At 38.4% G+C, this 72089-nt stretch overlaps 2 protein-coding genes across 2 annotated transcripts in view; one reads left to right on the top strand and one right to left on the bottom strand.

Annotated features, from left to right (window-relative positions):
• The first annotated feature begins 24049 nt into the window (after positions 1-24049).
• On the top strand, positions 24050-57966 carry LOC139732202 (axonemal dynein light chain domain-containing protein 1-like). The gene is made up of 29 exons (XM_071643078.1): positions 24050-24188; positions 24878-25071; positions 25678-25781; positions 26133-26250; positions 26811-26896; positions 27904-27960; positions 28787-28895; positions 29288-29362; positions 29781-29875; positions 30497-30589; positions 31266-31332; positions 34981-35018; positions 35498-35618; positions 36204-36332; positions 37073-37212; positions 40864-40923; positions 44949-45036; positions 45523-45705; positions 46874-46882; positions 47726-47737; positions 49672-49723; positions 50897-51113; positions 52432-52525; positions 53599-53789; positions 54437-54713; positions 55453-55605; positions 55978-56130; positions 56780-56898; positions 57483-57966. The coding sequence occupies exons 1-29, from the start codon at positions 24050-24052 to the stop codon at positions 57964-57966; spliced, it is 3657 nt and encodes a 1218-aa protein (XP_071499179.1).
• Positions 57967-68287: 10321 nt separating this feature from the next.
• Positions 68288-72089, bottom strand: part of LOC139732201 (pre-mRNA-splicing factor 38B-like) — a 15112-nt gene continuing 11310 nt past the window's right edge. The window contains exons 7-8 of the mRNA XM_071643077.1: positions 69939-70057; positions 68288-69065 (exon numbers count right to left, since the gene is read on the bottom strand). Coding sequence (XP_071499178.1) covers positions 68591-69065; positions 69939-70057 — 594 coding nt within the window. The 3' untranslated portion in view covers positions 68288-68590. The remainder of the gene's footprint in view (positions 69066-69938; positions 70058-72089) is intronic.

Below are 72089 nucleotides of genomic sequence, written 5' to 3'. Positions count from 1 at the left end.
ACACGCATTCCACTATGTTTTAGTCAAAGAGATCGGTGTTGTTATCGCGCGCCTTCGTATCTTGTTATCTCTACTATCTTTGCTCCAAACACACACACAGCTATGCTCAAACGCATACATAAGTCACATAGTACGCACCTACAAATCATGCACAGCACATACCATGCAGCCCCCCCCCCCCCACACACACATACGCATAACTTACCAGTCATACCCACCTCACCTAGGCATAACATCGGAGCAACCACCCCAACCACACATAGCGCAAGGTCGACGACAATTTGTGCAGCTATGTTTCATTTTGCCAGCACAAATTGTCGCCATCGAGGTCAAAAGTTGGAAACTGCACAAGCAGCACAAATGGTCAACAGGCGACAAAATTGTCGCCCCGAGCCGGGGGCGACAATTTTTCCAACAAGGCAATATTAAACACAGAATAAGTATTCTTAAAGTCACGCTGCATTTCAGACGTTCATTTGAAGTAAAGGGTAAAGGGTAAGTAAAGGGGGGGGGGATAGGTTTATTACTAAGATTATCACAAGATTAGCCTATGTATAAGCAACCATTCCTCATGTTTAATTCAACTTGGCAAAAAGTTAGAGGAGGGCAATTTTTTTTTTTTGAAATTATGGTCTTCAATAAGAATTAGACAAAAGCTTAATGCTTCTCGCTAGCTGGCATCATGCAGTGGATAGATTATTACTATACCTCTTATGGTTTCCCCTTTATGTGTGTTTGTTATGTTTTTGTGTTTATTATTGTCTTTCCCCTTCGGCCGTGAAAGTGACTTTTTTTTCCACTATAGGTAGCCTTCTATTGGCCAATGCACCAAGCATTATTATCTTTTTATGTTGACATTCCATCTTATCGCTTGCTTATATACGCAATATACGCAACGCAACCTTGAATTAATGATGCATCAGAGCCGACGAAGTCATCGACTTCAGATGGCGCCAATAGTTTTCAAATTATATTGAGCGTTTGCTTCAAGCAAAGACAGGCATCCTTTCACTTGATTTTCCACTCCACATTCAGTTTAATTTCTGCTTTTACATTATTTGGTGTCGGATTTAACTGGATATATTTTCATTGCTGACTGTATCTGAAACAATGGATTTGGGACATGTTACTTACATGAATTATTTTCATGTAATAAATACTGTAGAATTATCCATATGTTTGTATATCTATGTATGTTTACATATTGTGAAATAATTCGATGCCTCAATACATTCGTAAGTCTGCATGTCACGTCGTCTTCATTCAAGTCCTCTTTGAATATTTACTTATTTGTAAGGTAATCATTTCTATTCAAGTATTGTTCTTATATGGGTGTGTGTATGTGTGTAAAATCGAAAACAGTACACGTAATAACTAAACTGTGCGTAACTAAATTAGGAACATTAATTGTTACAACAGAGCTTTAGAAGCCGGAATATATATATATATATATATATATATATATATATACATCAACACATATCAATAAATATACGTATATATATACATACATGGGAACCACAACTGTACATTTTCGGGGGGGGGACGGGGTGGATTAAAAGTTAAGCTATCGTACGAAATTAAAATGGCGTTATAAAACCATCAATTTCATTAGTTTTCTGCTGCGATAATAATTCAGGGTCCATCTAGGTGGTCTCTTTGCTCCAGAGAACAGGACCTTAATCGCTAATGACCGACCAGGCTGACAGCTGGCGAATAATAACAATAGCAATAATGAAAATGATTCTGAATTGCCTGATGTTAACTTCCTCTTTTGGAACTAACTACTTACAGCAAGCACTTTCTAATGCGAAAATCCATTTCATAATTGTCCTGAAGGGACATAGTGCGAAGAAATGTCATCGAACCATTTCATCAGCTGAAGTGGCCTTAATAAAATGGAGGTAAAATGCATAAACTTAATTGGCCTTTGGTAGGCATGGTATTGAAATTAATCCAATCATAGGAGCACCACTTGAACTTGCTTATGGCATCCGAATACCAGCTATCGGCCTATTTGGTAAAGTGTAATGAGCACGTTATCTAACGCTTGTCTTCTGTATCAAAATTTGTTTAAGTTCCCCAAGCTATTTGTATTTGTCTTACTTTGTACTAAAAACTGTGTGTCAATATACTGTTTGTCATAAATGACTAGTACACAATCATATCTGGTGTAACAAAATTAAGCAGAAATCAATCAAATCAAATTAAAATCCGTCAGATAAGATGACAAATAGACCCCTCCTTTTTCTTCAATCTGCATGTCCCTCCCCCTTCAGTTTCATAAACCTGCCATTATACATTCAACATGAAAAATCTCATGATATAGAGTCAAACCTGACAAAAAGAGACAGATTATCAGATGACATTATCCCTCATAAGTTTGAATTATGGCTGTCAATTCACATTTAAAGATGATTATGTAATTATCTTGTGCCACATAAGTGGGTTTTTTTTTTTTCAGATTAATCATCGAAGTGGATTAATAGAACCCTTCCATGCCGCTCTATTTATACCCATCAGCATATACACTGACATGCTTTCTTCGCCGATTGGCACAGATTCCTGGAAACTAATTCTCAAAAGTTTTTCTGAATTTTCTGAAAGCTCATACTTTCAGAAAAAGGCTATCATTTTCACCTAATGCCAACCTTCGTAAGCCTACAGCAGAAAAGAAATGGAGCATTTTTGATTATCTGGTCGTGTGTACACACATAAACAGTGTATGTCTTGATCGCATACGTTTATATCTGCTGTACTTTTTTCACGGTTGGAGTGACGTTGACGTTGACGTCATAAAGCCATCAATTTCATAGATTTTCTGCTGCGATAGTAATTCAGGGCTGATTCAAGGTGGTCTCATAGCTCCGTAGAGGAAGATCGTGATCGTTAATGAGTGAATAACACCGGGCAAATAATAACAATAACAATAACAATAATGAAATTGATTTTGAATTTCGTGATGTTAAACTTCCTCTTTTAGAACTAATGTACAGTAGGAACTTTTTGATGCGAAACTCATTTCATAATTGCCCTGGATGGACATAAAGCGAAAAAAGAATGTCATAGAACCATTTCATCAGCTGAAGTAGCCTTATTAAAATAGAGCTAAAGTGCATACACTAAATTGGTCTGTGGTAGCCATGGTAATGAAATTAATTCAATCTTAGGAGCAGCACTTGAGCTTATTAGGCCTATTTGGTAAAGTGTAATGAGGCCGCTATTTCACGTTTGTCTTTTCTTTTGATACCCGTCAGATGAGATGACAAATAGACCCCTCCTTCTCCTTCCGTAAGCATGCCCCCCCCCCCATTCAGTTCCATATTTTCAACATGAAAAATCTCATATAAAGTCAAAACTGAACAAAAAAAAAAGGGTTATCAGATGACAGTCATTACTCATGTGATTTAATTATGGCAGTCTATTCACACTTATAGATGACATTCATCATAATTGTTCCATACATGTTTTTGTTCTGATCGAAATGTTCTGATTGAAATCGAGTTAAACCGTATACTGCTATGGTAAGTCTCTATGAAACAATGAATAACTGCGTCCTGTCTGATTGCAATATAATGTGTAACTTCTGCAGGAAAGGCGAGCAGGCATCAGGTACTAGAGCTGACATGCTAGAGATTGAGATCTCCTGTTTAGGCAACGGTCAGCAGTCGCAACGTATTCGATCTTTATGCAGTATTATCTCTCTCCATTCATCATTAGCAAACGTCGGAATAATCTTCAGAACAGTTGAGTATTCCAGCACTTGCATAAGGGGACATCTTAACCCTCATCGATAGCATTACTTTATACATTACTTGAATATGAGACCAGTTTCAGGCAAATTATTTTCACACAACAATAGATATATTATTCACTTTTACATGAATACCAGAAAGACTGGAACCCTTATTCCCCTCTGATCAGTTGGTATAGCCATCCCCCTTTTGGGCTTGGCTTGTCCTTCCCAGTGCATTGTCTACGGTGATCGAGTCGGCTTAAACGCTATCTAACGCTGCATTTTAAAAGACCTTGTAGACAGCGAGATTTGAATTCGACATATCTTCGCAGTCCTTAGAGTCTAAGCGTTGGCTTGTATTTCAAGTTCGGTGACAATTCGATAACTTCATAAAATAGGGATATTCTTCTTTATTCTCAGCCATAAGAGATGACATGATGAAAGCAAAAAAAAAAATGACTGAGAGGAAGCTTTAGGGGCACCGTGGGCGGATGGGTAAGCATAACGTCCATTCCTATATCATATTTCACTGTCAATAATACCTGTCTATTTTGGAGGAAGGGGGGGGCACCTCTCGATCTGATGTGCATAAAGTCGAAAGTATACAAAATTATTTATATTGCATTTACCAGTTGTTCTTATGGTATACAAGAGCAAAAGGCTTAGGTGAGCGAAAACAGACGTTCGCTGCTCCGGAACATCTTACCTTCTTCGCAGTTTGGTCCATCATAACCGGCTGTACATGAGCAGTTGTACATGTTGACTGCATCCTGACACGTTCCCCCATTCTGACAAGGGTTACTTTCACACTCATTAACATCTGTAAAATAAAAGGGAAGATAAAGCCAAAAAATAGTGAAAAAGCAATGAATATAGAAATGACATAATATGAATTTACAATATGAAATCGAAATTGAACAAACATGATGTGAAAGAACGCCGAAGCAACCAGAGTTATAGAAAGGTGTGATATACAATTTTTGATAACAGTAAACTTTCTAACTGAAATTGTGTGTATGTATATATATATATATATATATATATATATATATATATATGTGTGTGTGTGTGTGTGTGTGTGTGTGTGTGTAAGGATTAACAAACTGATCAAAGGAAAGTCCTCTCAATACATAGTGACAAAAAAGGTGTATAAGGAGTAAAATTTACATTCAGTTTCAGCAGTAATGTTAAAACATGGAGCTACAACAGACGTAGCTTCATGGCTAAATGCCTTCCAAGAATAAAGAGCATGTGGTAGGCCCTGTTTGTATTACGAAAAATGCACACTGAGAAAATAGCGAAAGAAGTTGAAAAACATTGAAAAACAGACGTAACCAGGATAATCTTACCTTCTTCGCATTTTGGCCCCTCATAACCGGCTGTGCATGAGCAGTTGTACATGTTGATTGCATCCTGACAAGTTCCCCCATTCTGACAAGGGTTACTTTCACACTCATCAACATCTGTAAGATAAAAGAGAAGATTAAAGATAATAAAAAGTTTTGGTACCTCAAAAGTTTCCCTGAATTTCCTGGTCTTCGTTTGTATTTCAGGTTAAAGTACCTTTCATATAACTAACACTGTGAGATTTACTCGCCCCAAAGTGCTCTCATGTCCTAGTATCATGCAATTAACTTCGACCAGCAGCCCGATACGCATAGCGTAATCGGGCTTCGCATTGTAGCATTCGGGACCATGACAGATTTAGTATCGCGGGTAAATGTCAACTTAAAATCCCAAAATTTCTTCAATTTGAAGACTTACCAATTAAGTTGAAGTATTGAAAACAGGCTTCGGGCATAGTTTGGTTCTGCCAATAGTCCCTTTCTGTTCGAATTGATGACTGAATGTGACTCGGTCGAGAGGACCTTGGCAGAGCTACATACACTGATTACTACAGCCAGTGCATGCGAACACATCACCCATGCGCACAAATTTCAAATCCATGAACGGATAAGATGTTTGTGTGCGCATGCGCTGGCCGTAGTATTCAGTGTATGTAGCTCTCCCAAGGTCCTCTCGACCATTTTTCTAAAGGATTATCCCCAGATCCACCACGAAAAAACTTTAAAAGACATTTACCAATGTACATATATACATGTCATATATTCATATATGACATGATATGTATATATATATATATATATATATGTATATATATATATATATATATATGTCTTATATGTCACATATTCATGTCCTTCCAGAAAAGGGAATTTCTAAACATTCTTTAATTTGGCGGTTTGGGGGCCCTTAGTAATGGGCCCCAATGGGTGAGAGATGATGCCAATTAGAACAAATTGAGATCACAACACCCTGGGAAATGTGGAAGTTCGTCGATAAGCTGCCATGGTGTTTCCAGGAAGGAGCCAGATCTCAGGCTCACCATGAGTCAAAGCCTTAGGTGAGCAATAAAACAAAGGTTCGCTGTCGCGATCATCTTACCTTCTTCGCAGTTTGGTCCATCATAACCTGCCATGCATGAGCAAGAGTACGCGTTGAACTCATCCTGACACGTCCCACCATTCTGACATGGGTCACTTTCACACTCATCTGTGTTTCGAATAAAAAACAAAATCACAGACACTAACAAAATGTGAGATGCTAAAAGTGTGTGTGTTTTGACTTCGGATAACTGAAGAAAGTGATGTCTAATTTGATTTTTCTGGCAATGAGATTAATCTAATTCTTCAGCTTTCACGGAGACCACTGCTTTCAGAGTGACTTTTTTTCTCGATGAATAATTATTCCAAACAAAATGATAAAGGAGCTGTCATAGAATAACAGAGTAGTTCCATCTGTGCAATAAAGACGTTTTACCTAAAGATATGATTCCTAGGCAACTTCTTAGCGGCGATTGCCACCTTCGGCTTACACTACTGTATACAACTGGCTCAAAAGTGTGATTCGCGTTGAACTAAATTCCATATCATGATATTTCGTATCATACCAGTAAGATCTGCGGGAAAGCATGTGACGTGTCGCTGGATTTCCGGGTCACTGAGGGGAGGAATTATCTCGTATGGAAAGGTTTCCATGAGCTCTCCGTTCTTTCCAACCACATTCCGACAAGGGTTCGTAATGCTGTGATCTAGGACGTCTGATACTGGGACTAGATTCCCCTGGTGAGGCCGTGAAGTGGATGTTGAGCCTCCTCCAATTATGCCTGCTGTTGTGATTACAAGTTTTGAAAGTTTTGTAGAAGATGCAGACACAGCAGGTGTAAATGTGGTAGAAAGAAAAGAAATTTGGAAGAAATGGAAAAGCAAAAATTCCCATTAGTTTTAAGGTTCGTCGTGGACAGGCACTTTCATACACTTCGAAACAAGAAATATTGGTGTAATTGTAAATACAATATTTTGTGCGACATAGATTTTTAAACAAGATAGGCTTTATTCATAGAAATTTACTAAACCCATAAAAAAGTGAAAGAACATGCGTATAAAAGGACGCCCAAAATAACAAATGGAATTCTCAAAATTGAGACACGTGGGGGGGGGGGGCGGTGGGGTACGTTAAACGAGAGAACACAGAGACACGCAAATAAATTTGGCATTTCGTCATCATACTTTTTGATTTCATAGCAGATAAACTCCGAATAAGGATTTTGGTGAGTGGCAAGAAAATGAAATGTCATGAGAAAGAAAGAGCAAACTAATCAAATATCTCTTGGAAAATGAAAAAGATGACGACTCTCGGGTGCGTAACATTTTTCAATATGATAAACTCTTTACCCAAATCCACTTATACTACAATACTTTCGGCTTTGTGTTTAGATATCCTCATGAAAGGTAATCTGGTAACAAAGTTAAGACTCTGCTGTAGCTTTGCCATGTATATAAGTTAAGAAGGTACCTACAGTTGAAACTAACAGTAGGGACTATGTAAACATCGATAGTGTTGAGAAGGTTGAATGAATTCAGATTGGTCTATTTGATATATCCTTGAAATGCTAGAATCATATCTATTCAAATGGTTGTCAGTGTCATTTTTTCTTTATAATTATAGGAACAAAAGTCTGAATTCAAATTGATTAGATGACGCCATATAATGTTCTTACTGTGCTGTATGCGGAGTATCCGCAGTGAATAAAAGGGTTGTCTTGCCTGTTAGCATCAGCAGAGTGATAGCTGTCTCCAACATGATGCAGAAACACCGACAAAGTTGGCGACTGGTCTGTGGAGAGTGAAAATATCTTAAATGAGATTCACGTCAGAGACTTCTTTCGCAAGATTCAAGAAACCATGATTTCACCATAAATTTACAAACAACGATTTTCCAACATATTTACAATTTATTCTGAAATTCTTACATAATTATCGCCATGTATTCCTACTGACCTAAGATTAAGGGCCTACCCCCTTCTGCTGACTATCAGAATCTCATCTGATTCCCATAATGCACCACGGCCTACCGATGGTGATACCAATGCCAGAAGAGCCCTATAAGCTAGACTCAGCTTAACATCGGACTGACTGGACACGTATCGGACACTGACTCGACTTGTGACCGATATGGCATCCGATGGCGAACTAACCTCTGATGAGCTAAAGGGATCCCATTTGCCCTATAGGCCCTTCGTAAGATTATGTTCTCATGATATTTGCCATGCGTGCCAATGTTCGCATGGTGCATGTACACATGCGTGTGCGTGTTTACTTATAGTTTATTTCACGCTTTTCCTTTCAGTACGTGCCTCAACTTCCACGCACTAATACTTTTCTTTATAAGTTGAAAGTAATTCAAGGCTATAATATTTCTATTCATTCTATTAAATTAAATTCAGTAAACTAATTAACCGTGTCTCTGTGAGTATATACGGAGCAAGATTCATTAGGTCTAATGTGGATATACCAAAATTTCCCAAAAAGGAAACCGTTGAAAAGTGAAAACATATTAAGATCTGAATTACAGGCCAAATCAATTTTGATATTTTATTAAGAGTGCATTAGAGTAACCACGTGGAATAACCATTGAAGAAGGAGAGACAAAGCTCTGAGAGATATTTCAGCCTCATCGATTTTATCTGATGCTGATAGCCTTCATTCGTGCCGTCTTTGTGTCAGCGACAAGTTATGTGTCATTGGAAAAACTAAATTTAGATAACCTAGAATTACCAAAATTCAGCAATCGATACTCCGGGATTTAGGAAGCTTTCGTGGAAGCGGGTCATATGTCTTCTTCTTTGTTTTTTAATGGGGGGGGGGGTAAATAACCAAAAATAACAAGAACATCAACTTAATCTGTAAGGTATTGTAAGAAATGAAAACATGAAGCTAGCATATTTAAGTAGAATCACATCGAAAGTGCCGGTATGGTCTTTTCTCTCTATTTCACTCATTATCCTTACGAGTACACATTGATGAATGATAATTATGTTTGTGTGCTCGAAACATATTTTTTCTTCAATGAATCTGTCATCATATTATCACTGCTATCATGTTGATAAAGAAAATACTCTTTCAAGTACTTACTTTCTAGATCTTCTGTCCCCTCCTTGACTCCAATTTCTACTTCCCGTCTGCTGAAAATACCGTACAATATGTCCCTTACGCAATTTGTTACGTGTTGAGATGACGAAGTCACTGGAACATCAAATTCAAACGAGTTCGAAGATGTCGCTCCAACTCCAATCAGGATGATATGAACACTGACAAAATAGGGCTTTCCAAATGCGCCGTTAAGTTGAAGTTCATTCATTATAATCATAAATGCCGACCTTCAAAGAATACGTCACGCCCATGGATCATGTGATATGGGCTATGGAATCTCATTGGATGCTTTCAGTGGCCTGTATGCAGCCTTCATTATGCGGCTATGAAGTGACAACATTGAAGTTGACGTCCTGTCGATTGGCAGTATGCCAGTATAGATACACCATGTCCATTTCTATCGCGTTGTTGTTTTAGCTATCATATACTAATGAAATAAGTGCTAATTCCAAACATATTATGTTGGGCATAATTCAAAACACTGCTGAGACTGCGCCATATCTGAGGATGATGAATAACTACAGCTTTATAAAGATATATCACGTGCTAGGATACATCTGATTTGAACACCTGTAAGGCGTCTAGAATGATACAAAATTAACCTCTAGTCAGCATATTATGTCGTCATGAAGAGGAATAACTTCACTGAGTCCAGCACCCAAAACAGTCAGTTTAAAGGCATGGTACAGTATTGGTTGAGATGAGGATACAGCTTTTAACTTTTGATGACATACTCAGAAACCACTCAATAAATGTTTAAGAGCATACTATTCTAAGAAGAATTCAAAGTTTATTTGATGAAATCGCTTTTGGAATGGCTGAGATACTAAAAACAAGGTAAAACAAAGCGACAATGTAAAACAAAGCGATCCTAATAAAAGGTGGGTGGCACCTGTTATTAGGATCATTTGTTTTGTCTCTTGTAATTACATTATGTTCTTTCATGTATTTCATAAGAGGTTTTTCATTATGTCACAAAAAAAGTTGGAAACTTAGAGCCCCATCTCAACCGAAACCATACCATCCCTTGAGCTGGTTAATGAACTGTCGTCACCAACCAGCATGACCAGAGGTGCAGTCCTTCCTCACCTTGACATACTCTCCAGTATGCAGTTAGCAAATCACTTTGTTGAGTACTTCTAACGAAAGATTGGAAAGTTGAAGGACAAATTGGAGTTTGGTATCTGTCAAGAACTTTCCGTTAAAGGAAACCAAAGCCCAAATATATGGATTGAGTGAAAGCAGCAATATAAGCAGAATACATCAGTGAAATTTGAGGAAAATCGGACATAAAAAGTTGTGAATATTGAAAGTTTCATTTTTGACAACAACGTAAAGAAAATTTAAAGAAAACTCAACATATTTTCCCTTTTTCAGCATAATAAAAGATCACTTGACTTGACGATTATGATTTATGCAGCAAAGTTCCCCCAAGACTTCAGGGCTTCACGTAGTAATGCACTTTATAACGTTATGAAATTGAGCTTTCTTGTACAAATTACACACATGCTTACAGTAGCTCTCCATTTGCACGCACACCCACCTATCCACACACATACACACACACACACAGTTATATATCTATGTATATATATCTATATATCTATATATCTATATCTATATATATATACATATATATATACATATATATATATACATATATATTCATATATATATATATATATATATATATATATATAGTGCGAGAAGAAGAGCATTCGTGGACGTCCACGTCCACGTCCACGTCCACGAATGTTCTTCTCCCACTGAATAAATTATGAAGGAGCTACACTGGTGCAGTACACGGTCGGAACCCCTTCTCGCACTCTATATATAATATAATATATATATGTATATATATGTATATACATATATATATATATATATATATATATATATATGTGTGTGTGTGTGTGTGTGTGTGTGTGTGTGTGTGTGTATATATCAGCAATCGCTTTATATGTATTACATTCTTTTCCACTGGTTCTATTAATGATAAATGAATAAGCGAACTTCTGTATCTATAATGATTTCATGAAGGCATGGAGACAGTGGAAACGAGTGAAGTATGGATGCGTAGTTAGATCTGCAGTTTATTAATGGATTATAGTCCACTGTAAAAAAAAAATGCAAGGAATACGACAGATGAAATTCCATGAACTGCCCGCCGTACTATATTCTTTGTCCTGCCCCTCCCCCCCCCCCCCCCAACTGTACATCATTATTCTTTGGCAGCTTCGCAACACTCGTGATTCATAGCCCAGTAGTATGTTTGCCTTTTCAGTTCCTGATTATGACAACGAACATTTAAAATTGTTTTGAAAGAGTATTTTTACAATCGTCGTTGATGACCCATGTTGGCAGCCGTTTTTGTAATTGTAGTTACCGGACTTTTTAGTGTGCCGACCGAGCAGTTTAGTCTATTCACTATTTGTCCATACTCAGAACAGGTGATATGCTTATACCCAGTGTGGTATGTAAAAACCGCCCCCCCCCCCCCCGTGCCATCAGTTTTCCTCCCGTCAGCATGAGGATGAGTTAGCGTCATCCTCCCCTTCCTCGAGTAGCTGAAGCGAGTAAAGCTTCTTGATGACCTCTTCCAATCTAGGCCTTTGGTTCCACTCCGCGCCACAGATCTCCACCCCGTAACAGAGTAAATCATAGTGACCCCTCTCTCGCCCGATTACCGTTAGCAGCCTACCCAATGCAAAGACGTCACTGGAAGTTGAACAAGGCTTTCCTTCCAGCACACATTCTGGGGCAATATGGCCACACTCTCCAGTATTTTGATATTCTTCGATGAGATCATCGTCCACTGGAACTTCAAAGGGAGAGCTGATGTCGCTAGAAATTCCAAAGTCAATCAATTTCCCCCTCCAAATGCCGTCTTGTTCAATAACCAATACATTGTCCTCTTTTAAATCATTGTACAAGTACCCTCTGTCGTGCATGGCTTGGAGTCCATCTGCCACGTCAGTGATGACGTCAAACCAGTCTGTTCTTGCTAGATTCGGTCCTTCCGTGTTGAGGTAGTCTACTAAGGTGCAGCTTCGACACTCTGACTCGCTTCCAAAGAATTCCATAGCGAGGGCTGTCTGACCGTCTGCCATCTTGAAGGAGCCATAAAAGGCGGGAAACCAAGGTAAGCCACTGAGTGCGCTGTGGATTCGAACTTCGTCTGGGCAGAAGACGGAGAGATGCCAGCCAGTTTTCAGGGCTACAGGTCTCTTGGTGTTGGCATGACGACAAAGGAAGACAGTAGCTAAAGCTCCACTTCCGAGTTCGATACGATTTGTCGTTTCGTCCCAGGCAGCAATGTCAGCCATACTGGAAACAACCATGACGTCAGAGGCAAGTCCCTCGTAGCTGGAACACGTCTCAGAGAGTTGAACTCTGTAGGAAAGTGCAGAAAGCGAAGACAAATTTCATGTGCAGAATGTTGGTTGTTGACTTATGCTCAAGTGTGTAGTTCCTACATTTATGACGAACAGAATAATTAAAACATGTATATTCATCTCACGTACGACGACGCATATCTGAAGAAGTTGGACGTAGTTACCAACATAAAGGCGATTTAAAAGCGACTGTGTCTATTTTGTCTTGTAGCATTGAAGGCCAGCTGCAATATGTTGTAAACAGACATTAAACTTTTATATCCAAACACAATAGTGGTTTTCATGACCACGGAAAAGTTACATGAACCTTGAAACTCACCCTTTAAGGCTGCTTCCCTTCGCCTCAGGGGATGGAGGAGTCGGGGATAGAATCTTGCCGGACTTTGCATCTCCCAGAATCATTTGGGGCAAGTTCTTGAGCATAGCTTCCTCTGCTGTAACCTTTGACACCTTGGGGATGGCGCCTTGAGCTCGAAGCTGCAGCTCATTAGGCGTGAGGAGCGGTACATTGGTCGGGAGAGCAGCAGCAGGGCCGTCACCATAGCATTGCGTCGGTAGTCTGTAGACGATGTAAATACCTTTAAAGTATTAACATGATCATTATCCTAATTGCACTACTATACGTATACTAATCATCACTAACACAATTGCTTTTCTGATGTTTTTGTTCTCCCGTATTTTCCCCAGAAATGACAATCACTATCATTAGCATCTACTTTTGTTTTGTTTGGCCCTTTACTATAAATTCGACCAGCATCGTTCCTTATATTTGCTCAAATTTGCCTCATCACCACATTTCTTGGCAAGGCACGAGTTTGAGAAAGTGACAGAATTATTCAGGCATTTTCAAAACATTTAAAGGTGAAATATTCCAGCATTTTATCTATTAGTCCGTCTCTATATAGATGAGATAATGTAATAGAGTAAACTATTTTACATTTTAGCATGATAGATTTAATGAGCAAACTCACTCATTCTCATCATTTTTCACTGACTGAACTTCGGTCTGTTGATGGATCTCGACAAATTCAGTTTGGACGTGAGCAGATGACGTCATCGGGACTGTTTTCTTCAGATGGATCTGCCAAATGATAAAAATGCGTGATATTTTACTATTAAAAATCCCTTGTGATATTTTGCTATCATTGAGTTTAAACTCACAATCTTGAAGATGTTAAAGGATTGAAGAAAAAAAATGATAGGAAAATGGTTTTCACGTCATTGAAAACTGTAAAGTAATTCTCTCGTCAAGAAATAACAATACAATACAGCGTCATCAATGTGTGTGTGTTTTTTTTTCAAAAGCGTACAGTTATCGGGGAATTAGATTTCATTTTGGAAGATAATTTATTGATGAATTTTACATACATAAAAGACAAATATCGGCAAGTGTTTAAATGTTGAATTGGCAACAGTAATCTACTTACTTGAAGAGCTTCCTCAGCTCGTCTGCTCTTTTCTCGTTCCTGTCTAAGAATTTCTTTGAGGTCAGTGACCTCTGCCCTACTCTCCAACCATTTAGCCATCATGGTGGCCGGAAGGACAGTGTCATCGTCTGATGGTGCCACGCCCATGAAAGCCGCCAGATCCTGTTGTAATCAAAGAAGAGAAGTCAACTGCAAAGTAGATAAAATACATGTCTCTTCCATATCTTATGTACTGCACATGACTTAAAGATTCAAATACTTTCATTGGCAAAAAGTCATTCATGTGATTGAAACTGGTCAATCGCATAAATACTCTAACTCGAATTATCTCACATTGGTAAGCGAGGTTAATGTAGCAATGATAATGTTATGATGTTATTTTAGTAAGATCAAAACAGATGAATATCGCTTTAAGTAAAAGTGCATCCTTTAAAATGCACCCTTTAAAGAGTGTACATCTTTTAAAATACCTACTTCATGTTGTGTGTTGAAAGTACACTTATTTCTGCTGAGGAGTACATCGACATTTTTCATACTACCGCAGTCATGTTCGTTACTAGTGAAAGAAAAGATGACACTGCATATTTTCGGCACCTGCATGTCTTTTGTGTTCGATCTGTTCCTCTCCATTTCTTTGAGCAGCGACAGTTCATGTTGAGAAACTTTTCCCTCAGTCTCCGTCCATTTTTCCCTGATTCCCGCCACCAGTGTAGACGCACTGGCGGGATTTTGATGGACGTCGCAGAAGTTAGCCAGATCCTGTCAGTTTAAAACATTTGCCCGAGCCAGTGATGTCAAATAATAGTGAGGGAACAAATGGTCCGGGGAGGGGAATCACTAACATGGAAACAGAGGTAGGGAGAGAGATAAGAGATAATATCAATGAGAAAAAAAAATGTAGATAACGGGGAAAAAATAGTTTGGGAATAAATAAATGGGGGTATTGATTAAGGCAATTATGTACTGTATACTAGAGAGGAGTTCGACTTTTCAATTCAATGAATTTGTACGGTTTACGGGAACACAGCGTTGTGGTGTTTAAAAACCTTGTGCTTGCTGAAGTTCCATGATGGCAGGCTATAATGTCGACCTCTTTGTAATTTCAGAAATAATGAATATAAAAATGTAAACTTAAAATGTGATTGAACAGTCGATATTTCAACAATGAGACATCCATGAAAATAATGTCTATACATGGCAAGCTGGTCATACCTGCAATTCATCTAGAGTCTTTGTTGAGTTCTCCCTCTCTCGGAAGAGTGCAATCTCCAGGTCATTCACCTTTGCCTGGGTCTGGGTCCAGGTGCCCCTGATGGCCTCCAAGAGGGTGGAGCCAATGGTGGATCCAGCCACACCCATCATGTCGACGACATGCTGTAGGATGGCATCAGGAAAATGTGCGCAAACTTTCAGAACAATTATTTCGTGCGTATTTTCGTAAACTATGTTTAACTCACACACCTTGGTAAGGTGATGCGTGGTGGAAAAGATGAATGAGCTAATTTGCGAGGCGAATAAATGACAAGCAAATTGATAATCGATTGAATGAATGTAATGATGCATATCCATAATATAACTTATGATAGAAGTTCTGAAACCAAACATTTCACGCAAGTAATTGTAAACTTCATTGCAAGAATAAAATGAATTCGTATGTGATGAATAACGTGATCGTTGTGGGAAAAGGTATATGTGTTATATATCAATAAATTCAAGTCTAATGAACGACACACGGACTGACTGAATGAATATAATACAACTGATAGTACAAATAAAACCTTTCATTTTCTTTTGTCCACCATATTTCCTCTATGCATCTATTCTCATCCTTTCCACCCATCATCTCTCTTTCCCTCCATTCTATCACCCTTGCCTACCTTAGGTATCCCATCAGCTTCGATGGCTTTTTGCCTTTCTCCGTCCAGTCTCTCATGGAGGTCAATAACCTCTGCCAACTTTTCGTTCCACTTCACCATGAAAACATCCGAGATGTTGGAGTCGATGTCTGATGACGTCACATTCATGTGGGCTGCAAGATCCTATACACAAGGAAAGGGTGGTTATGAATATCATATAACTACGTATACGTTTGATAACTTTCTTCTACTAAAAATATGCAGATAATATTATGAAATTACAGAACCCAATTATGTCAGTAGCAATTACGCAATTATTAACATTTAGGCTATCGAGTTGATTACAGAACAAATTATGTCAGTAGTAATTAGACAATAATCAACATTTTATGTTATCGGGTTTGAAAGCTAAAGTGCATCTTTCTGTAATAACCTGGAGTTTGGCAGAGTGATTTTCCAGAGCTGTTTCCATCTCGTTGGTATGTTTTCTCGCCTCACGCCATGTATCGGTCAAACTGACGAGGATGTCGTCTGGCGAGTTTGTCATTCCAGCGACGTCGAGCCCGACATCGCCGGCAAGGGTCTGAGTAAAGCAGAAAAGAAAAGATATGTTTACAAAGAATTATTTTCTGCAAGACGGCAAACAAAAGAAGGATCCGTATTCGGTAGTAGGATAAGTAATAGGAAGACGAGTTGGAAGTCAACACAGTCCACAAGATAGGAGGTACATACCATCAGTTTACCCACGAGGTTGTCGTATTTCCTCCCCACAATGCAGCACGCTTCCTGTTGCAGCTGCCACGCTGCTTCCATTCGAGAAAAAGTCATGGAAGCATTCTCGCTAAACCGATGCTCCCCCATTCGTTGAGCAAACGCCTGAAACAAAGTAGTGATGATGACAATGATGATGAGGATTGTAAATGTAATGAAAATAATAACCAAGCTTTTAATAACATGAATAATGAGAAAGTTATGATGACGGAATCGATTAGTTTAATGTCAAATGATTGAAACGTTGATAATTCTGAATATTAGAAATAGCAACAAAAACAAGTAATTCATATTATGAAGAGAGGCGTGGCAACCACTTGATGTGTAAAAATGAATATTAAATGCTTATTTCCCCTCAGCCCCTACTAATATTTCTTTAAGCGACGATGTGTCTAGAATCTATTTGTAACGCCTTATCTGTTATTGTGACAAAATATTAACAAAATTTGATAGCGTTGAGTCTGTGTCACCATGCCACTATATAACATTTGTCATTCTGCGATATTTTCGACAAGGCCTCCTGGCTGCTTTATCATGGAATGTTTTTACAGCATTTGTTTTCTCTTTCTCTATATCCCTTCCAATGAGGCTTGGGTTAAGGTGATTTCTTACCATTAGCCCCTGCTCCAGGCGTTTGATATAATTTGCCTGCTGGATGTTGTGCAGGAGTAGATTTCCAGAGAGCGAGAAGGTAGGTGCGAAATCTACCTCGGCGCCCCGCACCGCGTACGGTCTCATCATCTGATGATCAGTGAAACAAGAAAATGAAAAGCACACACCATATTCTCAAATTGGTGAAGGAGCTCTTGTCATGAAGTCTAAAAATTACAACATGAAATAAGAGAGTGTGGAGATGTATCAGTTGTATCTACATGTCTACTGTTTCTAGTTTTTATTCTAAACATACACTTGACATACCGATAGTTATACGGATAGTTGGTGTGCCGATCCATACTAGTTTCACAACGTTAGTAATCATCAACATTCTTTACTCTGCTGCATTCGGTTTCGAATAGAAAAGTGAAAATAGATTAAAAGGTGACAAAAACAAAATCGACTCACCTGGCCCCTAGCCTCGTGGATGATGTCCTGGCTCAAGAGCCGGTGGGTGGAACAACTTTTCATCATCGCTCCAGCGATACGAAAGAGTTCCGACATCCTATATAAGTGAGATTTTTTTTTCCAGGAGGGAATAAATTTCAAGTTAACTGAAATGAAAAGTAATCAGTACTACTGTGGATTTAGTTGATATATTCGTATAACACATTATTTTTCAACTTCTGTGCAAAAACGGATAGTCTATCTACCATAACCTAAGGACTACGCCATGCTGCTTCATGAATGTGATTATATATAATCTGTTTCTTCAATCGATGCTGATAAATCCAACTCCAAAGACAAATCTTTAAAATGCCCTGCCTTTATTTCACGTCTTAATTTCTGTTTAGCGATGTTCAGTTCAGTTTAACTTATTTAGTATTTCTCATACAGCGATGTTCTAGCAATAATAATTCTTGTACCTTGTCAATAGTTAATTAACAAAATAGTAGACATACATAACATACACAATAATTATCATGATAACTGGCCGAAATTGAAATTGGGTTGTAAAAAGAGAAGTATAACGGGACCTATACATGAAAGTGGGCTTGTTTGGTTGTAAGCCCCGTATAGTCAGTGCTTGTGAATTAGAAACGGAAAGCGGATAAGAAGTTCGGACCAGATAAATTAAGAATACTGAATAAAGAAAATGAGGAATACCTACATCGTAAAAAACTAAAACTAAAATGTGAACCATAGGTATTGTGCCCGTATTTTAGAGTAAAGCCTTATTTGTATATTGTTTATTTTGGTATGCACAAGACTGTTGTGTGCATTCAACCCTAGCTCTGAAGTGACATCTCATACACAGTCATTGCGATGTCTTAAAATGCGAATTGAGAATTTCACAGGAAATCTCAAGGCATGATGGCTCGTCATAAGGACAATGTCGTCTGCACCTGTGTGTTGTAAATAAGGAAATGTTATTGTTGGAACAGGACCTAGTAATTGCTTCTGATTTCTATATAAGTAAATAATGTCATTTGTACCATTTCAGAAATAATCTTTTAAAAAAGGCAATGCTTACCTGGATAGACTAGGAATTTGAAGTAGATTCAATGAGAATACACCGAATATTCGGAAGAATTCAGCGAAGATTCACTAAATCAGTCTTTGCAATTGAAGAGCTCAGAGCAAAGTGCCTTGTGTTCACTATGTGCGTTTCCATCTCTACGCGATTTATGCAAATGAGCGTCATCTCTGAAACTTTGAGCCAATCAGACTGCTTTTACCAACGCTGGCGCGTAATGCGTCGTACGTAATGCGCGTGGGGCACTGTTGCGTAGCATGACCGTGACCTGCATTCTTGAATGTTTCCATGGCATGGAGTCCTACCACAGACCTAGGGCATGGCATGGTATATCAAACTTAACCCCCCCCCCCACACCCACACACACACGCACACGCACACACATACACACACTTACTCTCCAATTATTTTTTTTTCAATTTCATTTATTACTGTTAATTCAAAGTGATTGCTCAAATGCACAAAATGAATATCCAAAACATAATGTCTTCGGTGAAGGAGTGACTTGAGCATTCCGCGTGGATGTTCAGATGTACAAAATATATAGTTGACATTCAAATAAATAACATGTGAAATTAACGCACAAAGCATTTTATTGAATAGGTGGAGAAAAACCTGCGATCTCAAAAAAAAAAGAAAAAAAGAAGAAATGCTGTTTAATTTCATTGATGATATTAAGCGGGTAATTATTAAGCATTCCTTTCCAGAGTTTAATAAGTAGTGAAAGAAGAATAGTATAGGAAATCAATATCATGAAACAAATATCTCGTTTCCATAAAGATTCAGTTCAATTCAATACAAATTTTAATTCATTTTTTCGACAAAAACCTACACGTACCCCTTACTTTGCGAACAGAGAATATGGTAAACAAAACTATATGAAATGAAAAGAGTATACAATGATTGTAAAACCTTTGTCATGAAAACTGAAGTGATCATAGTAAAGTAAACAATACGCAAAGAGCGAAAAATGGAGGGACCCACTGAAAAGACAAAGCTTGTAGAATGTGACTCCCTATGAGCAATTCCTTGAATGAGCTTTATGAAAGCCCCCTTTCTTATATTCATTAAATCATGCCCTCGTTCCCTAACTCAGAGACACCCCTACACACACACACACACACACACACACACACACACATCTCACAAACATAGTATAGGCCGACATAGTTTTAATTACGGCTTCCATTGTCGGTATATGTACATGCAATCGATATGAGAGAGAACGAAAAAAGGCATTGCGTTTTACAACAAATGTACAGAATATTTCACATGGTTCAGTCGTGATATCCGGGATCAACACTAAAGAGCATGCTTTCCAGAACAACGACAACAGCAACAAACAAACTAACATATTGATAAAGTCATCTATTGGCTATATTGAAATTTTAAATTGAAATTGAAATACTCGGGATGGATAAGGCCACAGCAGAAAAAAAGAATTGTGATGATAACAATTAAGAACGAAATCAAGACCTTGAATGTAATTCTTAGTACCCTCCCACTTTGCTAAATGTTTGTGCAACTTTTGTTTTGTCTTCGCTATATCATATTCTTCATCCTGATATTTTAACATCTTTTGAACAATATCCATATGACCCAGGAAAGGCTCCTTCAGACCTTTACCTCTTTATGTGTAATGCATTTTGCCACAAACATTACTGTATCAAATAATTTAGTTTTTATATTCTCTCTATTTATTCCAACAAACTCTGTTGGGATCTCACCAGAGTATGTCTGCCCATTTTTGTTATCGTTGTTGTTGTTGTTACTGTTATCATAGCTATTACTCTTACACTTAATAATCGGTGCTTTTTTTACGCCGATGAAGGGGGATTAGTCAATCAGCCGTAATTAAAAAGCAACAACAACTCGACTCAGGGATTATTCATTATTGGAGTGTTAAATATTGCCTTTAATGTATATGTCTAAAAAGATGTAATTGATTTCTCAGGCAAAATAACAGAAATGAAGGTATATGGAAAGATGAAAGCTGGTGACAAAGTCTTCATGCAAGGGAGTGGGGGTTTAATGAAGAGCATAACAATTCTATTTTAAAAAAAATGAAATACTAGTAGGTGAGTTACTAATGACACGAGCAGTATGATTGGGAAATGTACACTCTGTACATCTTTGCTGTTTAGCATTTCGTGTTTTGTGTTTTTTCGTTTGTTTGTTTGTTTGTTTGTTTGTTTGTTTGTTTGTTTGTTTGTTTGTTTGTTTGTTTTCGCCAGAGAGGAGCACTTGGCTTCCACAGTTGTATCTTATCGACGTGAGAAGGACACCTTACACAGGCAGTATAGGTCTCAGAAATAAATTGTCTCTGTTTTTTTTTTTTATTATTATTATTTCTTTTTTTTTTTTTGGGGGGGGGGGACTTTGGACTTCATCAAGGGACTCAGACGGAGAGGCGAGGAAAAGAAGTGACAGATACCAAGGAAAGATAACGCAATTAAGAAATGACATTGTTCTTGAATATTCATTCTGCTTACTTTTTAAATTATTATTTTCCAAATATTCCACCAAAAGTGTGCTCCTTCGAGTAAGAGGGGGAGAGGGGATACCCCTCCTCAACCCCCCCCCCCCCCCCCCCCCCCCCCCCCCGAGCTTGGTCTACAGTACATCTGCGTTACCTCACATGAGTAATTCCTCCAAAGTATTAATTTGACTATATTCCCACCCCCCCCCCCCCCGAAAAAAAAAGATAATTAATAAATGAATACAAGGGGGAAACCTACAGGGCCCGATGATGCGAAAAGGACATCGAATTTTGCGTCAGCTGGTCGTTTCACACGCGCTGCACAGAACGACATAGCCGCCGCTGCACTCAGTGGAGTAGCGACACATTTGCAAACAAATAAACGTGGTTTCGTTGACAACAAGCCGCGCCAGAGAACGGGAACAGAGAGGTGAGTGAATTTCGTTTGTATGAGAAAATACCTCAAATGATTGCACTAATCTTGAAGAAATCAACATGATAAATGTCCTACTGTAGAAAGAGGATTTGTTGATTTACATGTAAAACGGCATGAGTATCATATATCGTTAGGACAGGGAGAATGATGAAAAATCATTCACAGCTTCACAGCGTTATTGTAGTCGCGATCGGTAACAAACGGCAAAATTACGTTGTCCCATATATCCAAAATTATGTAGGTTCTGTTAGCGTACCATTCATGTTACGTAGCTAGACTAGCTAGCGAGACACAGACAAGCTTTGTTTTAGTGAGATCTAGTTTCTACTTATAGTTTGACAGGGTTATTCCCACTAAGAGATAGTGCAGAATCTAATGTTGTTATTATTTTTCTTTTGTCATGGGCTTTTGTAACTTCATGGTTTTATTGTCATTGAAGACAGCAGAGCATAGCAGGACGCAGCTCGCTCGCTCTTATCTGCTCGCGCTCGGTGGAGCTGCGGTTTTGTATGGTTGGGTAAGCCACCTGTAGCCACTCTAAAGTTCAACCAGTGATTCTAATATCAAAACTGACTGGAAATCGGCTAGAAATGTACTCATATTGTGGAGAAAACTCTACAGATTCCGTTACTGTCCTCAAAATTAAAATTTGAGGTCGTCTTACAAGTATATCGCCATGAATTGCGTGCGGTGTCAGATTCCTCTCGCTCATTTGTGGTAGGCCAGATGCCACCACCCCTAAACTTTTTCTAGGATTTTGATGTGAAAAAACATTCAAATTTACCTGATTTTCGCCTCATGAACGTTAAAAATACTGCGGGTTCAGATCTCGATCTCACACACTCATTTTGGATTCCACCTACGGAGATATCGTCTAATTGCATTGACGCATTCCGTGGCATAAGAATAGGTGAAAATTTAAGAAAACTGGCTAAATGCCAAATTGAAAACTCCAGAAAATCACAAATTTGAGCAATTTGATGCCTTTTTCCACCTTGTTTCTTCATGGTAAATCAAACCAATGCATGTTCTCTGCGTATTGGGCCTATCTTACCGCGCACTTTTGTCTTTCTTTGCGCACAAGCAGCAAATTTATACGCGCTATGGCGATAATGGGGTATGGTGGCGAGATATGTCTTACCTACACCGCAGCTGTACCATACCCGCCCGGGTCTAAGTAGGGTCTAGAGTAGCCCCGGAGACCGCGCCGCCAGGCGCGGTCCTGGCGGCTTCCCCGCAGTTTCGCTTATGTTAGTTCCTAAGTATTCTGTGCGCTTGTGCAAGTGATTGTGAATTCTGTGAACATCGGTGAGCTGCATATAAGACATCATTTTGTGCATCACAAGCAATGAAATGCATCAAACAGTCGCCGATGATAGTCATTTAGGTTTCATCGACCCATGTAAGTATTCCTAGTAGTTTCTGTTGAAAAATTAAGGAAATATAGCGCCGCAAAGGCACCCGTTTGTTCAACATGAAGATCTTTTATGGGAGCACGGCGCAGCCGCCACACGCAGTGGCGGCTGTCGCAGTTAGGTCTAGAGTAGAAGTAGAACCAACAGCATAGCAATTATCATTACCATATCACAGAGAATTCCAATGACCTCAATTTACCAGGGCATTTACTCATTAGAACTCTAGAATCCAATGCATCATTTGTTTTATCCAGCATATAATAATGAAACATTCACAGAGAAATGTTGCAGTTTTTCTCGATTGTTATGTGCATTTATACAGGGTTTATTCGGCTAGTTCAAGGGCAGCAAGTATACTTTCACCTAAATCTCTTTTCACAATGGCAGAAAATACCGCAGATTCATATCACATCTCATATTGTTGATGTGTATCATACACGCGGAATTCTCAGCGACATATATGCAAGTGACATTTTTTACTGTGCGTCCCTGCAAGCACATTATTTTGATCGACCACCTGTTCTCCATTGAAAAAGCACATAGGCGTACAGTGAGTGGCAAATACGTGTTTACATCTGTTAGGCCTTTAGATATGTTGTAAAATGAGGATTTTCTTCAATTATTTTTCCTTTTGTTTCCTCAGTTTGATTAGATCTACCTGTTCCATCCTCATTTTTCATGATTTGTACATTATTTATGTTCAAGTAATCTAGTGTATATGTATTGCATCCCAACCCACACATACTTTTGAAGTAATATGCAAGAAAGCCATTGCGCGAGGTTGGTCGATCTAAAAATTGGTGGTGGATGAGTAGTGGACTTACTATAGAAACCGACATGTAAACTAAGAATCGTATCATCATTGATATTTCATTGACATTTTGCAGATATAAAGAAGCCAGATTTGAATGATGACGGCTGTTGCCGTTGCACCTGATGCTGGGGAGCTCCCCAAAGCTCCTGACCCCACGCCGATGCCGCTTGACACCGGGCCTACAACAAGTCCAGCATTGAGGAAAGACAAGGGTATTATTGCAAAGCAAGAAAATGGTAAGCAGGACCTCATATTGCCTTGCATAATGCATAGTTTTTTTTTGTCCAATAGGACTACATGTAATTGTGTTTGCATTGATCTGAATGTCTATTTGCCTCTTGCACAGATATTTGTTAATGAAGACGTATGTTACTTACGTCTTGTACATCTTGCACGTCTGTACATCTCATTGATTGGTTACAATGGCCTAATTTGATTAGAACCAGCTACTGAAATATACTATAAAGAGTAAATCATCTTTTTTTTTCCTTTTTTTTTTTTCCAGACAGAGGGTTAAGACATCGGAAAGAACATTTTGCCAATTGTTTTTCATCATGCAGTCAATGAATCTGTTTTGAACAGTTTAAAGATGAGCAGTGTAAGATAAATTATCAGGTGCCATTCTTGCATGCTTTTTATTCTAGGGAACTGAATTACTACTCAAATGTCTCTTCTCAGGCACACATTTGAAACAGTTATATATTTGTTTTTGTTTGTTTGTTTATTTGTTTTTTACCAGTTCTGTGCATGATACATGTATGGAACACTTAATATTCCATTTAGCCAAAATCAATAATGGAACATATACTTTATTGGCAAATCATGGTGAGCTTACAATAGTGATATCTGTTTAAGTCAATAATAAGAATTGCTTTCTCCATTTACTGTGCAGTACTAATTCTCAGGAGTTCTTCTTGACTCATAGGTGGAAGCCCTCTGCCAGAACTCAGATCAAGTGACGCTTACGTGGATCGCAGCAAACCTTTGCCAACCTCCCTGCAGAGTGACTTCATACCTGAGGACATCCTTAATGCGCTCACCAATCTCCCCAAGCCAGCAAACAAAGACAAGCTGAAGACGCCTGGAAAAGGGAAATCTTCATTTTCAACTGATCCAAAAGTAAATGACAGCTTGTAAACGGTTATAACTGCTTATACTGTAAAAAAGAGCAAGAACAAAACAAAACAAACAAGCAAACAAACAGTGCAAACCTGGGAGTAAAAGGGATGCATTTTGTCTACTTTATTCTTTGCCTACCGTTTACTTTGACCTGAATTCGCAGAGGTGATCTAAATCAAATCTACGGTTTGAGTTTTCTTCATGGACCGTAACAGGCATGAAGTAGACATACCTTGCACATGTGTATCCCAGTGTGCTTTCATTACTTGGTGTGTGTTGGCAATAGATGATACAACTGCATGTGACGAGCATTTCTGCAGTCGCAGTTTACATATCCATGGGCTAGACATAAACGACTTTTGTGCATTCTGATCATTTTGTCCAGCAGAGCAAGTTTTGCCATCCCTGAAAGACCTAACAGCCCAACAATGAAGCAAACAATATTGTTCAAATTAGTGAAATTCTTCCGTCGAGACGTTTTTTTCTTTTTCTTTTTTCATTGCAACTGATTGCCAATCAGTTGCAATCAAACAATATTGGTTCCTAACCATATTTCCTGTCTTTTTACTCAGAATGCTGTTTTTTTTTTTTTTTCAATTCCTCCAGACAATAAAGAGTGGACCACCAGCAAATGTGTGGAACTTCCCAAACAGACGAAGAAAGTTTCAGCATCTGACAGAGCAACCTGTGTCTGTGACAGGAGCAGGGAGGTAAGTTTAATTTCCACGTACTTCATCTACTTTATTAACAATGAAAAATAAGACTTTACACATGTATGTAAACTCTCATACAGATTAAGAAAGAAAGCTCATGGTAGAGAGTGTTCTCAATTTGTAATTAATATCTGGTTTTCAAACATTTGTGACATTTTTGCTTCATTCTTTTCGGTTGTCAGCATCGTGGTGGACTTCCAAATATTAGAGTTCAATGACACAATGGACTCTCAAGATGACACTTCTACTGAGCATATTCACCTTTTTTGCCCAATGGTCTGATTTTTGAAATGCTGACATACAAGTATGCTATGAATTTTGTTCATTTCTTAATTGGATATGCTGCAGAGATATTTCATTTCTGTACGATGTGGCCCTGACCGGCTCAAAAGACCCCAAGCCTCTGGCCGGAGATCCCAGCGCAGTCAGGGCAGGTGACAGGCAGGCTGCCATTCAGAGGAACAAGGTAAAGTAGTCCTTTTCTCCATCAACCACCACTTTATATTACGTCATACTAGAGGTGCTCCTGTTGTGTGCTGTTGAGTAGCTACAGTACCTCAAAATAGAGAGTTGCATACCTGACTGTCAAATTCCATGACAGTAGATTCGATATAGTGCCAGCACTGAAGAATTGCTGGGAGTTGCACTTAGAATAATCTCTTGGATATTCAATATAATCTTAGATATGAAGCTCAACTTCTTAGCTTAAAACATATTTACTGTAGCTGAACATACATATTTCAAAATGTCCAGAATGCTCAGTGAAAACAATCTTGTGGTCATATGATGAGTCTACTGCTAGTATGCTACCATTTACTGTACTTTTCTGTTTTATTCTTTGCGATGATTCTTTGCTACGGTTGCATTATTGTGCTCTGTTTTTCTTTTGATTTTCGTAAAAGACACAGAGATCAGCACTGTAACAGAGTAAATTGTTGAAGCATAAATTTGCTGTGGAATTCTTTAAATTCTCTCCATGTTTCTTGAGATATGACAGTGTTATGTTACTGTTCTCCAATGCTACAGGGAATGGCAGTCCCAGATACTCTGGTTCCATCTGAGTACCATGTTGTCAAGGCCAAAGGAGTCCAGCATTTGGAATTCCAAGAAGAGTAAGACTCATAACTTCTTTTCCTTTATCAGAAATAGTGCAGTTGGGATTATAATTGAAAACATCTCTTTAGTGCATGGCAAGATGAAGACTTTTTAAACTTTTGGGCTTTGTATCTGCATTGCTGAACCACTTTATAGTGTTATGCTAAAGTGCATGGAAAAGAACATAATATTGTGCTGAAGTGAATGGAACAGCAAGATGATTTACACAAGTAATGGAAACAAAGGTGATGGTCGTTTCTATTGCATGAAATAAACATATTCTCTACTTGGTTCAAAAAGAATGCTAGTACAAATATGTCTATATCATACATTTTACTGGCTTGGCTTTTATTGGCTTAGTTCAAATAGGTCAGGGCACAGTCCTTGTGCACTTGATAAACAAAGCTTTTCCACCAGCATGCAGATATTCAGAGAAAAGGCAGGTGTCACACACTGCCGAAGCTCTCATATTTTGTGTACTTGAGATCATTTGAGGTGTAAAGACCAAGCTGGTTTGGTCATGATACCTTTCATTATTTTGGAAATTTAATAGTCTTAGCAGTGGGAGCAGTAGTAAGTGTACACTGAGTAGGCACTAATGAAAGCTCTGAGTTGCAAGGGATATTTACACCTCACAGTGAAGTTATGAAATTAAAGAATACAAAGGTGTTCTGCCACAGAGACATTAACAAGTTGCTTGCAAACATGCGAAACAAAATTTGATTACCCAGATTTCGAGTTAGAAATATGTACACATTTTGAAGGTAAAAGAATTTTAACAACCAAACAAATGAAACAGCAAGTGCAGGACTAAACAAATATGTGCCATCATTTCTTTACTATACATTGGGCAAATTTTTGAAACATTAACATTTATTCAGTGAGTTAGATAGATTAGTGTGGTACTCTCTACTTACTCTCTACTCAAACAGTCTCAAATTCTGTGGACTTAATTGTGAGTGTCTTTAAATTCCTTGATGCATACAATCATGTTTTCTCTCTGCCTTTTATCTTTCATCTGCAGAAAATTCAGCACAAAGCTTATGAATGAGGAGGAGGCACCTGTGGCTTTTCCCTCGCTGTAAGTTTTACAGTCGGGGAAGAATGATCAGCAGATGAAACAAGGGTCCTCAGTATATCATAGACATACAGTGCACTCCTGTTATAATGAACATGGTTAAAACAAAATTCCGGTTACAACGAAGTAAAAATTCAGGCCCCAACATCATTGGCTCTATGTGATTTTATCGTTGTTTTGTTTGGTTATAACGAGATTTCAAGATAATGAAAGAAAACTGCTGGTCTCGAGGACTCCATTATAACGGGAGTCCGCTGTATCAGATTATTGTTAGATGAAAACATTTCATGCCTGTGGAATCTCTTGCAACAGCAGCAGTCTTTTGTTTCAGAAATTTGACATGAGTGGCTACTATTTGACACTGTCTCTCATAACCACACGCATGAGTTAGGTCTAGCCAGACAGATATCATTTATGGTTAATTCTGCTATGGTAAAAAGATGTGAAATATGCCATCATAAAAGAAAAAAAGAAATAAATGACCAATGCTCATCTAGTTACCATATATCATGTCACAAAGTCCAACGTATTGTCCTCTGAAAGCAAGAGATTATTGAGCAGAGGGTTGATGATTGTATTATGACTTTTCTTTAATTTATCTCCCTCTCTAAACAAACAAAAGAAAACTGAAGAAAACTCATACTTTAATATTATGAGACAAAGGGAAGGAAACTTATACGTCAATATTGCCCTCTACTTGCATGTGTATGTGTCTTTGATTCAGGATCCATATCAAGTAAGGTATACCTGCCTGGTGTAGGTCACAAAGTCGTCTTTGGTTTCATGAATTGAATTAGTAAGAGATGCTATCGTTGTCTTCCTCCTCCAGGAAACCCACAAGTCGCTATGAGGTCCTGCAGCTGAAGGAATCCCTCCAAGTCATGCTGGCCAAAGCTGGCGTCCACAACGAGGAAGTGGAGGTCAAAGGTCCTACGCAGGTCAGGGGTCAACTTACTTATGTCACAACGATTTTGCTACCTCTTCTTATTGGTCTCATGTTTTGAGCTTTGATGAATTTTGATTGCAGATTTCTTTTTAAAGTTTATTTGATCAGTTTCCATAACATCCCCTTGATCTCCTTCTGGAAAACAGTAATAGTTGGTATGATGTCTAATATGTTGCCAGTGTCACTGATCACATTTTCTGGCTCACGACTGTGACCTTTTTACCAGATGCCATTGCTTTTATTGTTGTAACAATAATGATTACTATTATTCCTATTTCTTTTATCATAGATTATCAGTACTATCATAATAGGAGTAATTTTGTTGGTAGTAGAAGTAATATTCTTTAACTCTGACCATTATCTTATGTGCATTTTTCACTGTAGATGCACAATCTTCTGGAACTGGTGAAGAAGGAGCAGAATGTGTATAACATCATTTTTCATGAACTCATCAGACAGGTGAGATGTGACATCCGTTCTCTTTTACTTGGCACACAGAGTCTGAAAAGTTTTGCCCTGTACTTTAACAAATATTTCCATTTGTGAAATTTAGTGTCTGGTTATTTCATTGAAGCCTAGAATTGGTTTCTTCATACCACTTCCGTGTGGACTCAGTCTGAAATGATAAAAGGAACTTCTAATCTTCTAGACTTGAAAAGGGTATATTGGTATGTTTCGGGACAATTTTGTTTAATCTGTCAATCCAAGGCATGTGAGTACTGTAGAATATCCATCTTTCCCCTTGAAACCAGTTTGTTAGGGTACATGCATAATGTGACTTTAATAGGACCTCCTGGCTTGAGTATGACAAAGATATATATGTAATTAATTAACGCTTACTTTCTTCCTTTGTCTCTATACTTTCTCTTGGTTAAAGGTGAGTGTGGAGTGCATAGAGAGGGGAGAACTTCTGGCCACCGTCCGGGAACTCTACAACAAACTCTTAGACAAGGTGCCTCGGCAGATAAAGAGGTGAGATGGATGTGAACCAAAAGAGTACCAGAGTGATGATGTCACAGTCTATTGGTAGAACTTGGGTTGGAAACAGATGTGAGCATGGTTAGCAACAATAGTGTTTACAGACCAGGCCAGGTGAGATTGAGGTTGTACAGTTTCCGTGGCAATGAATGACTATGACATCACACGTTAGTACTCTATGCTACCGAGATTTACTGAAGCGTCACTGCAAGGATGCAAGTTGGCTGAACCTGTTGAGCATCTGCTCTAAGTTTGAAATCTTGTGGAGGGTGGGGATGACTTGGTGATGTCATGTTTGCCTTAACAAAAAAAAAAGGGGGGGGGGGAGCAGAGGAATGTCCTATCACTTGAATATGACATTTGATGTCACGAGTTTGTCAACCTGCCTTTGTATGCTTGGATTGTTTATTCTTTATGATTTTACTGCATGCTACATGTAATAGCAGGGTAGAAGAGAGAGCGGATGAGGTGGTCACACTTACACACCAATACTTGCAGGCACAGATATATAAGCCAACCATGCGTGCCACACCCTTGACCACTAACTAACTCATATCCTAGCACATGACACAGACACTTGACTATTTGCATCTCTTGACCCTCTGTTTCCCACAGTCTCCACCAGGAGGTGATGGCCCAGAGGGCTCTTGACCGCAGACTTACCGAGGAGCTCTTCAGATTCAAGTCCACCATCTCTGACCTCACCAAGTAAGCAGCTAAAGGTTTTTCATGACATTGGCCTTTATCCAGTATAAAGCATTAGTTGACAACAACCTAGTATTTTGGGGTTTTTTTTTCTCTTTGTTGATATCAGAAAGAAACTGTGGGGTGTCAAATTTAAAGCTTGCCAAAGGTTGTCTTTGGAAATGTTAATGTATCAGTAACATTTTCCCATAGCCATGAGGATCATTTTTCTTTCAGTTTTAGAAACTGGTATTTGAATGTGAAGGTCTGCTTGTGTATGTGTTCATGTTTACCTTTGAACAACAGTGGGAAATGTAAATTGTTACATTTTTATTATTTCTTTTATTTGTGTGATCCATATTTTAGCGACCATTCATATTTGCTTTTTTGTTACGGTAACATGAAAGTTGTACTCCAAAGCATTTATTTACTCAGGAAAGAGATAATGATGTTTAATCTATCATGACAGCAACAATTCATTTTCTGTATCTATGCATACAGTACCAGTAGTTGCCACTGGTATAAGTTACAATTATCAGGTAATTACGGTTGTATGTAATGGAGCCATTAAAAAAAATTATTATTGTCTGAATTATTAAATCTAAATGTGAAATTCATTCATCAAAGTTTGATGAAATGGCATGTTGATGAAGTGTTTGATTCTAAAATGGTTTACTATGTGGTTGCCCCTGAAATCTAGTGAGCTGTCAGATGTGAGGGAACATGACAAGGTAGTTACAGGGCAGGCCCAGCAGGCACAAGAACAGGTGAGTCATGGCCAGAGTCTTCTTAAGCGGGGTTCCCACTATCGTGCGATCCATTGCGAACGCCACGATTGGACATTCGTAACTAATCGTGGAAAATTTGTTGAACTCGTCTGAAATTTCACATTCGGATACGAGGTTATACGAGTCAATACGTGTTGGTACGCTTGGATGCGATATGGTCACGATTGGTCTATTTCAAGCGATACGATCTGTCACGATCTGGTCTGCCGTTCAAATACGATTCGACAGGATTGTCCTGATTGAGTTCACGATTGGTACCGATCTAACATGACCATTACGATCAGGATCCCCGATCTGGTACGTGCAGCAACGTACTGATACGTTCCAATACGAATACCGCGAACCATTACGGGCTGCTGAGATATGATACGATATTTTTTACGATCGGGATCAGAAGCGACCCCCATTTGAGGCGCGACTGGACCCGAATGGGAATATTATAGTCCGGCTGACGATGGATTTCATTGTTTCCCTTAAATTATGCAGAGTGATTAGGCCTATTAATTTTATCCACAACCATTGATGATGGCAAGGCTTGACAGGTTGACGATGATGACAACGTAACCTTTGCAGTATTGCTAATGACGATTATGTTATCAGAGAGAAAGCAGCACCTAGGCCAGACATAACCTCAGATATTCCCTCGTCTAATATTAAACGTAAAGAAATTAATAGATTATTAAATCGACATGCTCACCCTCCCCCCTCACAAAAAAAAAAATGAAATAACGAACCCAAATACATAAGGTCAGATGATTGCCCCTCTTCCCCAGAAAAAAACAAACAAACAGCAAGACAAAATGACCTTTCTCTCCAATACATGAAGAAAATAATTATATGATGAAATGGAAGCTAAGAAAGAGGATGGGATCATTTTGAATGTTATGTAACATAGTATTATGTGTTATATACGCTCGATATACGAAAGTTGGCCGAATGGATAGTATTGCTCATGTGTTCGATTTCATAATCGCAGAGTGTATGTATCATATGCCTTTTTATTTCAAAATGTCGTTATCTCATGGGTTATCAAAAGTTTGGTTTATTCGGCTTGATTTAGTGTTTTACTTAACAATGTTTAACATAACTGATACACACACATAACAGAAAAGTGACTCCCTAATCAAAATGATGTCACTTTTTAACAAAAAAGGAGGTTTTACGCAAAATTATTTCGCAGGGGTATATTGCTACACTTATTGAATAACTAACTGTGAAAAATAATAAGAGTGATCTTCATTGTCATAATCATACGAGTGATCTCACATCCATGACAATGGTCACTTTTACATTTGCAGTAATAATGAGATTTGAAAATAACCATTTTCCTCTAAAATTATGCTCTACCAAACATGCAAAAAAAGACATTGAAAAGTGTCAAAATAGATGTAATGGGGTCAAACTATGGCTGATGAAACAACAACTCTTAATTAATATGTACAATACACAAACAGCAGGATACTGCACCCCCCCCCACAAAAAAAATACTCTGTAATATACTTTTAAAAATTAAACATTTGCCTTTGATATGTACCCATTGAAGCACGATTCATTAAATTATTCTCACATGACGTACTGACGTTAGTCAATACGTGCAGACATGCAATTGCCATTTTATTTTTGTTCATTTTTTGTTTTCGTTACAAAAGTTATCCCATATCCTGTTTTGTGTGTCTGTATAATGGTAATAGCAACTCATTAATGAAAACATCATTAACATAATGTATGAAAACATCTAAAAATCTGTAATACAACTTTCATTTTATGAAATCATTAAAAAAATGATTTTGATAATGTATCTTAAAAATTATGACAATTAAACCCCACACCGTCATACAATTTACCGTTTGGAAATAATAATCTAAAGATGCAGGCTATCACCTATCAGAATACAAAATAAATCAATATATGAGTAAAATAAGGGCAAATAGGCAAAAAATAATAATAATAATAAGCGGAAGTGAAGTGAAAAAGTCGATCCCGATCAACACGATTAAGAAGCACGATTAGAAGAGATTTGCTGCGTTTGGATACGATCCTAGACGATCTGATGCGATGATCACGATCAAAAACTAATCGTGTTAATCGTAGAAAATTTTTGAACCGTCCAAAATTTTCCTACGATTAACGCGATTGCCACGATTGACCTTATGATCTGATACAATCTGATAAGACCATCACGCTTGCTGCACGATTAAGACCACGATTTCAATCGTGGCGTCAATCGTAATAGTGGGAACCCCGCTTCAAGTTTCAAATGTGAACTGGCCTACCAGAACCAAGAGCATACATTGTTGCTCCTGATCAGTATATCCAACAGCATGATAAGAAGACATATTTGGAAAGATGAGAATTAAAGGATGCTTACAATTAGAAATTGTTAATGACTGCTTGTCTATTGGTAATTGAGAATGGAATTTTGAGCATTTTGACTCTTGAGTGTGCAAAGGTGATTATTTGGAATAGTGAGGATTGCTTTTATCAATATTCATTTTGTTTCCTTCAGAAGAGAACTCTTATGACTGTTGTTGGCAACTGAGATTTAGTACGGACTTTTCTTTCAATTCATTATACCCCCGCCAAACAAAGTTTGAAGGGGGTATATAGGAATCAGCGGACGGTCGGTCGGGCGGTCGGGCGGGCGGTCGGGCGGGCGGTCGGGCGGTCGGGCGGTCGGGCGGGCGGTCGGTCCGTTGCAAATCTTGCGTCGCGAACTACTTCCTCAGTTTTCAACCGATTCCCATAAAACTTGGCACAGATGTGTGCCTTGGGTTGTAGATGTGCAAGACATATTTTTTGACAGTACCCAAAAGTACATTGCCATGGTAACGGCATATTATGGGCAAAAATGGGTACAAATCTTGCGTCGCGAACTCCTCCCACAGTTTTTGATCAATTTTTATGAAATTAGGTACAGATGTTCATCTGAATATGTTAATGTGCAAGACACATATTTCCGCAGTGGCAAAAAGTGTGTTGCCATGGTAACGGCATGTTATTGGTAAAATATAGGGCAAAATGCTTCATGGCAAAACTGCTTCATCAGTGTTCTTCCAATTCTCATGGAATTCATATTGAATGTTTGTCTTAGGATATAGGTCAGCATGACACATTTCTTGACAGTGACAAAAAGTATGTTGCCATGGTAACAGCTCACATATTATGAGCCAAAATGATGGAAAATTTTGTGTTGCAAACTACTTCCTCAGTTTTTGCCCAATTTCCATGAAACTTGGTACAGATGTGTGCCTTTGGTTGTAGATGTGCAAGACGCATTTTTCGACAGTACCCGAAAGTACGTTGCCATGGTGACGGCATATTAATGGCAGAAGATCAAGGAAAGAGCTTGCGGATTTAACTACTTCCTCAGTTTTTTGACCAAAGCTTATGAAATGTTGTTTGGTGGGGGTATAACCAGTCGCTGTAGCGACATTTCTAGTTAATGTGTTTGATTAACTTAACATTATAAAACTTCCATACTTCAGTCCTGTGAAAAGTCAATTTGACTTCACAAGGTAGCATTATTTAAACAGTCCATGATTTTGCTCATATTCATTCTTGTGAGCTATGTCTTCTTCATGGTTCACATTATCTGTTTCCTCTTCCCTTCAATCTGTTCGCATACAGCTTGCTGCAGCACTAGCAGAGTCTGAGAAAAGTGCAAGGTAAAGACATTCTTTCTTAAAACACTAAATGTTCATAATTGTATTTTACTTTCATCTTGCCTTTATTTCTTAAAATCCATCATTTGACAAGTTTGGATGAAGTTTTTCTGTTTCCTGATATAAATGCTTCTTATGTAATGTAATTTCTTTTCCTTTTCTGGGTCTCTGTAAACCCCCATGTAGAATTTTGTTGCCTGTAAAAAATGCTTGTAACTTTAATATACCACCCTGAATGACGTCAACAGAAATTTTGTGATATAGTAGTCCTTTTAAGTGCAGAACAGTCTCATGTGTAATTCAGCGATAATTCTCATGGGGAGGTTTTTTTTTTTTGTATATTGATAGAAATAATCATTCACTTTGACCCCAAACATGGAAGTATTAACAACCCTCTTTTCATATTATGAATTACCTCTTCTTTTACTGTGTAAATTTTTATGTATTTTAAAATGGCCTTTCATCTCTACATTCCGATTCAGTCTGCTGGGAGAGTACCACGAGCTTTATGAGCTCCAGAGACGACGTCTAGAGAAGCAGGTCTTCCATCTGTCGTCTGAGAGAGATCTTTGGAGCAATGCTGCCTACTCCCTGGCCCTCAAGGTAAAGAGTCCTACCACCACATCAATAACAGTTTGCCCCTCTGTGCCATAGGATGCCACTCCAGCTGTTGTGATCTGCTCTTTTTAACATAAATGTGTGAAAGTCTGCCTTACCCTACACAGCAATATGTGATGATACATGTATTTCTTTGTTCTCTAGAGAATCTCCTTTTGGATCCTCAGCAATAATAGATTGCAAATCTAATTGGGAGTTTGCTGTATGACAGGAAACAGTTTATTCTGTGTCTTGCCTCCATTCATTTGACCAACCTCATAATTTTTAAATTGGTTTCAGCATCAGTTTGTTTTATTTCCCAAACAATTCAAAGTAATTTTGGTATTTGTCAAACCGTGACATCCAAATGTATGTGTCCAAAACTAAAAGTCCAGCTACATAATGTGTAGTACCCTAGCAAAACAGGAATGCAAATTTATTTAGAAGTTGGCTGTATAACAGGAAACAACTAGTTCTGTGTTTTGCCTGCTTTTATTTGACCAAACTTTATTTTGGGGGTTATTTTGTTCTATCCCCCACCCCCACTGCCAATTTCAATAATTTTAGCTATTCATTATCCCCCTGCTCTAGGTGACCGAGGCAAACTCCCTGTCCACTGCACGCCGCCTGCACATCTGCGAGAAGGCTTGGTCCAAGCTGGCCAACCACTTTACCATTGTGCTCAGTGACAGGGATACAGTTCAACTCTCTGAGCTGCAGGTAATTCAATGATTTAAAAGCCCTTGATGATATAAATGTTCCTATTTGCACAGTATCGTGGTCTCACAACCACAAAGGCATATGTCCTGTTGAAAATTGTGATGTACATTGAGGCAGCATATCACTTGTAGAATATATCATTACCAAAGAAGATATATACCAGAAATGGGAGTCTTTGTTTTCATCCGAAGGCCACCTAGAAGAATGAAGGGAAATGAAACACAAGTGAAAGAAACATTCTGACTTTTATCATTTATCAGAACTTGAGACAGAGTTGTACCAACTTTAGGGCATTTACAAATGAGCCACAAAATTTTGTAACTTTTTTTTTCTGCAGCTGCTTCTTTCCTCTGCACTGATGATGTCATAATTATGACCTTCATAGTAAATTAATGCTGAGGTCTACAATGAACAAATCAAACTTCACATGCCCAGTGTATAAGAATAGAGGAAATTGAAATTGCTTACCTAAAGTGTATTATCTTGAAAGAGATCTGCCCCAGCCATGTGCCCTTTCATCACACTGTTGTATCTCAAATGCATGTGAAAGCAAGTATCACTATAGAGTAAGTATGGTACCCTGGTACAAATTGTCACAAGCTTTATAAGTTGCTGTAATCATATAGCCCTCCATATTTTAGCTGATGTTGTTTAGGTGGCAATGTGCTGAATTGTGATGTTCCAACATCTGGTCGCCATGGTAACCCTCAGATGAACCTTGTGCATTTCTCTCCCATCAGGTGCTGGTAGAGCGCCATCGTAACCTCACCATCGAATTCAGCAAGGAGCTGGTGAAGGAGGATGCGGTTGCTAAGGAGAGACTAGCTCTCATCCGCAATGGCATCAAAAAGTGGATGGACCTCTTCTTTGGAACAGTTGTGTAAGTTGCCATTTTGACTCAATATCAATTTGTTAATGTCGGATAAGTTAAATGTCTAGTCAAGTATTATGATATCAATTATTACTTCTTAAAAAAACTTTTCCTACGGTTGAGCATTTCTGCTTTGACATCAGAAAATATCATCGTATACCTTACAAATTTGGATAGCACCATTCTGTTACAGAATAAGGAAACTGTGCGTCTTTCAGTCTTTCATAAAACTAAAATGACGTAATTTATAAACATGCATGGAAAAAACAATTAAAAACGTCAAAATGCTGTCTGGATGTGCAAGATATCGTATCAGTGGTATGGATTTTTTTTTTTTTTTCATGCTAAAATTACCTATATGACCGTGATTTTTATCTCACATTTGCTATTGGTCATGGAAAAATATCAAACTTTTCCTTTTCCAACTGCAAATTCTACCACATGTTGCTTATTATATATTTGCTCATGTTGCTTTTACCTTTGCATATATTTCACATGCATATGCTTTACTATTAATCTTGCATATTAGTCATATTGTACCCAAAAGTTTTCATATAATAATGTTACAGCTCAATAGCAAGTACCTTGTAAGAAACAGATTGATTTTTTTTTCTCCATCTGAAAGCGAGTCATGTTAGTATTCGTAAAGAATTTTTAAAAGAAATATAGATTAAACATAAAGTGTATTAATTGATGTTCACCTGTTTCTGTCACCTCAAAGATGGAAAGAAGAGATGGGGATGTGACGGTTGCTGCTAGAAAGGCACCCTTTGAATGTTCTTATACTAAGCACTGAATATTAAAAGCCATTCCACTTTTCTATTTTTATGTGTGTGAATGAATGCAATTGTGTTACCATCTGCAGCGGTGATAAGACTGGAACCCGTAAGACTAGTTTCCGGTATGTGGTTGAAACCCCAGTGAAACCTAATTCAGTACAATGCTGGTGGATAGATAATAACAAAACTGTAATGATCTGAGTGCATTAAGAGTGAAAACTAAAGAAACTATGTCTTGTCGGTGTTGAAAATGGCATTTTGCCATGTGGGATGCTTGGACATTTAACACAGTTTCCTTCTTTAATGTATTAAGATAAAGGACTGCTACAAGGAAAACTTAACTGACAAAAATCCTGCAACTTTATTTTTTTTTTCTCTCATTGAAGAGACCCGAAAATGAATCTGAATTAACTTCCGCTCTGAATTCTGCTTATGTGTGCTTTACATGCTCCTAATCTTCATGTGTTTGTTATGTTGGTAAAGTAACTATTATCAGTATGTTTTTGTAATTAGGATATATGGCAATGAGTATAATGCTTAACCTTCTGTGGTTCTATTTGAAAAGTCAAAAAAAAAACAAAAAAACATTGTGATGCTTCCAGCATGCCACTCATGATCTAAAAGTATAACATGGTGTCAGACATTAAAATATGGATGTTTCTTAACTCACACAGGACCCGCAGCCTAAAATCCTAATGACATTGTTTGTAATCATATTTCTTGCAGGACTGAAATGATTAAACTACATGTTGCTAGCGTCATTTGCAGCCCCTTCCGAACAACTATCATTTTAATAGAAATAGTATTTGCCATTGAATTACACTGTAGGGCCTGAAATTGTTGAACAAAGTATGGTACATTGTAATATTTCAAACAATAAAGCACAGAACCTTAAGCACTTATTACCTTCTTCTGTGCTGTAAAATGATCTGGTTAGCTTGCACAAGAGTGAACAGTTAAATGAAGAGATATGCTTTAAGTCTTAATTTGAATGAGTCAACAGTTTTGGATTTCCTGATTTTTTAAGTGGTAGGTTTAATACTCTACAGTTTTGGGGCTGCTAAGGCCAATGCTCTGTCTCCTAATGTTACAGTATTGTTTTACACCTTACATATTGGGATTTGTAGAAGAGTATCTTTAGAAGTGTGCAGGCTACATATTGCGAGACTGAGTAGTAATAGCTCTGTTATATAACTCGGGGCGTGACCAATAAGTTCCTTGTGTACATTCATCAAGATTTTAAATGATAGTCATTGGCGAATTGGAAGCCAGTCTAGATATTGTCTTTAAGTTTTGTATCAGTGTGGTGCCTTTTGTATGTCCTAGAAGCAAAACTTTCTTATTGTTTCTTATGAATGATTTGTGTTGTATGATGACTGTGAACGGAATGCACCAATGACTTTGCATGCTAATGCATAACCCTGACTGACAACTGTCTACTGTTTTCGCAAGATCTCCCATCACACTTTGCAAAATAGGGCAGTGTTATCTTTTCCAGTATTGTTGAATGACCTCAGTTCATCAATTTCTGTGTTCCGCGAACTTTGTAGTTGATGATGCTTAGTTTTTAGTCTCATCTAAATTTGCTTCCATGTTTAACTATCTTACAGTGCAAAATTTTTTCAAGTGCTCAATGTGGTATTTACCAATGCAAAGCCTAATGCCTGCTTGCTTCTGATGGATTTCTGCTCTATATCTCCCGAAAAAATAGGATAAACACTCTAGAAAATTCTAATTTATCGTCATTGTGCAAACAAGTCATTGTGTGTTCACTTACAGAGGAATCAATGCACTTATAATCAAAAGAAGAAATGTAACACTTGATGCAAGCATTTTTGGACTGTTAGCAGTTCTGGGAGTAATTTGATAAACAGATTGAAAGTTTGATATACAACTAACAATGATTGCAGTAATTGTCACAACTACATTAACACTCAAAGTAAATTGGTTTTATGTGGCTGCTACTGTGGCAACTGTAGTAATTCGAGGCTGAAGTTGTTGCAATGTGTTTTATGAAATTGAGCCTTGGTATTGGGAATGATCATAGGGGCATTGAAGCTTGTTTGGTCTTTGTTTGGTGTTTGGCAAAAATTGATTTGTAAGTATTGTGTGCAGGTTTTGACTATCGCATGAGGTGTTCTCTTATTGCATAATTTGTGATGGTATAATGGTTTCAAACACACTAATGGTTGTTTATTTGTAATCATTTGATTTGAAAATGATGTAATCATAAATGTTTTTACAATCAATGTTATTGCTGAATTATTATCATTATTATTTCTGTTATCATTATGATCATGATATTATTATTATTATCATTATTACTATTTTTAGTGTCATCACCATTATTGCCATTGTTATCATTGTGCAATGGTAGCAATGATTATGATGCTAATGATAAAGGGTACAGGTACTTGTAGCAGTAGTTAGGGCGTTCTACACTGGGCAAATATGGCAAAGCTATTAAAGGTATTTTTAACAGTTGTTTTTCAATCTTCAAGCGTGAAATGCAACCAGCTGTACTTGGTGAATTACATTCTCTCAATGTGTTCACAATAAGAGCAAGATTTTTGTAATACTTTTGAATTTAAAATGTAGAATATTCCCAGAAGCTGTATCACATTGCTGAAAGACTACATGATATTGTTTTTTAGTTTTACAATATTGGCAAATGCGTATAATCCCCAGCATGAAATATCAATGTAACCAATCCTCTTCATTGTTGGCTGATGATTTGCTCTGATTCATGATTTAAATCTCGTCCATCTATCTTCTGTGCCTTTTTGTTTGCATGCTCCTCTTTGCATGTAACGGAATGTGTTGCATGCATGTGCATGGCTAATTCCTGCACGCTCCATGTCCCCTGGTTGGCTTACTATAGAGGCCAGCTAGAAACGAGCATCATCGAGTCAGACTTTGTGTCTGGGCGGCAGTCGTCAAGGTGATCTAAAGTTGCACCCGTTTGTATCTCCTTTTCACGTTTGCGGTCTGCATTGCACCCAGCAGTAATTTTACTGGTGGAACAATATTCATCGCATACGGCCTCACACTACCTCATTCCAGATCCATGCACCCTTTTCACAAATATATTCCTTTGCACCATTCCTACCAATTTTCCTGTTTATGCTCTTTCCCTCTTTCACTCTCAAATCTTCTCCTATTTTTTTTTCTCCTACTGGCTTTATTCTCACTAGTTGGCTAAAACCATATGATTGACACACTCTTCCCTCATGTCTTCAGTTTCAGAAAGCTGTTTTGACACATGCAGCATTGTCCTTTTTTTTTTTTTGCACCTGGTTTGTTTTTTGTTTTCAATTTCTATGTGTTTTTATATGCAGTGAAAAAGAGATTTTTAGAGGTTTCTTGTTGGAAATTTAAAGATATTTTTCATTGTATAGTGTATATAGTATATTTTTTCAAACCTGTGTTTCTGAACTGGGCTCACTTGATACAGAAGAGGAAAGTTCCTCTTGATAGATCTTATGTTTTTGGTTCGTCCATAACAAAATTGCATTCTGAAGTTTTGTAGCTTGGCACCAAAGCTATTGTCACATTTCTTGGTATCATACATGTAAAAAAAAAAAAATAAATGAATAAATCAGAAGAAAAGCTCTGCCATGCTCAGCAAAATACATCCTATTGAAATTTGCATATTTTTACATACAGCAGAAGGTTCTATTTCTCATTGAAGAATACAACTTGTATCTGTTTTTTAACAATTACCAAAGAGGTTTCTTAGTTCTCATATGAAGACTTTTTTCCCATTCCATGTAGAGTATGTTCTCAGTGTTGCTCACTTGCTCATTTAACCCATTGAGGACGGGCTGCTTTTGCTACCACACGCATTTCCCGTAGACACCTGCGCGAGCATACTCAGGACTTGTCCTCAACGAGTTTATACAATAATCATGTTAACTGTCCCAACATGGTAACATAATCATTTCCATGGTTAGACTCATTTAGAGAAAGACTTACTTAGAGAAAGTCATAGTGATAGAGGCACGCGTATATATGCATACATGTATATATACATGTACTTCCTTACATTGCATAAAGTAGATTTAGAGTGATTCTTAGCCTGAATAACACATTGTGTTGCTAGAGAAACATGCACTTGCCAGATACTTTGAGAGAACTAATTAGTAGAGAAAGATTTAAAGTAGGTCATGATAACTCAGTTAATTAGTGATTTTCTCATATAATTATTCTTATTCATTGATTTCCATACAATGTTTGAAGACTGGCATGATTATCAGTGAGACAGAGATAGAGGTAGATAGATAGATAGATAGATAGATGGATGGATGGATGGATAGATGGATAGATAGATAGTATAGATAGTATAGATAGATAGATAGTATAGATAGATAGATAGTATAGATAGATAGATAGATAGATAGATAGATAGATAGATAGATAGATATATAGTATAGATAGATAGATAGTATAGATAGATAGAAAGAAAGAAAGAAAGATAGATAGATAGAGAGAGAGAGAGAGATAGATAGTGTAGGTACATGTAGATTGATAGGTAGGTAGGTAGGTAGGTAGATACAGTGGATAGATATATAGATACATAGATGAATAGGTAGGTAGGTAGATAGATAGATAGATCAATTTTTAGATAGATGTAGATAGGTAGATTGATCTATAGATAGATAGGTACATATTATATAGATGGATGGGTAGATAGGTACATTTATAGATAGAGTAATATAGAGAGAATGAGAGATAGATGGATAAGTAGATAGATAGAGAGTGAGAGATAGATAGATAGAGATGGAAACAGAGAGACAGAAGAAGAGGGATTGAGTTATGTTATTTGCACCATATCATGCCATGCCTTTACGGTATGAAAACTCTTGACAAGCTGATCATCGCTATCAGATTGGTCTGGAGATCAATGAATGCAGTGTGTCAGTGTGTGCAGCACCTTTGCTATTGGTGAATATAAATGCATATTCATGATATGGGTGGGCCAGAAAACCTTTATGTACTCTTGCACAGGTGTAGGCCATTGTAACTGTAATTAGTGTGTATACAAAGTTAACACACCTCCCATTTACCATTCCCCTATGAAATTGCCATCATATCCATAATGATTTACATGCCCATATTTACAAGCTGCTATCAATTACTAGCACTATACCTTGTTGATACAACGTCAATGCTATTTTTTTTTTTTTTGAAATTCATGGATGCATAATACAGACTTATTTCCACAAATCCCCAAATAAGAATGGTGAATAGACACAAACTTGTTGCATATACATTGTATATTACAGTGACGGTTTTCATCTTCGTTGTAGCAGCAGGAAATTTTTAGCTGGTGTAAAACACTTTGTCCTTCTCTTATAATGAAATCAGAAAAGAAAGACAACAAGAAAACCTCATGTCATGGATAGCTGACTTCCTGTTGTCGAAAGCCATTCTCTTTGTACTTTTTAATACTGCAGTACAGTTTTTATCCTCTGTTTTACTATATGCCACATGTGAGTTGAAGGTCAAACATTTCAAGATTATCAAGACTGACAAACTGCTGTCAGTATCATAATTCGCATTACTGTTGTGGAGCTAGCTCACCAGTCATGGCGATACTGCCCCTGCCATTGCAATAATCCCCCTTTTTTTTTACCCTGATGATGCCTTTGGCTGCTGCTGCTGCTCCTGCTGCTCCTGACCCATTAATGTTGAACCACCCTGTCCTGGGTAGGAAGGTACCTCTATCCCCTCCCCCCACCCCCCCACCCCCTCAATACTGCTGTGGTTGCAGGAGGCGTGGTACATTGGTCCAATCACTGCAGGCACATTGCATGCTTCATCAAAAAAGACATAATGATGTATACATGTTTTGCTGACCAAGAAATATAAGGCAGTTATCAGTGATGATACAGCTCATTACCTTTTGAAGGGAATGATCCCTCTCTATGGCATTTTGTTATGTTTTGTTTTGTTTTTTGTTTTTGTTTTTCGCCTTCAATGAGTTTTAAACTTCCCTATATTTTGAACCTACATAACTGACAGTCATGCAATAAGATAGGTTAGTGCTCAGAGGAATTAATACATTTTTGATAGGGATGGAAATAATGAGTTTGAAGCAAGGTAACAAGCCAAGTCAGTGAGCCATCTATGCTCCTTTTGCAATGCTATCACAAAATCACATTTATTTTCAAAGATTATCATGTGAGAATTGACTTGATGCAAAATGCCAGCAAATGAATGTCAGTTATTGGGGCATCGATGACAGACCTCTGTTTGTGAGGTCGTGGTGCTTGTATTTTCAGCTTCTCTCAGTCAATCTGTGGCCACTGTTTTACTAGGAAATACCAAAACAAAGAAAAAGAAAAAAAAAAGGAATACTCTGAACAGGATCAAATATGCAGATTTTTCAAAGAATATACTACAGTAAATTATAGGTCCTGATTCAGGCTGTAACCCTTGGAGACAAGTTGCACAGAAACATTCTTTATCTCTCAACTCGTAAGTCCTGTATCTGTATGCCGTTAAATATGACTGGCAAGTTGATTCTCAGTGTCAATGATGTACAATGTATGTTCCATTTGTCAGTGTAAACAAAGCCCAGTAGGCGCATTCTGTGCATCATCTATCATCACCATTACTTTGCGATTTGCACCATCAATGCGGCCTCACAAGTGTACTTGTATACATGTATTTGAGGTGTAATGATTGGATGATGAACACAGCAGTGACATCTTATTCTAAAAGAAAACTTTCACATTAATTATGTTATTGATATCCTAAAGAAATCCCTTCAAATGAGAAAATGAAATGCTGATCCATGTTTGGATGGCAGTTTTGTATTTCCAAATGATTTGTCAGCATTATGGTGTATCTGACGTTGCGCACTGAGTTTTGACATGATCAATGACAACAGAGTGCATTCATGTTGGTGAGATGGAGTTGAAGAGCAGAATCTGACCCCAGTTTTGATCTCCATACTAACAGGGCCAGCGAGAAGCTGAATACTATCCTCCAAGCCCCAAGCCTTGAGATGATCCAAGCCCTGTATGAAGACATCCGACTGTGGGAGGAGGTGAGAAACTTGGAGTCTGAATGTACATATGTACAAGACTACACTGTGGTATTAAAATCTCACAGGTTCCTGTTATTTGTATGCATGTCACTACTTTGATGAAGAGTAGAATCTACAAATTCAATACATTGGAAGATAAGATTGTAACAGACAAAGCATATTATAAAAAGGGAGAGAATGATTACAGCATGATTAAAATCTCCGTACAAGAATGCATTATAAACAACAGTCAACAAATATCAGATCAAACAGACACGAAGATAAAAGAATATGTCTCAAACCATATATAGACATAGTACTAATCGAAGGACAGCAGTTATCCAGATCATGTGGATTTATTATTATAGCTCCGATGAACCCTGTGTGACACAGTTGGCTTTAAGTCACATGATAGAGAAAATAATCACATGGATGTCCCTCCCTTTGTAATTTGTATCAGTTATTCTGTCACACAATTGAATGAGTTTCATTTTTGTCCCTGGACAGAATCTGAACAAAGAGGTGGAGAAGTTTGGGGGTGACACCCTCCTGGGTCACGAGGATAGCCTCTACCAGGTCAAGAAGCAGACTGACCAGTGGTCCGAGACGGCCATCCAGATCTTCAGCCGCCACATGCCCAGCGACGGCTCGGACTACCCTGAGCATGACAAGCTTGTGGAGATGAACAAGGTAGAGAATGCTGCTTGGCTGCCCAAAATCAGTTTCCAACTTGTGGCGCCATCTGTTGATAAGAGTATTTTGTTTGTTTCTAGATTCACTTTTCATATTTGTATACACCACATTATATTGCATTTATAGTCCTTTACACAATATCAATTCGTGGTGATGGGACTTTGTGTTTGTATACAACCATTCCTGATCATTTTCATGTGTATCCAATAGTACTGTGTTTCACTGAAGCTCCTATAGTCATTATTATCATTATCATGGTTATCTGTAAATTTGGTCCTGTAAAAGCACAAAATACCTTCAGATAGGTTTTAATGCACACATGTTTCAGATAAAGGCACCAGTGGAGGGGTGTTGATAAGGAAACACATATTTCATCATGCTTTTCTCATGCTTTGGATGACTGTCACCATCATACCCTACACCCCCCCCCCCCCCCAAAAAAAAAAAAAAAAAAAATGAAATAGCATTTGCTACTTCTCCTTTGCTTGCGAGTATTTTTTTTTCCTTCTTTATAAGATGAATTTTGGCCTGTTTGTAATTCTGTGGAGTCAAATCATAAGTAGTGTGGCATTAACAAACAAAAGAATTTGTGTGTTTTTTTGTATGCACTAGTTTCTGGTTGCGCAAAATGCATGAAGATTCCACACCGCAAAAATTTCCACTTTTACAGACCTCATTTGCATTGTATGTCTATAATCTTTGCCCATTTTCATCTTACTGAAATCACATACAGTCAAACCTCTCTCTGCACACATTTGGTTCACGTAAAGTCATTGAAATCATTTACCAGTTTGGAATTTACTTTCCCAACATGCTTACAGTGACCACCTCCCTTCAGTGGTCACTTTTTTCAATTTCCCTCGATTAGCTGCAACAGACAGGTGTGGCTGTATCCCTTGTATATTGCACACATAGAGATGGACATGGAGACAAATATTATTTATCTTATTTATTCAACAAACTTATATTACTGCTACCAGGTATAGTATAGTTTTTAAATCACTTTGCAAACCCTGCCTGCTTTCAATCACATTCTGTTTTGTATTATTGTTATGGCTCATGTGTAGAGCAATTTCATCTTTATTCAATCATGGATGTACATTCCTTCCATTTATCCACCTTGTCTTATATCTATTTGTTTCGTCCCGCCCCACTGCACTTACAGGTCACAGAGGTAAAAGATCTAACGAGTGTGTTGCATGCTGTACTAAATCTTTGCCATGCTGTCAGATATGAGACAGTTAAAGGGAATTAACGCTGTGTAGTGTTGGCCTGAAATTGCTTTTAACAAGACTCATGTAATGCTTGAATACCTTTTGATATTTTCTTGATGTGGAAATCATCTTTGTCAGAGAAATTTCAAGGCGGTTTTATCATTATAAGCTCTTGTTTCTGCTTGGAATCGAGGAATATTAGTCAATTTCCTTGCAGGAAAAATTGTAATAATGTTAAATCAAACTTTGTAAATGGTAATTGATTCAAGAAAAGTCTTGATGCCATCAAAAGCATCATAATTTTTGCAATTTTCTTTCATTGATTATGTTTCATTTCAACCATTTGTCTGACCTGACAATGTTGTTTCAAAATATGTTTTATGCTAACCTTTTAGATCCTCTATATTATGCTATACAATCACACAGTTGATTAGAATTAGAAGTAATTTGATCAAAACTAGTACATAGCTACCATACTGTACCAACTGTTATGGTTGATGATGCTAATTCTATTTTGTTTTTATTTCATAAAAAATAAGGAAATATGTTTCTTGAAATGAAAAAAATTTATATTTTCTCAAATTTGATTTAGTATACATCTGTATATTTTTTTTTAGTTTTTGATTCAAAACATTTCCCCCCGGCACATTAGTATGTGTCCAGGCTATTTAACCACAAGTAATCTTACTTTGATATGAAAATCTCATTTTGCCGCTTATACTGACATACACTTCATCCCATATATCCAATGACATACTTTAATCATCAATGATTTGTGCTTGCTTTCCATGAATTAATCATAGCACTTGAAGAAGGTAATAATGTTCTCTTTTTGTGTGTGTGAAGCAAGTCACTCTTTTTTTAATGTTGCCAACGACTTCAACACTCGTTTGCAACCAGTCACTGCTCCATGCTAAACACTGTTTTGTTTTTTACTCAGCCTTGATGAGTAGTTATCACCTAGCAGCATTTTGATGTGAATCCCATCACAGTCATTTGTTACATGATAAAAACCACGTCTAATTCAGAAACCATATACATTGTATATCAACTTCTTTTTCATCATTTTTTTTTTCGTCAAATTTTGACTAACAATTGCAGTTCCCATCTGTTTTCATGTTAGCTCTAACATGCATCTGTAACAATTTCTACACCTCTATCATTGAGATTTGAGCGTAATTAGTTTTTTTTTTCAAATGTCATGGTCCATATTGCTGTATTGACCATGTGAATGTGTGTGTGTGTATATTCTGATGTGTGCGTGTGTGTGTTTATATAAATATGTGTTTTAAGATGTTTGTCTTCGTGTGTGTGTGCAAATTTATACATTGACTTGATCATCTTGCTGCGGTCATAATTGCGGGACAGCTGCTGTACCATGCCGAGAGTGAATCACCCAAAATCTACTGTTGCGAGATGCACAAATTTCTTTCAGTGACTGTGATTTCATAGCACATCACACCTTTTACCTCTGAACTGTTCATTTTCCAGATTTTATTTTTCTCATTATCATCGAGAAGTGGTCTGGTGTTCCTACGCATATGGGAGAATCATTGTTGTGAGAAGACTCGGGGATTACATCCTCGGATTAGTTCAATTAGTGTGATCCTCATGTTCACAGTCTCCACCTCCCGACCTCATCTTGCAGTGAATGTTGCAATGCACATCATTAGACCAGCTGTTCTGCGTGCTTTCCTGACTTTGCATTTCATTTTGTGTGTGTGTTGTTTGTTTGTTTGTTTGTTTGTTTGTTTTTAGCATTATCATTGCAGGCTTCATCCTCATGGAGAATGATTCACAATTTTACTTCAATACACATACAAAAATCCACATTGTCCAACACGTGAAAGTCATTGCAGCGTTTCTATCCCTTGCGTATGGGATTAGTTTACAGAGACATTTATCTACAATACAATAGCTAGTCCACATTCTAAATTTTCATCTTACAAAATATTGGAAATATGTTGTATGTGGAACATCTTCAAGGCCAGCACATACATAGTTAGGAGAATCTGAAATCATGTCACATCTTGTCTGGATCTTCAATTATGTGGCATAGCATGACAAAGACATAAGACAGCAAAGATACAAAGATAACACAACGTATTGACCATCCCTACTTACCTAGCAAAGGATTTGTTCTTTTTGTTTTTTCCCAATTTAAAGACAAAGTGACAAATCTCACACTGGGACTTAATTGATGCAGTACATTCATACAGTAGGGAGATTACATAAAAATGATGGGTATCTTTAAGTCAGAGGCGCTAGGATATAATGTGAGAGATGTACAGGGAAATATCTATCAAGGTAAGTTGGGACCCGAAAGGGTTGATTGATCCTCTGTTTTTTTGCTTTCATTATGGAAATAGGATATGAGGAAAATAGTTCAATCAAAGAGGGGCTGGGTTGTTGTGTTAATAAAATTATGCAAATTAGAAAAAAAAAAAAAGAAGAAGAAGGGGGGGGGGGCTGGATAGAATCTCCCAACACTTGTTTTCAAAGAAATTGGTGATTTTAATGAATTGCAAGAGTGGAGAGCACAGGCAATGAATAAAGAATACAAGCAACTGTGAGAATGAATTTGGAAAGGATATTTAAGTGATGTTTCTTTACCTACATATGTATAACTGAAGGGCATTGAGCACACCAAGGTACTGTGCATTATCTGACAAAGGATGCATTGCCTCATCTTTGAGATGGAATTAACACCTACTTAATTCCTCCTTAATTCCATCTCTGTGACAACTAGATTTGTGAAACTCTGGCCAAGCAGTACCACATCAGAGTGAATGGAGAGAATGGTAAGAACATCTCACATTTTTGTGTGTGGTTACTTTGTGACAAAATGATATGAAATGTCAAACAAGTTGTGCATCTGTCAGTGACTAAATGATTAGAAAGTTTCATGTACTGCAGTTGTATATATCACACGTTGATTCACTGTTAATGACCATCTACAGATTTGAGTTGTGGATGGTTAATTTTGACAAGAAGACATACTGATGCAGCTCATCTGCACCACAGCTGTACAATTGTATTACTGGTACATCTTTGTAATGTCACCATCATGAACTGTATGGAGGCATTTCTCAAGTTGCTTAAGTTCTTTGCATGTTTTTGAATTGTGAATGCAGCCCCAGTACGATATTCCAACTTCGCCTGTGTAGAATTGAGTAAAATCTGGCATATTACAAGGTGAAAAGGAATGCAAAAAAAAAAAGAAAAGCATTCCATGGTCAAAAATAATGTAGACTTTCAACTCAGCATGCCACAAGAACCAGGAGAAATCGGTCTCCCTCATCATTTGTGTGCAGCAAAGTTTTGGCATGATAGCATTTGTTTGTCGGCCGTATGGTTAAGCTTGCTGTCAGTTGATTTCCTGCATCGTTGTTTTTGTTCAAGTGTATGCATGAGATAGAGAGTAGTTGCTGGATGTTGGATTAAGAAAAAAGAATGCGGTGGAATATTTTTGAAAGGAAGTGGGTAGTGATGAATTCCCTAGTGAAAGGTAATAGAGATGTGATTATAGAGATGTGAATAAGAACCATGTGACCATTATAGATCGGTTTTACTATAGATGAAAGTATTAATGAAGGTATAAAGGTAGATGTAACATTCCAATGCATGTTTTTTTTAAGCCTCCACCAGAAAGTGTCGCTGGAGGCATTATGTTTTCAGGTTGTCCGTCCATAATCAATTTTGTGGATGACATAACATACAATGTAAGAACCGTTTGAGATATCCCTACAAAACTTTGCATATATTGTATGCAATGAGTGGACAAATCTGCGCCTATCAACTTGTGGGTGCATGCACACTCTCAAGGTCCAAGGTCAAGGTCAATGGAGGCAGACCAGCTGAGTTGCCATAGGGACATTTCTTGTTGATATTCATAATTCTGCAGCTGCTCTTACAATGCAGTGGATTCTCATAGTAATTACAGTTTGGCTCGGGCCTTCTGCTTCATTTCCCAGGTACTGCCAAGGGCTTTATCCAGATCGCCAACGCCCTGGAGAGCTGGGACACCAAGCTGAACAGCATCCTGAATGGGGGTGCAATGCCCATGGAGGCGGAGTGGCTGCGCCTCTATGAGCTCTTTGCCGAGTGGGTGGCCACCATCAACGAGGTGGAGCAGTGCATTGGGACGGAGCAGGCCGAGGACGACAGGGCAGAGGGGAAACCTTTCAATCCGTGAGTGGTTGTGCTGAATTTACAGTAAAACCAGAAGCGTTCGCTTCATGAAACCCTTTGCGAATTTTTGTGGCATGAAACTTTCACGTATTGGCAACTGACATTCAATGCATTGTGTAGACAAAACCTTTTGCATGTATTTTACTTTCGCGAATCCTGGCTTTTTGCAATATTCATGAAAGTTTCTGGTTTTACAGCATTTAGCAAGTTTAATTTTCGATGAATGAGGACTTCTTGACAACTTCATGATTTGCTGATTTCACGATTGTGGAGTACAGTTACAAACAGAGAAATGTACGCCTGTACATTTTAAGTCTCATTCATGTGGAGATCAGAGTTCATACTTTCGCACGTTGTGAAATTGGCGAATCGCTCGCAGCTCACAAAATACGCAAAAAAATAAAAAGCTCATGAAGTACATGGCATATACAGTGACAGGACCTTCCTTGATAGAGAATATTGTTGCAGAGGGGGAAAGATGTGCTGAAAGAAATTGTTATCATTTCTCTCCTTCTGTATTTCTAAGATTGCAACTATTCCTGCTACAACCTGGTGGTAGTGTCGCTGCCAGAAAGCAGTTACAGGGGATGACAATATGGTTAACAATTGTTTGATAAATACTGAATGCTCCTTATTCTGTATGTACATACAAGTACAAGGGATTGTGGTTTGATGTGGAAGATGTCAAGAATGGATGAATGGTATTGCATGAGTACCAATCCGCTCTCCTGTGATTAGTTTCACAATTATCACTGTTTTCTTTCCTTATTTGATGCAGGATATCCTTGTTGTTTATTTACTATTTTTACCACACTGACAAGCATAATAATGTAATTTTGAGCTCCTGTCTTCAAAATTGGTGCACTGAGAGTCAGTTTCAGTGTAATGTGGAGCACTGTATGCAAGAGTATGATTGGTCAACATAGGATATCTATGTAAAAGACTTGAAAGAGCCTAATTATTTCTGTAGTTTTTTAAGTGACAGAAGAGCTACGACTGCAAAGCATTGAAGTAGACACAAGTGCTCTGTAATGGGTATCACTCTTGAGCTCTTGATTAGAGCTTTTTTTGTGCACTTTAAGTTAACATTGATTGTTTCAAAATCTCAACAGAAGCACTGTGCAGTCGTCATGGGTGGTTTCAGAATGGCCACAGAAGCACCATAAGTTATGGATAGTTTCAAAATCTTTACAGATGCACAGTAAGTTGTCATGGGTGGTGCTAAAATCTCCACAGAACTACAGTAAGGTATAGATGGTTTAAAAATTTTCACAGATTCACTGTAAGTTGTCATGGATGGTTTCAAAATCTCTCACAGAGTTGAACAAACGGAGGTGTTCCGCCTGGCCCAGAAGTGGGTGTCCAGCACCATCAACGGTATCGACAGCCAGGACTCCAAGCTTCTGGAGCAGGTGAGAGCTCATAACTCTATAGCCACGGTCACACTGGCAAAAGATCGCAAAATTTAAGATCTTAAAGTTTTGCCACTGTGACCGCAAACTTCCCGCAACACTTCTCACGAAAACTTCTCGCGACACTTTCCACTCAAACTGGGGATATTTGAACCCTCGCAACTGAAACTTTGCGAAGTTTGTCACATGAGCAGTCCCCCACCTGTTTGAGGCACCGATCAATGTTTTTCGGGTGGTGCCTCATTGGGATGCACCTGTGTGCATTATTATGTCACAATCATTAGGTGTCAGAAGGCGTACTCTTTCTTCTTTCTTGCTCATGCGTACTAGTTACCGAAATTTCGAGAACTGAAAGTTTGAGAAGTTTGGCTGTCAGTGTGGACGGATAACCAAAGATGGCGAAGATTTTGTCATCTAAAATTTCACAATCTTTTGCCAGTCTGACCGCGGTTTATATATGAACTCATTCAGGCATGGAATCAACAGTAGCTACAGAAAGTACAGAGATTGGAAAGAGGAGATCAGTATCTGAAGTAAACTGTATTCTGAAGTAAACACTCTGAAAAAAAAAAACACTCTTACCAGCTCTCACTGTGTCAAGCTGCTGTCACTTGTTCGTATTATACATTTGTTTTGTCTGTTATTGGAATAGCAAACAGATGCCAAAAGGTTTTTTTTTCTTGAGTTTTTTATTTTAATTACCTGCCTTGTCATGTCATTGAGTAGTCTTAATCAAGAATTCCCAAGGTGTACCCCAAATATCAAACTTATAAAATTCTTCTCAGGACAGTAATTTTTGTGATACAGGGCACCCCCTTAATAGTGAACACTGTAAAACAAAAGTCTTTTTAAAACAAAGAAAAAATTCAGGTCCCAAAATCATCATCTATGTATCTTTATATACTCTGTTGTTTGGCTATAATGAAACCTTGATGTTGGCCCTAACCAAAGATAACTGCCAGTCCCATTCACTTTGTTTTGGGGAGAGTCACCTGTAACAGAAACACAAGAAGAAGAAGAAGGGAAAGAATTGGGAAAGTCAACATTTTTCCCTTGGTCCTGTCTTGTGCCAGGTCTCTGTCCTCCACGCAGACATGGTCCACTGGATGATCCAGGTACTCCTCCGGCTGGCTCCCAACCCTGTGGACAGCCCACAGGAGGCAATCGATGCCTGCATGGCGGCCGCTTGGTCCCTGGGCAAGATCCAGGAGAAAGCTGTCACCCTGTTTGACCGCATCACCGCCTTTTCCAACTACATCACAAGGTATATGTAGCATCACTTCAGCCTTGCTGGTTTTGTAAACTTGTTCCCCCCCCCCCCCCCCAACCCCATACCTAGGGAATATACATTTGAAGATTGTTGTCACTCTTTAGTAATATTTATCATTGAGGATGTTTTTAAAAGCATCAAAGGTGGAATGTTTTGCAATGTGTTACACATAGATTTGAATACAAGGAGAATAAGCCAGTTCACAGTTAGCACTCATCTGTAGTGACCTCTGGAACCACAGACTTTACAAAACATGGAATAATCTTTTAGAACAGCCAAGCAGAAAGTGATAACTTACAGTAGTGTACATTATAGTGCTGCATGAAAGTCTTTTGTTTGGTTGGTTGAAAAGAATACATACTCACCTGTGCTTTCCAATATGCACCTGGTTCATATATGAATATCTATAACATAGTGTTCATGAAAAGTTATCCAGTTTTAAATACCTCAGTTATGATTCAGTTTCAAGAGAAGGTCTGCAATGAGCTTTATTGGTACATGTTCAGATTTCAACTTTGAACTGGCTCATTCATGATGAAGTCTTAAACATATTAACAGAAAGGATTTGCAGAGCCAGTGTGAAGGTTTTGATGAATGACCTCCCAATGTAACCATGGATGTGTCCCTCTCCAACACGCCAGCTGTTGCTCCAGCATCGTCTCCGCCGAGATGCAGCGCAAGCAGGACGAGGGGGAGCCGGAGGCAGACCACGAGTACCGGGAGCTGAAGAAGATCAAGACGGAGTGCAGCGAGTGGATCCACATGGCCACCATCCTGATGGACGAGCTGCGCAGCGTGGAGCTTGCCCGCCTGGGTGCGGAGGACCTCCCGACCCCGCTGGCTGCCAGGGGCGCTGAGGGCTCCGGCCAGGAGAGCCAGACACCGGGCTTCACCCCGGGGCCGCAGGACAGGGGCGAGGTGGGTGTGGGACTTGGAAGTATGGGGATCGTGGTGCACTTGTCTGGTTGGAAAATAGGTGTTATGGTGTGATCGATAATGACTGTAGATCCGTGGATGCACCTTTCCATTTGTGATTTGCATGTTATGTTGTATCTCCTGATCCTCTTCTGTTTTTACTTTTCATTCTTCCTCTTTTTCTAGTCTTAAAGCACATAGGGACTCCTCCTGTGGCAATATGTGCTATAGGAATTTTTTTTTTCATATTCTTATTAGACAGTATGAATGCATTTAGTCCCAAAATCAGATTTATTATGAAACAAAGATAGGGTATGATCCAAATCTTCAGCATTGACATCCTTACCATTCATGATTTTTGTCAGCATAAGAAAGGGATGCATAAATTGATCATGTTAATAGCAATGATGATAATGATGATTACTTTATTTGTGTATGTACCTGAGTGCCTTCTGTGTGTCTGTCTTTCAGTCTTTGACGATATCTTACACGCACAATGCATGAAAGATTTGATTTTGGGCGTATGTATGACTTTTCTATATAGTCATTACACTGTCCTGTACTTTTAGATTCAACATCATTTCACAATGATTTTTATGATTGTACATGTTAGGCAAAAATCTGTTTGTTGATCTTTGGATCCCCATGAGTTTTGTTCCTCTGTATCGATATCAAAGCAAAAATCTTATCCCCTAATCCCCCTCCCCATCTTCACCACTCCTGCCCTCCTTCACTCCAACAGCTTGTTGGAGGGGATGAGACCCCCACTACCATGGCCACCCAGCCCCCTGGAACAGCCCAGACCACCGGCAGCCAGCGTCTGGACACGCCCAAGACTGCCCCAGTTGCTGCACCCCTGGCCGCCCCTCAACGGCCACCCACTGCCCCTCAAATGGTGAGTCTCCTTGTCCCCCCATCCATGCCATACAAATTGCACTCTTCATTTAAATTGTTTGCCATCACAAAAAGGTGGTGTTCTGTGTAATTGTCAGTCCCCTAAGCTTGCTTTCAGAAATGGTGTGCCCAAGAAGAATTTTCAGCCAAATTTTCCTTTGCATTGATGTTTCAATTTAGTCAAAGAAGTGGCCATTTGTCATTTCTAACAGCATCTGCATATTAGTGTATTTTTTGGTTCTCCTTCACACCCTCTGGTTCCTTGGCCTCAATAATCAGTAAACATATACCGGTATGGTTGTTCCCCAATATGTTGGCATTATTCAAAGAAGACAGTATTATAATCCCCTCATGATTTTCTATACGCCCACAGCCCCCGTCCACTGCCAACAGCCAGCGGTCAGTGCTACCTGGCTCAGCGCCCAGTGCCGAGGACCAGGTGGACATGAGTGAGATGCAAGTCCTGGGCTTTGACCAGAATGTGTGGACCCAAAGCCTGGAGGAAACCAAGGAGGATCCACCAAAGGTAAGACATTTGAGCCCTTTCTGACCCCTCCTCCCCCCACCCCCCCCCCCCCCAAAAAAAGAAAAAGATATGGCATAAAGATGCCAACATATGATTTTCCTAAACTCTGCTACAGTGTATGCAGGAAGAGAACTAGACCAATTAAAAAGAGCTAGGAAAAACTCTATCTCTATAAACTGGGGGGGGGGGGGGGGTGGGACTTAGTACTCAAGTACTGTAGGTCCTTGTGCAATAGTATGTAGACCTGTTTAAAGATATTCGTGTGAGAAGTGACTCAATGAAGATGTCCTAAGGCAGCTATTGAAATGTGATTGGGAAGTTGAGCAGTTGACCAGAATATTGCAAAGTATGCCATTCATTCATTACACGTCCTTTGTTTCTTTCCTCCTAAACATATATTACCTTGGTAGTTTTATAGTTGTTTTCAAGAGACAAATGATGCAGTAAAATTAGTCATAATTTCCAAGAACATTCTCTGTCTCTTTCTCTCCATCTGGCATGAAGTCGTGAAAACAAACCAACGACTTTAAAGAGAGATGTTGTTATATTCATGTTGTGAAATCCCATTTTAGGCAAGATCATAGATTTTGAACGAAACGGGTCTTGTCCAAACTCACTGTTTTCATCCATCCATACCTCCTCACCCCAGACGGCATCCCTGGAGCCCAGTCCTGTCAAACAGGTCCTTGATGCGGCCTCCAAGACTCCCGACACATCCAAGGCTTACGAGGCTCTTACTGCAGTCAAGAGCCTCCAGCAGCAGCTACTGTAAGCATCTCTGTCATTCTTACTTTGTGTTTTAAGACACAACACAGCACAACATTTCCTGAGAATGTGATAGCATTCATCCCTGATGACTATATGAGTGTGATGGTGTACTATCCAAACTGTTTGAGTAATGGAAATGAATGGTCAAGGTAATACATGGACCAGCCCTGCTGACATGTGTTTGAGAGAAAGAGTTCATTTTTAAATTTTCTAATATATTGTTAAGAAACATGATGGCATATATTCGCGAAGGTTGTTTTAAACGAAAACCATGATATAGAGTTAGTCTATGGACTGAAACAAGCATAAAATAGGCATACCTTTCACACAAGTATCAATGCGCAGTTATTACAAATTTTATATGTCTGTTGGCTTACACAATCTGCTATGCCCATTTACCAGTACGCAGAACAAATGTGCAGAAGCCAATTAGGACTATATAAATTTCAACTGCCTTTGTGAATTTTGGCTGATGTGTGTCTCTATTTGCAATTTTTTTTTTTTGCCAGTGAGAAGTGTTATTTGGGTAAGAATTGAAGAGAAGAAAATGATTTGTTTGTACTCTTTCCCTCTCTGTGTTGTAGTGCTACAGAGGAAAGAGCATCAACAGCTGAAGAAAAAGTTCATGAGCTTGAGGATCAGCTGAAGAACACGCTTGAGCGACTCCGTGCTCTGGAGCGCAAGAGTGCCACGCCCGGTCCCGGCCTTGTGAGCACCACGCCCGGGGTCAACACGTCCACCTCGGCAGAACCACCCAAGACTGGTGGTCAACCGCAGGATGACCGTGCCACTACTACCATTGCTGGATCCACCCTGGCATCTCCGGCAGAGACTCCCATGACCGGCATGACCAAGGGAACCCTGGGGGCCGCCTCCACGCCCCCAGCTCGCCCCGGAGCGCCAAGCCCTGGAGGGGGTGGTGGAGGACCCCTGCCCACCCCAACCATTACCCCATCACCCCCACCAACCCCAGGCAGGAAGACATCGCAGTCAAACGCTTCAGCGTCAAGGCCATCCTCAAGGACAGGGTTAAGCTCGCGAGGTTCGGCAAAATCCAGGAAGAAGTGAAATCTGGACAACTGCTAAAACAATAAGAGGAATGCTCTTCTCTGCATGATCAATCCCCACAGAACTACCAACCAAAATATCACAACGCTGGTATATTTCAGGCTTGTTCATTTCCTTTGTTGACAAACTGACAATCTTAGACCAAAACACTGGGTGATAGTATTAACAAGGATGGGAAGAGATCTACTTTCACTATGGAGTGAAGAAAAAAATAGGGTGTTATTATCGTTTTCAGTACTTAAATGATGCATCCACCTCTTAAAGCGAGGCAGTCTAGCGAGAGAATAAAAAATGGAACAAGTTTTTTTTTACCCTCTTCAAGTTTCTCTTATGTCGACAAAACAAATAATGGTATTGTATTAAATCGTGTGATCAAAAGTGAGTGTTCTGACCAAACACAATTTATCAAGTGCCTATGTACTTCTCTGAAATGCAATCCCTAACTCTTTTTTTGTAACATTCCCTCCGCTAATATGCACCTTGATGATAATTAATCTCCGTCTCTTAGTGTGGACATCCTGTGAGAAAAATGTTTGCATTCGTGTTCACCAAAAATATGAACAGATTAAAAGTGATTGAAATGTCTTTCAAGTTGTCTGTCTAACACATAGCTGGAGAAACCAAAGTACAGTGTACGTTGTGACATCCTTGTTGAACAACAGAAGGAATGCATGCCTACACAACTGAAGAAACTATTACACTGCTTGTTTAACCCTTTATGTACTTTGAGTGCCGATGGCACTGAAAAACCTGTAACATTGTACACACTGTCCAAAGTTCCTGGCACAGAAAGAGTTAAATGTGCATATATATGTTGTCAATGAGATCTTACGTATGTAGACATGCTTTAAGTAAATGGATTACAGAGTATATGATGAGACCAATCATATTTTAGGAAATTATAAGGTATTTTTTTGTAGATTCAGACCAGCAAACATGAGGGAGGGGAATAATACTCTTCTACCTGTTAATATCATATCAATTCACATCATAGAATCAAAGGTGACACTTTCAATAAGTCATGTGATTTGAAGTCAGTGGTGCGGTAATGTCACATTTTTGTGTACCACTGTAATGGCAGCCAATGTTCATGTACTTTAGCTGTCTTTGAAAAGTAACTAGAGTTGAATTCAGTTAGGAAATACAGAGCTGTCATGTTAAAAATGAATAACACATATATACAATTTGTCATAAATGACTATTCAAATGACAGGGCAAAAGTTGTATCGTAATCATAAATGTCAGTTGTAGCAATTACAGTGTAAATTGAGCAGACTTAGAATTGATAAACTGATATACTGTAGCTGTGACTATAATTATGAATGTGTGTGAGACGCTTCATTTTGTCATAGAAATATTCAAAGATTTTATAGGAAAAGAAAAAGTGGCACCTTGACTTCTAAGTGCATCTGAACTTGCCAATTTCTTTCAGATACTTTGATTGTGTATCAATGTGAGTAAGTGATATATTAATAGCAATAATGACACCTGCAAAGATAAGACATGAAAGTTTTAGGTGATGGCAAGATAGTATGAGAATGTCGTCAGAGGTTTTCGTCATATGAATTATTAAAAAAAAAAAAAAAAATCTGTTGGAGAATTGGACAAAAACATTCAGTTTGTATACTCGATGTAGTTCTGTAATGACATGCATACCCACCTGTACAGTGTATATCCAGTTTGTAGGTAAAAGATATATCAAGATTGTGCTTGCATGCAGTTTTGTGTGGATGTGATGTAGGGATACTCAGTGATATCAGAATTTAAAGCACTGACGTCTGGCTCACAAGCTATTCTCCGTAGGGAGTCATTATGCAACCACTGCATGGTTTCGATGTGCTTATATAGGGCATGTTGTCACTCACATCTGCCACACCATCCTTAGTGAAAAGTTATAAATGGTGTCTCTTTGCCCTCCGAGCTCAGCTGAACAAACCTTTGCCCAAATTGTGGATGATCCAATGTGTGAATAATTGTGAAACCAGCATGTTCTTGTTTTCGTCTTGTTTCAACCAGTGACCAAGCAGCTTATTGAAGAACCACCAAGTTACGTGCACTGTATTTACTTCTACAGCAAGTGTTCTTAATTACTATAGTGAAAAAGATAAAGTCTTTCAGTGTATCGTCAGTGAGGAGATGGAGCATTCACTGTTTCATGGTGAATAGGAAAAGGCAGAGTGAAGTTCCCAACCAAGCAGGGACAAATCTTTGTTACACCATGACTAGTGCAGTGTACACTGGGTTGTATGTCTTTAAACTCTGATCGTGTCATTTGTATGTGCATTAATACATCATTAGTATTTCCAGATGCTTTCAGTATGTCTGATCTGATATTTGAGATCTGTAAGCTTGCATTTCATCTTTTCTTCTGTGAAAGCAATTACCACATGATTTAATGTGGTTTCAGAGTCTGTGGCTATGTGTTTAGAGGTGACGAGATTTGTATTGAAAGCCACAATGTTGATGTCTGTCACCAAAAAGAGTAACACCTACAGATGATTAGTGCACAAGTGCCTGATGAACGTCCATAGTCCACCTACAACACTGTCACATAACCGTCTCGTATGTTAACATTTGGCTATGCAAGAAACTAAGCTTCTATGCAATGATTTTGTGCTTCATCTGATTGCCCAACATCCAGAAAGACAGGGATTGCAGGGGAAGCATGTTGATACAAGAGAGTTGTTTTGTATGTGTGGACTGATGATGGCTCACACTTCCACTCACAAAATCCATCCATTATCTCTATGCATTTATTGTTTTATCTCATCTCATTGCAAACGAATTTATAAGGAGTGTGAAGATCCATCCATTTTTTTCCCAATGTAATTCATCTTATCATTTATGGTTAAAGGGGTGGTATAATTTTGGTTGAGATGGGGCTTCTGGTTTCAACTTTTTTCATGAGATGAAGAGAAGCCTCTCATTAACAAGGCAAGTGCCAAATTGTGTCTCGCCCATTCGCGTACAAGAAATTAATATTTTTCTAACTCCCAGAAGTTCATTAACCTGCCTATGACCTTTGACCTTGTGGTGACCTTTAACTCCCCAAGGAACATTTACCAGCCAAGTTTGGTTACAAACGGACAAAGGGATCAAAAGTTATGAGCCATAATCGAAATGCGCCATTAAAAGTTAACAATGGGCCCTAAAAATTTGTTGACCCCTTTCTTTGACCTTTGACCTTGTGATGACCTTCACCTCCCCAAGGGACATCTACCATCCAAGTTTGGTCACAAACGGACAAAGGGATCAAAAGTTATGAGCCACAATCGAAACGCGCCATAAAAACTCAACATTGGGCCCTAAAAGTTTGTTGACCCCTGTCTGTGACCTTTGACCTTGTGGTAACCTTCAACTTCCCAAGGGATATCTACCATCTACGTTTGGTCACAAACAGACAGATACATCAAAATTTACGAGCCATAAACGAAACGCGCCCTAAAAACTTAACATTGGGCCCTAAAGTTCATTGACCTCTGCCTGTGACCTTTGACCTTGAGGTGCCCTTCATGTTTGGTAAAATATGTAACTTTGTATAACCACTCTTCCCTCCAAGTTTGATTGAAATTGAAATCCTCAGTAGAGAGTTATTTGTAGCGTTACGGACAGACGACGGACGGACGGACGACGGACGGACGGACGACGGACGGACAGACGCCGCAGGCGATCCCTTAGTCTCCCCACACCTCCGGTGGGCTCAACAAAAATGAAAGAGCATACAATTGTAAGAGGAATTCATAGTGTTTTTTTTTTTCAATGAAAATTGTTTTTGAAATGGCTCAGATATAAAGAACAAAGAGGTCCTAATGAAATATGGGACCCAATTTTTTGCTCTTTAATATTTCTTAAGTGGTTTTGAATTATCTTGCACAAAGATAAAATCTGAATCCCCATCTCAACCAAAACTACACCATGCCAACAAGATAATTTGTAACTAGAGTTTCAAAAAATGTAAAAAAGGTCTGCAAGTATACAAGGGGTGAGGGGGTTATATTTTCATCTGCTTTGGTTTGTTTGTTTATTTGTCTGTTTGCAAACTAATTCAAAAAGTTGTCGACGGACTTGAATGAAACTTACAAGATAAGTTGATAATGACACAAGGAACAGATGATTATGTTTTGGCAGTGATCGCGGAATTCTTATAGATTTTTGAAGGATTTTTAATCTTTTGGCAGATATAGGGCCAATGAACTTGGGAGTTCAAGCTGCGCATATTTTGAGGTTTGCATATGAGCTCCAAACCGTGTGCTCTGCTCGGCAAGGCACTGCGTAGCTGGAAGCTGATAACATAACAAAAGGCTTCTATGTGTATATTGGGAAATTAGGCAATTTTCAGCATGCGTGTATGGGTGGAAATGAGCTGCTTGGTGGAGATCTGCACTCCACATGTTTTTCTATTTCGCCAATTCTTGAGAACTCTTCTTATTAGTCTCAAGAGCATCTTACAGATGTCTGTTGGTATTAACGGAATATACATGAGAAGGGAAAGTTATTGAATGTTTTGAGGTCCAGAAAATGAACTTGATAATTGCTCCTTTGAGAATACTAATTCAATGCTTTGCTTCTGTGTACATAGAAGAAGATGCTGTTTTCCAGAGCCAATTATGTGCCTACTTCTTTTACCTTTTACCTTAACTCAGTGTGGATCTAGTCTTTCAGTACAGGTCTGCCACATAATTACTCTTCTGTGCCAGCCCTTCTTGTTGAAGCAGAGGTCAGAAGAACAACTGGGACAGAAACATATGTTTTTCACTGTCGAGACAAAATTGGAATGGTAAAGTCTATATGCCTTCAGGCAACTTGCCTGGAATGTGATTCGTCAGCAACTTCTGCAGTGTGCAACCTTCCGTATTGCCCCTACTGTCATTGATTTTTTTTTTTTTTTTCAAATCTGTTTTTGCCATCTCTTCAAGCCCCCCTTTTGTATATTACTTATCCGTTGTAAGGTTTATTGTCAAGTAAATACATGCACTCCTATTGTACATTGTGAGGAGGCATGAGAATGTATAGGATTTATTTATTTGCCACAATGTATTTCCTGTAACGACACGTCATATGTACATAGTATAGACATAGTGATATGTGAAATAAACAATAGTCGTGTGGAGATCTCTCTTTGTATATGTTCACGTTCTTCCATCTAGTGTTGATAAAGTTGCATTCTGTGTGTGAAGTCTCTACAAATTTAATGTAAATGTTTGCAAGTCTGAATTCAATTATTTATTATTCTGTTTGCCACACGTGTGCAGATTAATTGCACAAGATCTCCTCATTATGGCTTCAAACCACACACACATACACTTTCTGTCACAATTTTGGTGTCTAGGAATGTTTTAAAAATGAAAACTCCAGTTTTTACAAAAAACATGCTAGCATGTCATTTCAATTCAACCAATTTCAATTCCATTGAACCTTCATTGAACCTTTTCATTGAACCTTAAATTGCACGGTTCTCAATTGTACATCTTCACAGCCATCTTTTGCAAAACTTGTGTATGTGGTGGCTGCTTTCACAGCCCTTCTCTAATAGGCTTTTTGGGGAAAAAAAGGAGGCAAATCATTAGTATGTAAACTGGAACTGAAAAGCTTAGAATCAAGTGAACAGAATAATAACAAATGAAGAACATGGTAACAGTCGTATTTGGTAATAAATATTCCAAGTTAAATGACTTTGAATATTTATTACCAAATAAATTACAAAAAGGCATCCCTTTACATGTAGTTGAGTGTCTCTGCCTCACTGGGACTAAAAATGTGAGAAAAGATCTAATAAAGCTACACATTGAACATTATCATCTCTGTATCTCACTTAGCATCATCTTTATTTCTAAAATGGTAACAAAACCAACAAAGAAAAACTTTTATTCGAACAATTATTAAGGGATGGCTACTTTTTACACAGAACAGCAACTGAGGCCATAGTAGGAACAGGACCACTTTTGCCACTTTACTCAAAGTGAACAAATTACACAAGTATGACTTGATAAGAATCACCCATAAAGTTTGGACACAGTTCTACTGGAGTCATTTACACTAAAGAAAATGAACATGTTCCAGAAACAATTTTTTTAACAGATAAGAAATATAAAATTTTGTAGCTGTACATGTTAATCACATTCAGTAACATGCATGACAAGCTTGTTATATCCATGTACATTTATATGGAGGATTCAAGAAGGCAAATTTTGGATTTTGTGCAAGAAAATGGTATCATACAATATTGTTTATAATCTCCAAGTCGACATTTCTCTGCAGCCAGCCTAAGGATTCAACAACCCCACTGTAGCAACCATCACAGTTGTACCAATGTCTGTAGATGCAAGTTTTGTCTATGAAATCATTATAAAGACAAACTGTCATCCAATATCATGCTGTCAACTTTTTTTTATTAAGCATTTCTTTGAAAGTAAAATCCCTCAGTCTACAGCCATGGCATGGAGGTGGTGAAACCTGTGTCTTGGGTTGAATGAGACAACAAAACTACCAAGCTGGAGGCACGAGAACATTGGCAAAATTAATATCAATGTGAATAAACGGACGGTGTTAGCTGCTACTGTACAGTTCATGCATGTGTAGGCAATCAAAATATTTGAAGTGGCTTACAAATGTGACATTGTGTTACCATACATGCATAAACAAAGTGCATCAGTTCATCCAAGAATTTTTTACAGGAATGAAACACAAGGATTTGGCAACAATTACTTTACAATACAAATTTTGCTTCCATGAGACTTGGATGCATCCAAGAATGTTTCAAAACGTACATTGTATTCATCAGTCACAAGTGCCTGTATGCGTGTTAGTGACCCTGACTTCAGTGAATAAGAACAAATTGTGCTAGTTCACCTTATGAAATTAGCATATATTTCATGCAATGAACAACACTAGGAGTCAAATGTAATTTGACAAATGTGGGGAATGTACCGCCAGTAATTATACTTCATATGATCATCACATTTACACAGTTTATTAATCATAAGCAAACATGCTATTGCTATCCAATACTAACTCAATACTAACTCAAGTTTTATATTTTATGTTTTAGTATTTATATATATTTCTTTTTTTACAAGATACAGTTAACCCAGGGCTCGACACTAACGGTGGCCCGGTGGCCCGGGGCCACCACAATTGAAAGTCGGGCCACCAAATTTCAAAAAAAGGGCAAATTTGGTGGCCCGCCTCGGGCCACCAAATTTTTTTGAAAAGTACATCAATTAATTTGTAACATTTTGCGCCGGAAATTAGCAGTTAAATTTGTTTAAAGGATGGATGAAAAGGACTGACTGAGTGCCTGAGAGCGAGTGTTGCGAGTTTGTTGAGGTTTATTTATGAGTAGATGTATGTCCAACTTCCAGTTCTTACTATGGCTGGATAAAACTTAGATATTTGACTCATTAAAAAAAAAAACAGGACTTTTAATGTTTTTTTTTTTTTTTTTTTTTCGGGGTCACCAAATTTTTCTCTCGGGCCACCAAAATTTGAAATTGAGGATTTTGGTGGCCCCATCGGGCCACCAACCAAAGAGTTAGTGTCAAGCCCTGGTTAACCTCACATACATTGATCTCAAACAAGTCAAAACAATGGCTCAGTTGAAAACAAATCTACCCAAGATGTGTGTAAAAATGAGTTACTTCTATTGTGTACGTCAAAATTTATAAACCAAGGTAAGTCAAATTATTTTCTCTGGTCCCTGTGGATTCTACTTGCATGAGAATGACTGTATGATAACACTATATTAAAAAATAAACAAATTTCAATCAATATAGACAAACCAACAATACCATCTCCCAAGTAAGAAAGAAAATACCTCTGTAAGTTCTCCTGACACTTGTTGCTTATCAATAGAGAGAAACTTTTCAGTTGGCCTGAATCAGGGGACCTTTATTGTGCATTAGTTTTAGAGTTTGCTCACAGAAAAACTTGTAGGTGGGTCTGTACAATATTGTAGGTAGAAATCAATCAGCCACAGCTCTACTCCAACAAGCATAAGGGCAAACAACATGCCTTATTTCTGGTCAATATAGAACTTTTTTTTGTAATATACCAATCCACAACAGGCATAAGGAAATTTGCTACAACTCATAGCGTTGTAGTCTCTGCAACCCGTCTAGGAAAACAAGACTACTAAAAGGGTAATGTAGTGTTATTTTGCAAAACCTTAAATGCAGCTTTCAAAACTACGTTTAGACTAGCATAAAAACATAAACACAAGTAGAAATGTCGCAATGGCGACTCGTATGCCTCCGCCATAATGCATGGTTCTCCGAATAGGTCTATAGCACAATGTCTTGACAATGTGTGATGACAGTTTCACATAACTGGCAAAATATTAAAATGACAGGTTTGTCACAAATGCATTGAGTGTTCACTTTCCTTGAACTAGGTTTATTTGGATGAATGGCTATACTGTCTAAGAGTGCAGGTATTTGGGGATTTGAGGATTTGTACCCAACTTTTGACCTTTCTATAAGTTTAAAGAAGAAGTGATATTTAGCACTTTCACTTGACCTTTGACCTTTTGGCAAGAAACTTCAAAGAGAATCTGTATTGGATAATACATGCATACACTAAGTTCAAGAAAAAAATCCTGCAGGCATCGCATAGATAAGAGAGAAATAATGACATTTTGATGAGTTGACCTTGACATTTGACCCATGACCCCTAATTCCCTACATGATCACTGCCAGTCAGTACATGCATATACTAAATTCCATGAAGATACCTTAAAATGTTTGTGAGATATGGAAAAAACAGTGAAATTTAAACATTTTCACTTGACCTTTGACCCTTGACCTTTGACCTCATGACTCAAAGCTCTCTCTGGGGAATCTTTATTTGGTAGTTCATGTATACACCAAGTTTTAAGAAAATACCTCCAGGCATTGCATAGATATAGGGGAAATAGTGAGATTTTGAGCATTTGTCCTTGACCTTTTGACCTTTGACCTTGAGCATGTGCGCCCAAAAGTTGACAGGCACAACTTCGCCCACTCATACATATCGATGACAAGTTTCATTAGGATACCTCCAACAGTGTTTTAGATCCGCTGTCCACAAAATTGATTACGGACGGACAACCCCAAAACATAAAGCCTCCGGCGACACTTCGTGGCGGAGGCATAAAAACACCTGCACGCCCTTACACACTCATATACTGACACCTACATTCATGTACTCTTCCATACTTGTACATGTATAAAAAATTAAGATAAAGACACAAGAAAAAGGACCACTCCCACTTGCATAGCTCTTCCAGGGCACATGTTATCCATCGTGTGCTATAGCCAAATGCCACTTAACGTACCATCAGAGCAACATTTCTGCTGTAACATAAAACCCCAAATCCAAGGCCCACAAGACGACTTCTTTTCACTGCAAACATTCTCAAAATTATTGGTCTCCATGGATGCTTAAAAAATGGCACTTCTGACAACTACACCTGGATGAGAGGGAAAGAGGTTTGCCAATTCTGAGACGGGAATTTCAGTTGGTGAACATCAATCACTGTCTACCTCGTAATCATTGATGGCTATAACAGCCTTATTGAACATGGCCAACAAGTGGTAATTTGACATGTCCACAAAACTCTTCTTTGCTCTACTTTCTTATTTCCATTGCTGTAGATTAAACAGTTCTTTTCACCTTTAAATCATCAACCACGGTCTTCAACCAAGTATTACAATTGTACAATCACTGTTTTCACTGTGTGCTCTTGAACATAAATTAGTGCTATTTGAACAACAAAGCATTAATAGAAGAAATAAAGCATGGGTAAAAGCAATATAATTTAAAAAGCTAACTCTGTAATGAACTTAATGTAAAGATAAACAATTTGTCTGTCGTTCAATACACTGGAGGTAACACAACTCACTATAGGGATGTCACAGCAAGTTCGAATACCACAATCCATCACCACAACCTCTCTGATTGTGGCAAACCAGACTTGCTTGCATACTGATTTCCTCTACACCTTCCTCTACAATATAGATCGCTCTTCAGTGTTGAAATTTACCCCTTCCTTCCATAATTCCCCATCAGTATAACTGCCTTCATCAGCCGTTATTCTAAGCCTCGATGTGATTTACATGTATACACGCGTAGTAGTAGCAATCTACAGCAATATCTACCGAGGCATCGTTGAACATAATTTTCCACAAAAGTTTTGCATGCTATTAACCACTGAGTTACCGGAACAGTCATGAAGTTCTGTTTTGTTTCCAGAGTACATTAATAAGCAGCATAAAGTGTTCACTAACAACAAAACTGCAGCTGTAGAATCCTGATGATCAATCATTGTCAATATCACACTGTCCCACACTACAACCCATGGAAATACAGAGAATGCTAACGATCCATGTTATCATACATCCACCCTACACAAAACTTTGAACAGCTTTGTTTAAAAGGCAGTTTGCCGCCACAACCTTTACAGAGATGAAAGAAATTCACAAATTTCTCATCATTTGCCTATATTTTTTCACTCATCATGACATTAAGCTTTATGTACCACAGATGCAGTGAAAGACAGATTTAATGAACGTGACAAAAAATGCAGAATGTTCTGATACATTAACACACTGGACCTGTTACATACAAAGGGAGATGCATTTATTCTAACCTATCTTCTGTCCCTACTTCGACTTCTATGGCGATGACGATCCCGTGAACGGGAGCGGGACTTTCTCCTCCTTCGTTCTTTCGACTTACTCCTCTTGTGATCTCGACTGCGACTGCGTGATCGATGTCGCCTGTCGTCCCGGCTGTCCCCCCTGTGGTTACTCTCCCGCTCCTTGTCCTGGCGACTGCGCTCTTTTCGCAGGGCTATGTCAAAGTCGTCCTCCGCTCTGTTCCTGTCCCTATCCCGGTCCCGGTGCCTCTCCCTGTCCCGACTTCGATCCCGACTCCTGTCCCGACTGTGACGGGGCCGCTCTCTATCCTTGTGCCTGTCATAATTGCTGCCTCGGTCCCGGTCCCGGTCCCGGTCCCGTATTCTGTCCCTATCCCTGTCCCTGTCCCTGTCCCTGTCCCTGTCCCTGTCCCGATCCCGATCCCTGTCCCTGTCCCTATCCCTTTCACTCTCATGGTCCCATTCTCTTGTGCGTTCTCTGTCCCGGTCTCTGCTGTGCGGACGCTCCTCACTGAATCTGTCGCCGCCCCTGCAAGATAAAAAAAAAAAGCAGCATGAAGCATTATGTACACTTCAGTTTACAAACTGCATGGGAACTGCTACAGTTCTACAGATTCAGGGAAATCATATTGTAAGTCACACACACACTATGCAGACAAAATGTCTGAACATGGCTGATAGCAACAATTACAGGTGGCACAATGAAACTAAGTACAGGATTCTGACACAATGCATCTTTAACTAGAGGTAGATTGAGTAAGGCCTTGCTTAAACCTTAGATGTCTCTGGGTAATCTCTTACTTTCATACAAACAATGGAAAAGTGGCACAGCGCTGCTGCTTCCTGTACACATGTATCTCTGGAATCAATTTCTTTTTCTATTATTGACAATACACTGTACTTGATTTCACTTTTTTGTCATACACATATTAGCATATATCTAATTGTGATCAAAACAATTTTATGCATATGACACAGCAAACTTTAGAATTTCCACACATAAAGGGAAACCATCTTACACATTGTATAACAATTTTGCTTGCAAGGTACCGGTTTTAATGAGGTGAATTCGGTAGTCCTGATTTTCCATTACTGTATATAGCTGGTTTCTTTCTTAGTGGGTTTACAATGACGCAATGGTTTAAATATAATGGGTGGGTGCTGATGACCTCATTATAAGAGGGCTTCCCAGTATCTTGAAGTTGGTCTATGACTTAAACTGTACCTACTGCATTTGTTCATTTACTACTTTCATTATAATTAATTCGAACATGGAGTGGATTTTCCCCTTAATCTCTGGCCATATTCTTTAATTAAGTAGGTCAAGCAGAAGACTGACCTTGAATCTGTTGTCCAGTCATCATTGTCAGGATGACCGCCATCCCCTTGGTCTCCCGCTTCTTCGGGGTTCTTCTGGGCCTGGGCGAATCTCCACGCTGTCACCTTCTTCTCAATGTCCTGCAGAAGTACAAGCATTTTACAGACAATTTATCATAAAATGCCATTATATATGTGACTGTGCACCTCAAAACGAACATAAAGTCGCACACACTGATTTTGCGTGAGGACTGAAAATAAGTGAATAGGGTCAACCTAGCCGAACTTGACTTTTTCATATTTTCTGAAAGAGCGGGTCATCTTTTACATTATGCTAAAATTTGGTATCATAAAACGGGCAGGAAAGTGTGTTTTTTTAGCAGTTTATCTCGAACATTTTTGGTAGAATAGTGTGATTAGGTGTGTCTTTAGAATCCCTTTTTCATTTCTGAAAAACCTTGTCCACACTCTTCACTTTCAACTCCAATAACATTTGAAAGGATAGGGCTACTGATTTGAAAGTTGGCATCAATTATGGACAGAATGTGTTAATGAGGCATGCTAAATTTCAGTTTAATCTAATAATTCCTTCATTGTTGTTACTCTGGTGGTTTACTTCCTGTTTTTTGTCCCATTCATCGCACAGCCAGCATGGTTCGGTAAAGATTAAGCGCTTGAATAGACACTGCACTTCAGAGCCTCTTTTCTCAGTTCACACTTTTCCTGAGTTTGTGCTTTCTTTCCAATATTTAGATAGGTTAGGAGAGTCCATTTGATTTGAGTTATACATCATTTTAAAGCTTAAAGTCTGCTCTTTCAGAATATGGTCTTATCTAAAAATTCATGTCTGGCGACTTTTTGTTTGTTTTGAGGTGCAGTGTCACATATATAACCATATTATACTGTAGAGCAAGATATCTTCACAGTATGACATTTTCGTAAATTGGAGCCAACAGCCTTTTTCACAGCATGAAATTTTTGTGAACTGCCCCTGGCATTCAATACATATAGTGTAGATAATAACTTTCGCATGCATTTCATTTTCGCAAATCTTGGCTCTCGCAGTATTTGCAATAAAATGCAAGCGAACACTTCTGGTTTCACAGCAAACATTTCTGTTTTGTTTTTCTCCTTCAAACTGTTTGTAATCAACATGGATACTGTAAAGTCAGTAAAATCTATGACATTGCAAAGGATGACAACAAGAAAAGGGGAATACCTCGAGCATCCTTCTCTTACAGAAATGAAAGCATGTATACAATGTCAATGAGGTGGAATGTTGACTCGAAAGCGAGTACGAGGCTGACATGTGCAAAGGCAGTTTGTTTGTTTTTTAGTCAAACACTCACTGATATTTTTGAAGGTGGGTTCACATAAGAATTCTACTCCATGACTATTACTGAATGCTTCAGGCTCGAATTTACTGGCGTCATTTCTCTCACTATCAATGCTATAACACTTAAACCTTCATGCGCCTGTTTCACAAACAATCTAGGTCAATCTCAAAATCTAAGACTGACTAAAAATCATGGTATTCTGTGTGTATCTTCAATTTTGCTCAACTTGCTAATGAAAATGACGATTTTGAAGACTTTTTTCATGTCGCCATTGCTAGTGCATGATACAATAAATAACAATGGAAATACATTTGTATATTGTAAATATGAATTTGAAGTGGATGGTGAAAGGCTAATAAAATTGAACAGGGAAACCAGTGGCATACCATAATTTTTAGTCAATCTTAAATTTGAAGATTGACTTTACTTTCTGAAACAGGCCCCAGGTATACTAAATGAACTTGCAAGGCTTTTTCATCACCAATCAATAATCCATCCAAGCTTGACCTAGTTGTAAAGTTAGCCAGACCACTCAAATGTTGCAACATTTGTGTATGTCCAACCAAAAGGCCATGGTGAGAAGATAGGGATTAGGGGGATTACATAATCCCTATTCACTGACAGCTACCAGGTAGTTTTCAGAGACCTCTGTCAATCAGCAAGGAAAGTTGCACTCAAGCACGTGTGCCCATTGGAGAACAAAGCATAGCAAAGGATAAACTTGGTTGTGGATAGGGACAAGAATAAAATACAGCCACACCCTGCATTGATGTGATCAGGTCTCATGGCAATGGAGCACTTTGCATTGAATGAGATAATTCAGGGTTCAAGGTCTG

The sequence above is a fragment of the Diadema antillarum genome, unplaced genomic scaffold (assembly GCF_040938485.1).
Source record: "Diadema antillarum isolate AM-2024a unplaced genomic scaffold, OU_Dant_1.0 seq00000406_RagTag, whole genome shotgun sequence".
Taxonomy (NCBI): Eukaryota; Metazoa; Echinodermata; class Echinoidea; order Diadematoida; family Diadematidae; genus Diadema; species Diadema antillarum.
This window is presented reverse-complemented; position numbering and strand designations above follow the sequence as displayed.

Excerpts from the sequence above, each read along its gene's own strand:
- LOC139732202 (XM_071643078.1), top strand. The coding sequence starts at position 24,050 with ATGACGGCTGTTGCCGTTGCACCTGATGCTGGGGAGCTCCCCAAAGCT. Across the intron at positions 36,333-37,072 it reads TTCAACTCTCTGAGCTGCAG|GTGCTGGTAGAGCGCCATCG; the intron begins GTAATTCAATGA and ends CTCTCCCATCAG. Across the intron at positions 40,924-44,948 it reads TCTGGGCGGCAGTCGTCAAG|GGCCAGCGAGAAGCTGAATA; the intron begins GTGATCTAAAGT and ends CCATACTAACAG.